Here is a 71,569-nt window from a genome sequence, read left to right on the forward strand (position 1 = left end):
ACTAGGTGACCTTGGACCAGTCTGAATCAGCTCCCAGAGGGCTGAAATAACACACTGGAATAACTGAAATAACACCTTTCCCGCACCAGCCTTTGAATTAAATGCACCACCTGGTGGCCAAATAGAGATCAATGGATTATGGGGAAAATAGAACCAGGGAATTATTTCAGCCTGCAGTTCTATGGTTATTTACCTGGGAATAAGGCCCTTTGGGACTTATTGCCAAGTAAACCTGCACGGGGATGAGATACTGCAGTGAGGAGTTTGGAAAATGGACATCAGGCTTCTGTCTTTTTTTGCATTGAAATGAAATGCCAAGACCTTTTCTTGATATGTGTTATAGCAAGGTTTTCTCATTATTTGGCTATTCTTTATTTTTTGACAGCCAGCTGAGTAGAGAGCCAGTGTGGGTGTTATGGTTGTTAAGCTGTCAGAACAGCTGCATGGAAACCCAGGTTTAAATCTCCTCTCAGCCATGATGTTCACAGGCTGACCTTGAGGCAGGTAATTACCACAGCTTATCCTACCTCACAAGGCTGTTGTGTGTACATTGCTTTGGGCTCCCACTAAATTCAGTGAGGCTATCTTGGGACTTTTACAGGTTTGCCCTACATATGCTCAGATCCAACCCTACGTCTAATTTGGCTCTTTTAATCTCAGCTTTTTGAGCCACTTGGAGACCAGGGTATTTGCAAGAAAATTATTGTAGGACGCTCTGGGAATAGATTGTGTCATTTCATTCCGTTTTATCTAGTATTGCTTAATTGGTTTAGAGCTTGTTTTGATTTTGCAGCTCTTTCTAAGATTCATTTTCAGAAGAAAAATGGCAACAAAAGCAGGGAATTTATTCCAGTCTATATCTATATTACATATGAACCTCTAAAAATACAAATGAAAGTGTTTTTAAATGGTTTTAATGTTTCTGATTGCTTTTATCTATGAAGCTGTGCAAATTTTATTAATGTTTTAATATGAAATCACTTCGAGATTATTTTATGGGAAAGGAGTCATAAATAGCACGTGTGTGTGTGTGAATGAATGCACATTAAACTGTATTAAAGAAATTATTTAATTTAATTGTAATTAAATAAAGTTGCAATCCTATCCTTCCTGAATTTGGGGAGGATTTCTCCAGGGATGAAGCCTGGCCTAAAGAAGCAGGCTTTGGAAGTGAGGCTGAGCCCCCGGATTCTAATGAAGCCCGGTCGCAGCAATTAATTACAATCACGGCAAAGGTCACAGGTTAAAAACTTCCCAGGAGAAAACATGAAAAATCAGGAGCAGAGGAGGCACGTTTTATGCACTGCGCAGGCGCAACGAGTTATCCGGGGCTTTCCAGGAGCGCTGCCCATCACCCCTCACTTCGAGTTTCCATTCGACAGCTGCCATTTGCGGGACAGCGACGTAATCCCGATTGAGAGCAAAACAAAACAAAACGAGATGTCCTGCACAGTGTGGTCCGCAGCTCCCGCGCTGTTACTTCTGCTTCCTCCCCCGGCATTTTTGATTAATGGGAGAACAGGAAAATAGGCTTGCTTTCATGACTTCCGGAGTCGCTGCAGTGCCCTAATTTTTTCTGCTTCTTTCTCTTGTGCCCTTTGGAACCCATCGCTCTACGCATGCGCACAGCCATCTTTCCTCCCCACCCCTCAGGGGCTGGGCCTAAGCCGCGCGACGAGGCGCCTGCGCAGTGCGCCGGGCTGGCTTCCCAAGCTCGCGCTCGCCCTGTTCCCCTCACAGCAGCGGCAGCGGCCGTTACACACACGGCCTGCCAACCTCCCTTCGGCGGGCCGCGAGCGGAGGGGCTCCTCTCTCCCCGGGATGGGCCGGGCCTTGGAATGCGAGGCTGCTGCTGCTGCCGCCGCCGCCGCCGCCCTCATCATCCTGGGTTGTCGTCGGCAAAGCCCTGAAGGGACCGAAGCGACGGTGAGTCTGTGAGGGAGGGGCAGGGAGAAAGAGAGATAAGCAAGCCACGCCCTTGTTCTAAGCCACGCCTATTCGGGTGTCCCCATGTCTCGGTTATCCCAAGCCACGCCCTTTTCGACCCCTCCTTCCTCTTTAGACCACGCCTACCAAGCATGTCACCAGTTCTCTTCCCCCACCCATGTTCCTCTGCCCCACAAACTGTACCTCCCCCCGGGCTTCTCTTGTGGCTGTGTGATGTAGATTTGGTTTATTTATTTGGAATATTTATTTATTTGGCCTGTGCTGCCATCGCTAAAGCGACCCCATGGAGGGGAATGCAATCAAAACTAAAACTGTATCGAACAAATAGTAATTTAAACTTGCAGCCAGCGTGGGCAGAGGAACACCACAACACCCAGCGTCAGTGCTCATTCCCAACAAAGGCCAGGGCAGACAAGGTAAGGTCTTTGGTTGGTGCCAGAAAAACCAATCAAGAGTTCACACTACCAGTATTTCAGAAAAGAAGTTTATTAACGTGGTGCCACCACTGGGAAGGCCCACACCTGTGCTGCCATATAGCACATATAAGCTGGAGCAGCCTTCCCCAAGCTGGCATCCTCCAGATGTTGAGCTTTTAGCTCCCATCCCTTACCATTGACCACACTGATTGGAACTGACAGTGTTGGAGTTCAGCAACATTTAGTAGTCACCATCTTGGGGAAAGTGGTGAGAGGTGGTTTGTGATGAGCTCCTTTGAGAAACAGTGGGGTCAGTGTTGTGTAATGTTAGACTAGGACCTAGGAAATCAGCCATGAAGCTCATTGGGTGACCTTGGGCCACCTCACAGAGTTGTGGGGATTAAATGAGGAGGTGGAGAACCATATACGCCATCTTGAGAGCATTGGAGAAAAGATGTGATAGAAATGCAATAAATATAATAAAATAGATGTTTAAAATAAATACTAAAATAAGTACAGTGGTACCTCCGGTTACAAACTTAATTTGTTCTGGTGGTCCGTTCTTAACCCGAAACCGTTCTTAGCCTAAGGCGCGCTTTCACTAACGGGGCCACCCACTGCCGGCGTGCGACTTCCGCTTGCATCCCAGGGCAAAGTTCACTACCAGGAGCACCTACTTCCGGGTTAACAGAGCTCGTTACCCGAAGTGTTCGTAAGGAGAATGGTACGTAACCCAAGGTTCCACTGTACTTAATTAGTTTGCTTGACTATGCTTATTTACCTACGGTAAATCACACCTTTCTGCCAAGGTACGCTTGGTTCTCTTTACCATTCTTATCCTCACTAACCCTTGAAGTAGGTGAGGCTGAGGTCATGACTGGCACTTGTTGAGCTGTATTTCTGAATAGAAAGTTGAACCTGGGTCTCTCCAGTCCTAAACCAACAGCTCTAACACCTTTTCTCTCTTCCAGCTGGTTAATTGTAAACCCCTCCCAGTCTTATTTGTGCATTTGAAAATGACCTCTACTTGACCACACTTTTCATCGCCATCTGACAACTGATAGCTTGTATTTTACCCCCACCCCTACAAACTATCATGGATAAAATCAGCCGTTACTGCCTTCTACTCTTCAATACTTTGTTACTTTGTGTTTCTCACACTTTTCAACCCTATCCTATCTTTGTAGCCCTATCCTGTACTTGGAGGTATTCCCAATTAATGTGCACGAGATTGCAGTCCTTGGAGAACTGTTCCATCCCACAGCAAAAGCTGTACCATGCTTCATCTAGGGCTCACTGAGCATATGGTTGCCTGAACTACGTTGCCTTAGGGGGGATGCACTTGATTGAATGTTTTCCCCCCCTCTATATATATATATATATATATATATATATTTAAAAATCCATCCACATAGAAAACCAGGAAATCAGGAACCCTGCTGTCTCCCTGACATAATTGCTTTTTTTTTTTTAAGCACAGGATTTGATGGTTTACTTTCAAGTCACCACTTACAGGCTGATGTGGTGTAGGCTAGACACTGGCTTGCCATCTCTATGAGAAATTGGTCCTGGTTTCCCTGTTGATCAGGATTTTCCCATCATGCTGTTATCTTTGTTCTTGTCTCAGCACAGAGGCTTACATTTTTCCTCCTGGCATAAAGGTGAAATCTTCAACCATTAGCATTCATTTTCCAGGACTGCCAGTGACCTAGTCCTGTAAATGAGAATAAGTTTTCTCCTCCTTTTCCAGCCATGGCTTTGTGTTCCTCCATGATTGTAGGACCAAGTTTGAGAGAGAATGTTTTTAATCAACCCAGTGTCTGGGATAATTGGCTTTCTGTTCTGATATGTCTGCTAAAAAAATTTCATTCACCTTGTACAGAAAAACTCACATTGAGAGCCAGATGCTGATGCTTTTGTTGGCTGCTGTCTTTGCAGCAAAGAAATCAAGGAACATTGTCATTGATTTAATTCATTATCCTTGGCTTTAAGAGACACTGCTCATTAGGTTTCTTTATATTGAGTCAGACCAATGGTCCATCTACACCAGCATTCTCTACTGTGGCTAGCATTGGCTTTCAAGAGTCTCTGGTAGAGAGATAATATTTCCATCTCAGCAGTCTTTGGTTCCCCTCACTCCTTTTTTTCCTTTTCTGTGACAAGGGATTGAACTAGGTAGGACAAACTGCCAGGAAACTGCATGTACTCCACCTAACTCCTCAATTGGCTCCCCACCACCATCACTGCTCAATACAACCTCTCTCTTTAAGGTCCTCACATTTCAGATGATTTAAGCAAATTGTAAAACAAGTAAGAACCTGAAACTTTGATAATCGTTTTGGAATAGGCACACACAACTTGTGTTGTTGTTACTTTGATTTCTTACCTGCCCTTTACCATGCGATCCCAGGGCAAGTTACAGCATTATAAAAATACAATATTAAAACAGTTTAAAGCCAATCACAGTCACCAAAGTAGAGAGAGGGTCCCTATTGTACTACAAGAATTTGTAGTCCCTGCTGTATCTCTGTGCAGCTTTTAGGATCATAAGAAACTGCCTTACACTGTGTCATACCATTGGTCCACCTAGCAGGAAGTTCTGTGTTAAAGTGGGTCCACTCCTACCTGCAGAGTCGCTACAAGGAAGTAGTACTAGCAGATTGTCGCTTGGCTCTGTGGTTTTTGGACTACGGGTCCCACAAGGGCCCTTTTTGTCTCGTTGCTATTTTAACATTTGTATAAAACTGTTGGGAGCTGTCATCTGGGAATTTGGAATACTTTTTAAGAAAATTATGGACACCTTTGCCACCCTAGGCTCCTTTGGGAGGAAGGACGGGATATAAATTCAATAAGTAAATAATAGCTCAATATTGTATACAGTGACAGGCAGAAACACACCAGGGTTCCAGCCAGGGGTCTCTCCAGTTCTACCTGGAGATGCCAGGAATTAAACCTGGGACCTTCTGCATGCAAAGCAGGTGTTGCACCACTGAGCAGTGGTATTGTGGTATTGTTACCTATTATTCAAATATGATTCTAGTCCTTTTGGTTGTTGGGAGTCTGAAAACACGATGGCAGTGAAACAAAAACATGGTAGTTTCCCCATGCATATTTGTTGTTACCGTGCAGTGCAGTAGGACACTTTGTTGAAATGTTTTGCCGAAAACCAAATGGTGTAAAGCAGTCGCCCTCTACCTGGTACAATAAGGTTCTTTACATGTATAATTTATTAGAAGAGAATAGCCTTTGGCTTCTTATTTTGCTTACCGAAAACTGACTTGGGTGACATAATTTGTTCTAGAATTTTTAACGTGATGAATGTGAGCATGATGAATTTTTGTGGGGAAGGGAACCTTTGTCAGTAAAGTTCGTTAGCCAGAAATAGGAGTCAGTAGTTTAGTAAGTAGTTGTGATAAGTGCTGTTTCTTGGAGTTTGATGTCAAATACTTTTGTTTCTCTTCTGATTGGACTGACCCTTCAGGGTTTCGGGCAGAGGTTATTTCAAGCACTTGGACCTGAAGTCCTTTTAACTGGAGAAGGCAGTGACTGTACCTGCATGCAAAGTGGGCACTTCATTACTGAAAGCTATGGTCCTTCTCTACTGGATTAAGCAATCCAATAACTGGCATGCAAAAGAATAGGTAGATTTTTGTATGTACTTGAAAAACTCTTCAAAAGAAAGTGGTTGGATGTGTATACAGTTCAATGGAACATCACACTGATTCGTATTAACCTCATAAGCATTGAGAAAACTCCAGAAGACTGCCTTTCAGAACCTGGATTGGGTTTTGTGTGTGTGTGTGTGTGTAACTGTAATGGGGGGGTAGTGTCTGTGGGCTTGCTTGTGTAATCCTAACCAAAGCCAGGGTTCAGTAAATCTCAACTATGTAGGAAGAAGGACTAGTTTCAGATTTGTGTGTCTGTTCCTAACTTGCCATTTGGTGTGTCTGTGTCCAACTCTCAAATTGTGACTGCTCTCAACCAGCCTGTTGCTGAATAAGTGGGTCTGCCCTCCTCACAACCAGAGTGGAGATGGCTGGGCTCTGTGACATCACGGTTTCACACAGTATGGCTGAGACTTGCTGCTGAAGGGGGCTATGGACTTGTGACTGGCCCTCAAGGTTGCACAGGGTCTGCCCGCTTTCCATGATGGGATGACATCATGCAGCACCGTGTGGGTCGGGCAGCGCCTGTGAGGCCTGCAGAATTCCCAAGCCCCTTCACCCTTTCAGCTAGAACAGTTCACCTTACTTACTTGTAAGTAAGTAAAGTCATCTTAAAGGACTGATTATGGATCACACAGTGGGTGGAAGGAGAGGGTGCAAGACACAAGCATAGACAAACTGTGAAGGTCAGAGACTTGGGAGATACAAAAAGTGAAAGGTAGCCTAGCATAATTGAAAATAATTCCCTGTCTTTCCTAACGTACAGCTGGTCGTGTACAAAGGCAGCTTCCAGGGAAAATATCTTACTTCAAGATCATTTTGCGTATCCAATTGCAGAAAATCTACCATTAGCTGGAGTAGAGCAACTGTGACCTTGAGCATGGAATACTTGGACAAAATAATCAAGAGGGGGTTAATTGGGCGCTTATAGGTAGATTGAGTCTCCTGCAGCTGCTGCTTTCCTGCAGAAGGGCTTCCCCTGGGCTACAGACCTGTATAATGAAAGACTGGCTGGCCTTCCTTTTGAGAGAGGAGATGCTGACTCTGTAGTTAGCAGAGCCAGTTTGCTGTGAGATTTTCATTTTTCGTTTTTGAAACCATGCCTTAACTGTGTGTGACAGCTTTGCTTACATTGTCAATGCGGATATTCTCGCTAATATTGTCACTGGTGCCCACATTTAGGGCCCTGTAGATTTTTCTTTTCTGCCAACAGAAATCTTTTTTGGGGAAGGGGGAGCTAATCTGACTGCAGAGACAGAATTTTTCCCAATTGAATTCATGGTCATGAAACCTCAAGCACTGTGTCTGGGGATTTGTTCATACTTGAGATAATAGGTGAAGGTGCCTCTATATATGATGCTGCAGTGTCCATACAGTGGTACCTTGGTTCTCAAACTTTATCTGTTCCGGAAGTCCATTCCAAAACCAAAGTGTTCCAAAACCAAGGCGCGCTTTCCCATAGAAAGTAATGCAAAATTTATTAATCCGTTCCAGACTTATAGAAACAACCCCTAAAATAGCAATTTAACATGAATTTTACTATCTAGCAAGACAATTTATCCATAAAATGAAAGCAATAAACAATGTACTGCAGTCACACAATCAATCAATCAATCAGTAGCTGAACTAGGTTCCACACAGTCACAAAAACAAAACAAAAAAGCCGCAAAAACAGAAATGTGAAATAAATAGCAAAAACAAGACAGACTTCAGCGTAACACTCAAAATGGAAGTGTGGCACTTAAATCGGAAGCGTAACACTCAAAACAGAGCATGTTCGACTTATGAAAAAAGTTCGCAAACCAGAACACTTACTTCCAGGTTTGCAGTGTTTGGGTTCCAAGTTGTTTGAGTACCAAGGTACCACTGTACACTGGTTTACTGTCCCAGGTAGTCTACAATATTCCATTCTATTCCCCACCTACCTGCTTTTTCTGTTCCCTCCGTCCCCAAATCATTAGTCAGCATTCTGTGACCGCTGAGTGTGGCCAGTGCTCAGTGGTTTGTTTAGGGATCCCGCCTGTTTTATTATTGTTTTTAACTTCAGCAAATTCTGATGGTTCCGCAAACTTGCTGATACCTCTCTTGTGAGTGTGCACTGTTTTGGCTGTGCAAGTTCTTTCACCTACCTCTGAACTTCATAAATGGAGGGAATGATATCCCACCTTTCAGTTTGCTAAAATTTCCAAGGCAAGTTACCAGTTAAGGTTAATATAAAAATAAACATAATTAAGACCTTCCCCAAAGCATTGCCTGTATAAATAGCAAAGGGCGGCATAAATAGACAGCAAAATATAGACACACAAAAATCCACTCAGAAATAGTAAAATTAAATCATAATTCAGTAAAAGAAAAAAAGAAAAACAAATGGCAGACAACATCATTATTAACTGGCACCTAAAGCTTCATGATGTTGGTGTCAGGTAAGCATCCCTAGGGAGGGAGTTCAGCCATGGAGGAAGACACAATGCCCAGATATTTGGAGAATGACTTCCGATGAAGTTTATCATGGCTGGACTGGTTCATGTAAGCAGATGGCTTCTTATGTATCCAGGTTCCAAGACTTTACTGACCTTAAAAGTCAACACCAGCATTTTTAAATTGTGCCCAGAATGAAACTACAAGGTACAATCCAAGTCAGTAATTTAGCGACCGTGTTGTGCTCCAAGTAGAAGTTCTCAGATAGTCTTCTACAGCACATAGTGGTGTTTCCCAGTTGTGAAATCTCTTGCTGGAAGAACATGGAGGTGAAAGGATCAGACAGCTGGACAGCAACGTGGAGCAGCTGGGCAGGGCAAATGGTTTGAGTCTGAGATTTCCTGAACAGCTGATGGTAGATAATGCCTATCATTAACATTATCCTCTCGTCAGAAAAATGAAAAGCCCCTCCCCCACCTTTTTTCCTAGAGATTCAGTGTTTATCCAAGGGCAGAGGAGAAAAGCAGCCTTTTTAACCTGATAAGTGAATCAGACGTCAGAATGGAAGTTTTCCTCCACATTCGTGCAGGTTTTTGGCTTCTACAGATGTGTTGTAATTCCATCACAGAAGACACCTCATGCTTTGTTATAACCTTGCTGCTGTGCTTGTAACTAATGAGTGGCTTTATTATGTCTGTGCAGGTTACATCAACTATGACTACATGCATCTTAGAAGCCCAAAGGAACAGCAAGATGTCAGACTAACACTCACACTCCTTGTCAGGTATGTGTTCATTCTGGATTTATTGCCCAGCCTGTCCCCAGAGGCTCAAGGTGGGTTGCAAATAGAAATACAAATGGTTAGATGCCGTTAAGTCCCTAATGGTGAGCCTGTAGCCCAGAATAAGCTTTCTTCAGATTTGTAAAAATAGAGCAATAGACGTAAGTATGATGCCTTGGAACAAGCTACAACAGCTCACCTTAAAATGCCAAAGCAGGGAGGCTCCTCCACTCTTCAAGCAACTTGTGTGTAGCGGCTCAGCAAGCAGAAGTGGCATTTGTCTTTGCTATTTCAAATGCTGTATTTGCCAGACCAAAAAAAAAAAAAAAGGTGAGGGGAGGGCCATAGCTGAGTGGTAAATCGCCAGCTTTGCATGCAGAATGTCCCAGGTTCCGTCTCCAGGTGGGGCTGCGAAAAACTCCCTGTCAGCGTAGACAAGACTGAGCAAGGTGGACCAATGGTCTCACTCAGTATTATGTTCCTATGAACTGGCGGCACCCCTGGATTGGCATAGCAACCTGCCACACATAAATGGCAGATCATTTGTATGTGTTCATTAAGTCTTTGTCTTCAAGGTCTTTGTCTTCAAGATAAACTTTCAGCATGCTTCCATTCAAAGTTTATGCTGTTCCTGGGACGTTACCTTAATAGGCCTTTTTGTACTTGCATCCTGATCGTAGTAAGTTGAGCAATTTATGCAGCTACCCTCCCCCTTTGCAGTTCAACTTGCTTATTTGCTCAACGGGCGTTAGTGACTTAAAGCAGCATGTTGCATAGAGGTGATGTGCTGTAATGCGACTAAGGCTGAAGTCTCTACTTCAAATCTTGCTTCTCCTCCAAGTGTTCCTGGACTACAACTCCCATTGTTTGTGAATACCCTTTGACAAGGGGTGGGGTGGGGTCTGCCTTATCTGGTTCAGAAACACCAAAAGTTCTTACTATGATCAAATTGGATGGTGCAAGTTTAATGTTTGGAAGAGAATCAGTAATGACACAAATTGATAAGCGTGCGCTTTAAACTACATTGAAGCTGGCTTGCTATAGGGAAGGGGACCTAGCATACGCTGGAAAGCGGTGAGGCATCTGCTCAGATATCACAAATCAATGCAGTGCTTTCAGGTTGCTCTCCAACATGGCCCTTAATAGCAGTGAATCAATAGGGATTTCAGTGATGAAAGTGCTTCTAGGGTTTCATGCTATTTCTGGCACTTTTGGGGTTATTCTGCAATCTGGTCATAATACTTTGATTTTCTATATAGATAGTTGGAGGCTCTCTGGGGCCTCCTTTCTGTTCCTGGTGCGATGAGGCAATGTGCAAATAAATGAAGCTCATTATAGTTCCACTCCAGACACCAAGTGCAGTTCAATGAACACCTAGTCCCACAAACAAAAGAAAAACCCTCCATCTGCTGGGAGAGAGCATTATTGCAAAATGAAACCAATAGGGTAGCTAAAAAGTCGGAATGTTATTTAGTATTTAAAGATGCTGAGTTGTATCCAAGTAAAGTAGTTTTAATGGGTCTAACATTGGATATAACCCTCAGTTTTATTTTTTAAGTAAATTATACTGTTTCTCTTTCAAAAATATGCCAAATTTAAAAGGAACAATGTTAATGCATGCACTTGACATTATTGTGAGCATCTATCAAAATTACTATTATTTACAACATTCCATCCATTGTCATGGTGCTTTACTAAGTACAAAGACACGGCACTACCTCTCATTTCACGGAAATCACTTAGAAGATAGCAGCACATTTTGCCCCATTTCTTTCTAGAAGGGCTAGCGACTATCTATCTATTTATTTATGGCTGCATTTATATCACACCTTTATATATAGAAGGGATTTGGTCTCCCAGGTGCTCATTCGACACTGGGGTACATGCCCAGGGTTATTAATTAAAGCTTTTGTTTGTGCCATGGGACCCACAAGCTCTGGGCTGGCAGTTTCTGACAAGGAAGATAGCAGCAGAAGAGGAAAGGAGGAATTGAAAGCATGTGTATTCAGTGGAATAATGTTTCAGCAGCACAATGTTAGATTTGGTGATGTTATGAGAACTATAGGGATGCACCAAAGAAAATGTGGCTTTTCAGGAAGGATTTGAAGAAAGTAAGACAAATGAGCTCAAAGTTGTGTTATTGGAAGAAGTTTCAGTCATTAGACTGGGAGCCAGGAGATGGCATCCTTTATCTCACCAGTTCATATGGGTGATTTTATACCTTTTATTTTATGTCCTCCAACAATCTGAACTCTGCAAGGTGTTCTGTTTCCAAATTATGAATAGTTATGATTCCCTATAACCAAACAGCATAGGCATTTTCCATTTCATGGTTTTCCCACTTAAGATCAACCTTTATTTCTGTAATGTTTTAAACATCTGATCATATACATGTTTATTAATAAGTTCCACTAGGTTCAGTAGGTGTTACTTTCACATAAATGTGCATATTCTACAGGAAGGCAGTCTCACTAAATATCCATGCATATGTGTGCAGAAGGCCAAAGATAAATTTATCTCTTGTCTGTGTTGTGGACTGCAACTCCCTTCAGCACGAGCCAGACGTGATGATGTTTTGCTCTATGGAAGTTGGGAGTCCAAAACATCTGGAGGATTCCACCTCAGCTACCTTTGTGTAAACAGTACTGTGCTAAATGGACCAGTGGGTTGACTCTGCGTAGGACTATAGTTGTAGGTTGTAGAACAACTCAGCTTAGTTGCAACCAATTTGCTTCGCAACAGGAATCAGTGAATATAACACTTGTTCACAAAATATATCAATTTTAAAATGGAGAAACTTGATTTAAAGACAGTGATTTAAATAACTTTACTATTTTTAACTGGTTTTAAATTGACTTGATTTAGATCGTTCTATCCTGGGAATGAGTATAAAAGCCAGTGTGTAAAAATAAGGTGTTCTCATGGAAAGCAGTCTTATTTCATAAGGCTGGAACCTATTTCACCACTTAACCACTTTTGAATGAACAGAATGTGTGGGCAGCAGAAAGAGCATCTGTTCCCAAGATTAAATTGCTAGCTGAAAGTGCAAAGCACAACCCCTTCCAGAGATCTTGCTTCTGCAGTGCGTTGAGTAGCCTCTGCCCTGTTTCTTTTCTTTTCTTTTTTCGCTGAGTCATTGTATAAATTGAGACATACATATTTTTTGCTGTGTGTGTGCTTTAGCTATTGTCTCTGCTTTAGCAACTGTCTCCGCTTGCCAGCACCATATGGGATCAATTGTTTGATCTCCCTGCTATTCCATCTACACAGAAGTATATATTTTTAATTTGTGATATGAACATAACCATTTACGTGATTTCCAAATGTCCAGAACCCCTGGTCATTAGGCATGCTGGATGAGGCTGATGGGAATTAGTAGTGCAGCAGCATATAGAGAGCTGTAAAGTTTCCATCCCTGCTTCACAACAACCCTGAAAGGTACCCAAGTCTGATAGGCCTCAAATTGCAGAGATTAAGAGCAAGAGTGGCTTGCCTTAGGCCATTTAATCTATGGTGGAATGAAAATCACATCGGGTTTCCTGCCTCATTTAATCTCTTTGCCACCTTGCTGTACCAATTGTAGTGTGCTCTCATCATATGGTAACGGTTCTGCCTAAATTACTTATAACTTGTGGTGGCGGGGGGCAGAATCCTTTTTTTGGTCCCTGGGATCAAAAAAATGATGCTAGTTCCCAGGGAAATGTTAATATGAGCCTCAGTTGAATTCAGTAGATCCTGCTTCAGAGTAAACATTAATTAGCTAGTGCAGTTAAGGCCATTTCTTCATACTTTCAAATGAGACTTAGAATTAACTGTTGTAAGTGAGGAATCTGTCCTGGATGTAATATAAACTATTTTTAACTCTGTACAAACGTATAAATGTTCTCACTCAGTGAATTAAAAACCTATCTTGCATAGGCTTCATTTTCTTGTCTTTTGTGAATGTTGTAAAGAGCATTCACGTAATGTTAGGCACATGAGCCAGTTGTACTCCTCCTTTCCTATTTGGGGAATTCCAAATGCCCACAGCTTACAGTCATCTCCCACTTCTTTGAAAATGACTAAGCCTGCTTCTCCTTCCTGTTAAAGGCAGAGATGAGGGAGGGAGAATGTCTACAGCACAGTATCTTCATTGCTCCTCTCCCTGTATGCTGAGGCAGCCAGTGGAGCTGGCACCAGTATTTTTAGCTAATTTGCTGCATGCTCCATTTGAATGTAGTAACATAATCATAAACTTGCTAACTCTAAAGGAAATCCCATGTTATCCATTGGGGCTTACTCCCTAGTAAGTGAGCTGGTGATTGCAGCTGAAGACTCCTTAGTGGGGTTAATGGTTGGGGTAGCAAACATTTAATTTGCTGTTGCCACCAATTTCAGACAGTGGTTGTAGAAGTAAGGTGATTGTGGGGAACGGAGTGCACAACAGTAACAAAATGAGCAAAAATAAGAGCCTGGAAGGGGTGGGGATAATAATGAGGGACAAGGATGCACAGAGAAAAAAGGGGTGACATGGAGTGCAAAGTAATTTGGGGGGTGAGGAAGAGAAAAAATTAGTACCTATGAAGTGGGGGTGCTGAGAAATCTGCAGATAGAGATGTAAAAAGGCAGCAATTTCCATTCATCACAGTTGGCACCATTTCCATTCCACTGCAGTTTAGTTTCCACCATATACAGTGTTATTTGTGTTCTGTCTGCTGTTTAACGTAAGTTAAATAACTACCTCACCCCCCAAATTACTATGGGACGCGGGTGGCGCTGTGGGTAAAACCTCAGCGCCTAGGACTTGCCGATTGCATGGTCGGCGGTTCGAATCCCCGCGGCGGGGTGAGCTACCGTCGTTTGGTCCCAGCTCCTGCCCACCTAGCAGTTCGAAAGCACCCTAAAGTGCAAGTAGATAAATAGGTACCGCTTTCTAGCAGGAAGGTAAACGGCGTTCCGTGTGCTGCTCTGGTGCTGGTTCGCCGGAGCAGCTTCGTCACGCTGGCCACGTGACCCGGAAGTGTCTGCGGACAGCGCTGGCTCCCCGCCTCTTGAGCGAGATGATAATAATAATAATAATAATAATAATAATAATAATAATAATAATTTATTATTTGTACCCCGCCCATCTGGCTGGGTTTCCCCAGCCACTCTGAGCGGCTTCCAACAAAGATGAAAGATACACTAAAATGTCACATATTAAAAACTTCCCTGAACAGGGCTGCCTTCAGATGTCTTCTGAATGTCAGGTAGATGTTTATCGCTTTGACATCTGATGGGAGGGCGTTCCACGGGGCGGGCGCCACTACCGAGAAGGCCCTCTGCCTGGTTCCCTGTAATTTGGCCTCTCGCAGTGAGGGAACCGCCAGAAGGCCCTCGGAGCTGGACCTCAGTGTCCGGGCAGAACGATGGGGGAGGAGACGCTCCTTCAGATATACTGGACCGAGGCCGTTTAGGGCTTTAAAGGTCAGCACCAACACTTTGAATTGTGCTCGGAAACGTACTGGGAGCCAATGTAGGTCTTTCAAGACCGGTGTTATATGGTCTCGGCGGCCGCTCCCAGTCACCAGTCTAGCTGCCGCATTCTGGATTAGTTGTAGTTTCCGGGTCACCTTCAAAGGTAGCCCCATGTAGAGCGCATTGCAGTAGTCCAAGCGGGAGATAACCAGAGCATGTACCACTCTGGCGAGACAGTCTGCAGGCAGATAGGGTCTCAGCTTACGTACCAGATGGAGCTGGTAAACAGCTGCCCTGGATACAGATTTGACCTGTGCCCCCATGGACAGCTGTGAGTCCAAAATGACTCCCAGGCTGCGCACCTGGTCCTTCAGGTGCACAGTTACCCCATTCAGGACCAGGGAATCCTCCACACCTGCCCGCCTCCTGTCCCCCAAAAACAGTACTTCTGTCTTGTCAGGATTCAACCTCAATCTGTTAGCCGCCATCCATCCTCCAACCGCATCCAGACACTCACACAGGACCTTCACCGCCTTCACTGGTTCTGATTTAAAAGAGAGGTACAGCTGGGTATCATCCGCATACTGATGAACACCCAGCCCAAACCTCCTGATGATCTCTCCCAGTGGCTGCATGTAAATGTTGAAAAGCATGGGGGAGAGGACAGAACCCTGAGGCACCCCACAAGTGAGAGCCCAGGGGTCTGAACACTCATCCCCCACCACTACTTTCTGAACACAGCCCAGGATGAAGGAGTGGAACCACTGTATGACAGTGCCCCCAGCTCCCAGCCCCTCAAGACGGTCCAGAAGGATGTTATGGTCGATGGTATCAAACGCCGCTGAGAGATCCAGCAGAACTAGGAAACAGCTCTCACCTTTGTCCCTAGCCCGCCGAAGATCATCAACCAGTGCGACCAAGGCAGTTTCAGTCCCATGATGAGGCCTGAATCCCGACTGGAAGGGATCCAAATGGTCCGCTTCTTCCAGGTGTGCCTGGAGTTGTTCAGCAACCACTCGCTCAGTCACCTTACCCAAGAATGGAAGATTTGAGACTGGGCGATAATTGGCCATCGTGGCCGCATCTAAAGATGGTTTTTTAAGAAACGGTTTAATAACCGCCTCTTTCAGCGGATCTGGGAAGGATCCCTCATGGAGGGAAGCATTCACCACCCCACGAAGCCCATCGCCCAGTCCTTCCCGGCTAGCTTTTATAAGCCAGGATGGGCAAGGATCCAGGAGACAGGTGGTTGGCTTCACTCGTCCAAGCAGCCTGTCCACATCCTCGGAGGTAACAGATTGGAATTGATCCCACACAACTTGACTAGACAGAACTCTAGCACTCTCCCGCCCCGGCCCTGCTCCCACGGTGGAGTCTACTTCTTCCCGAATCTGAGCGATTTTATCTGCAAAAAACTTTGCAAAATCATTGCAGGAGATCATGTGGCCCGTACTGGGCCCCAATGTAGCAGGTGGTTCCGCTAAATTGTGAACCACCTGAAAAAGTCTGCTGCTGCTGTTTTCTGCAGATGCAATAGAGGCGGCGAAGAAAGTCTTCTTCGCCGTCGCTATCGCCACTTGGTAGGCTCGACGTTGAGCTCTAACCTGTGTCCGGTCAGATTCGGAATGAGTTATCCGCCACCGGCGCTCTAGCCGTCTCAACGATTGTTTCATTGCCCTCAGATCCGTGGAAAACCACGGGGCTCTCCGGGCTCCATGCAATCGTAGAGGGCGCTTCGGAGCCAAACAGTCAATAGCCCTGGTTAACTCCACATTCCAGCGGGCCACCAGGGAATCGGCTGAAAGGCCATCAACATGGGATAAAGCATCCCCTACCACTCTCTGGAAACCATTTGGATCCATTAAGTGGCGGGGGCGGACCATCCGAATTGGTCCCACCTCCCTGCAGAGGGGATGGGTCGCAGAGAAGTCCAGTTGCACCAGGAAGTGATCTGACCATGGCACTTCTTTCATTTCGCTTTTACTTAGTGTCAGATCACCAACATCCATAGAGATAAACACCAGGTCCAAGGCATGTCCGCGGCTATGGGTTGGGCCAGACTTATTCAGGGACAGCCCCATGGAGGCCATGCTTTCCACGAAGTCCCGAGCGGCCCCTTGTAAGGTCGTGTCGGCATGGATGTTAAAATCCCCTAGGACAACCAAGCTAGGTGTCTCCAGGAGAACATCCGCCACGACCTGAAGCAGCTCGGGCAGGGAATCCTTGGTGCAGTGGGGAGGTCAGTACACCAAAAGGAATCCTGTACTGCCCCTATTGCCCAACTTCCAGAACATGCACTCGGAAAACTGGGTCTTCCCAATAGGACGCCTGGTGCAAACTAATGACTTCCTAAAAATCACTGCAACCCCCCCTCCCCGCCCACATGACCTGGGTTGCTGTGCGTAAGAGAAACCTGGTGGACAAGCAGCGGCAAGGACAGGCCCATCTGCTTCATCCAACCAAGTCTCTGTTACACATGCCAGGTCAAGTCCTCCATCCATGATCAAGTCATGGGTGGCAGTGGTCTTATGAATCATTGACCTGGCATTGCACAGCAACACTTTCAGGTCATGTGGGTATCCCTTGCTGATTCTAGTATCCATCCGGTCAGGACCAGACCCGGAGGCAGGGATAGTCCTCAGACAACGACTAAACCTGCCTCCTCTGTAATGACATGGTCTGGTCTTAGTGTAACTCCTCCTCCTACCCGTGATCACTGAGATCGGTTGTCCCAGTGCATCCCCCCCTGTGGAACATGCCCCAGCCATTTTGTGGGCTGGGGCCCACTCCCCAGCAGCCCTGACCCCTCCCCTTAAGAACAAAATAACACCTTAAAAGAAATAATAAAACAATACAAACAGAAAACAATAAAAATTACAAAAACATAAAATCAAACAAATTTCCCGGCCCAATAAACATCCATCCCCCCACATACAAAAAATTCAAAAGAAAAATTTTAAAACATTTTAAAAGCACTCTGCACCCCTCCAGCAGTAACAGCAACTGTCCTAGTGAGGCCCATCAGGCCCTGCCCTGGGCCAGGTGGTAAGTGGCAGGAAGGAGCAGGGCCCCCAGACACTCACACAGGAGAGTCCTCCTGGGCAGCAGAGCACAGCAGTCCCTGTGAGGCTTCAGGCCCCGCCCCGGGCCAGATGGTGAGTGGCAGGAAGGAGCAGGGCCCTCAGACACTCACACAGGAGAGTCCTCCTGGGCAGCGGAGCACAGCAGTCCTTATGAGGCTTCAGGCCCCGCCCCAGGCCAGATGGTGAGTGGCAGGAAGGAGCAGGGCCCTCAGACACTCACACAGGAGAGTCCTCCTGGGCAGCAGAGCGCAGCAGTCCCTGTGAGGCTTCAGGCCCCGCCCCGGGCCAGATGGTGAGTGGCAGGAAGGAGCAGGGCCCTCAGACACTCACACAGGAGAGTCCTCCTGGGCAGCAGAGCGCAGCAGTCCATGTGAGGCTTCAGGCCCCGCCCCGGGCCAGATGGTGAGTGGCAGGAAGGAGCAGGGCCCTCAGACACTCACACAGGAGATGAGCGCACAACCCTAGAGTCTGTCAAGACTGGCCCATACGGGCAGGGGTACCTTTACCTTTACCTAAACAACTATTTACTGAAGGTATGTAACTTACATTCATTTCAGTCTAAAGCAAATATTATGGTTTAAAAAGTCATTTGCAGACTCAAAGAAAACAACAGTGATGTCTTTGCTTGATTAATTTATGTTCCTGACCACAGATGAACCTTTAACTGCAGCAATCTCTGCTTCCACTTGCTTTTCTGTTTTTGGCTTAATTCCCTCACCCTACTCATGAGTGATGGAAAAGAGGGATAATGGATGGAGTGCAGAAAGAGAAAAAATGGTGTTCTGTGAAATGCAGAAAATACCACAGGTTTGGGATTAGAATAGATGAGAATACATACAGAGAGCTCTGAAGGAGGGACAGAAACAAAAACTTCAGTTAATTTTTTAAACAAAATGCTTTCCTGCAGTTGACATAAGAATTCAGAGTTCGTAAAAATATATAACTGCCCCTTGAAGTGGTGTGAGGTGTATCTTACTGGGTTGTTCATGTTCTTACAACCACAACAAATCTGTCTGCTAGAGAGAAGTGGGAGATGCAAAATATTCAGGTAACTGGCAGAAGACTTGCACTTTCTCTCACTAAAGTACTGTTCCTTGAACAAAATTGTTATGGCGAGGTAACCTCTACCATCAGACCTGCTTCTGCCCCATGGTAATAGAACCTGACATCTGCTGTCAAAACGCCTTGGTTCATGGCTGCCCTCTTGTTATTTTTCTGCAGGGCCAGTCCAGAAAATCATGCAGTCATCTGGGCACAGGTTCCGCGACGTCGAGCATCACCCGCTGCTTGCCGAAAATGACAGCTATGATTCATCATCGTCGGAATCTGACATGGCCGACCGGGTCTGGTTCATCCGTGACGGCTGTGGGATGGTCTGTGCGGTGATGACTTGGCTTCTCGTTATCTATGCGGATTTTGTAGTGACATTTGTCATGCTGCTGCCTTCCAAAGACTTTTGGTACTCCCTCATCAATGGGGTCCTCTTCAACTGCTTGGCGGTGCTCGCCTTGTCCTCGCACCTGAGAACAATGCTGACTGATCCCGTGAGTAGACATGTTCCTCACAGTTGGGTTTAACCATTTTGTGTGCATGGAACAGTGATACACAGGGAATCTTTTCTGGGCAGAACTTTTGGTACTTGCATAGCACCACAAGCTTGTTTGAGAAGAAACAGAACCTACAGTCAAATAAAAATGCCCCAAACAGGAAACACAACTAGCATTATATACATCGTGCTTGAACAGTCAACACTTCTTACTGTGTGTGAAGCCTTTTCTAGTAATTTATCCTATTGGCATGCACTTGTGAATTGCCTACCACAGGGTTGGGAAATCTTTTTATGCTAAGGACTGTGCTCCTTTAGGGATAATCTCTTCAATAATAATTGAAGAGCAAGAATAGGTCAGCTGCCCCCATTAGCCTTCTCTTTGACACATATCATGCTCAGCCTTGCCTCTAGACTGCTGCATCTGCTTTGTTATCATGTAAGAATTCCCCATCCCTACAGCCTCACCCTCTGCAGTTCTCCCTAGCTACCACACTGAAACTTGGGGCAGTACTCCCTCCAGGCCCTAGTGCCTGCTTGTTTCTTTTAATTGTCCATTACTGTTAAGACCTTTGCTTCAGTAACTGCTATCAGTTTTGTGTTGCTGCCTTTCTCTCTCTTTCATTGAAAGCAGCCTTTAGAATTGAGAGAGGTGATTTGCACATGCACGCACACCCCACAGAACTTTGGGCTGGAAAATAAGAAAACAGTCCAGTTGCGCATAGAATACATATGCACTCCTCTGGCTTGGATCACAGTGAACATTCAGTTGCCAAAGCTTAAACCATCATGAATAGTCGAGTGGGAAATTGTAGTCCAGAAATCAAAGAAATTGCTCCAGTGTCTGCCGCATTATGGTCTTGCTCCCACAAAACCCTTAATACATCTTCCTTCCTACAGACCTTCCTCATGGACATAGTGTGTTTTTCCTTGGTGTATTCCCAAGATTAAATCTTACATGTCTATAATATCACTTGCTAAAGAAATGGAGGAATAGGATCCTTTTTTATCTGCCTAAACTAGGATTGTAAATTAAAATACAAGCAAGTTTTTGTCTGAACATGATACTGCTCAGTTTGGTAGCTTATTGAGAAGGCCCAGTGTCTGAGGAAATACGGCAGTTTCTCTCTAACTTTCTAAAATGTTATTTCTATGTATATAGGCTCCGTACTGAGGACAGTTAGTCCTTACCACCAAAGATCTCCCAGATCCTTGTCCCATCTTGTTACTCTGCCCTCCTGTCCTGCTACATCTCTGCTTGCAACCTTCTTGTTCTGCCACCCTCATCTGCCCAAATGTTTCCAGGTCCTCTAAATTACTCTGCCTTTTCTTCCTTTTTGGTGAGAACTCTCTCAAAAACGTGCTGGTGCCCTGTTTCTTTCTATCCAAATCCCTCCTTGGAGCATACCTTTTGCATGAAACTTGTGGACCTCAGCCCCTCTAGAAGTAACATTAAAGTTGTGTTAAGCTGCATTCATACCCATTCCTATTCCCAGCTGTGCCTTCAGGTTGCCTTTTAGATCACTTTCGAAAACTCCACTGGCACTCTTCAGATATATACCAGTAACTGGGCCTTGTCTTCCTTTCCATCTGTAATGCCTTAGGGGGCTGTTCCGAAAGGAAATGCCACGAAAGAGTACATGGAGAGTTTGCAGTTGAAACCAGGCGAAGTAATCTACAAGTGTCCAAAGTGCTGCAGCATTAAACCGGAACGTGCCCACCATTGCAGGTATGTCCCATTGCTGCTTCTGTACTGTTCTCAGCCTGGAATCCAAGGCCCAAACTATAAGCGATGTTAAAAACGTCTTTGCATATTGCAATTATGCAGGTGGAAGGAAGTTGACCCCTTTCCTCCTTTCCACAGCCCCAATGAAAATCATCCTCCACTGCCACTTTCCCTCCTGGGGAAAATAGTAAGGCAATTTTCCCTGTGACTTCAGCACTTGGGGAAATGAGTTAGCCTCACAGTCTCTGCAGAATACTTCCAATAAGGATTGAAGCTGTGGGGGTTTTTTGTTGTTTTTTTTAAAATCACATAAACAATGGCAGTCTCCGTGTAATGTATAGTTTGACTCTTGCGTGGCTTCTCAGACCTCAGATATGCCTCTTTCAGCACATTTCCCTAAAAGTATTCTTTGCTTTCATGTGTGTTCTATTTGCAGCTTTCTCGGAACAGAGCATTGCTGTGTGACTTCTAAGTTGCTTGCAATTCACTATAGCTTGTGCAAAAGTGACAGACAAGGTCAATTCTTTCAAGATTCCTTTCAGATTCCCTTTTGTCTGAACAAGCTAAGCAGGAGCATGGAGGGTTGTTGTTCTCCACAAGTTACCTGCAGCTGCTTCCCCACTTTGTCCCACCATCTCTTTGTGCCTTGCTCTTCTAAGCATTAAGTTGAATGCTTAAAAGCTTGCTGTGGTAGCAAAGCACTTGAATCTGGCCATTCCTGGAAGATCTGGCAGAGCTCATCTGCACTAAAAATTGCTAGCTATAGATGTGTTTCCTGAAAAATGTGGTGCTTGAGAGCCTTCATTTCAAGGTAAGGGAAGGTGCCAGCACTCCATGTAGAATGAAATGTGGAACTGTGCAATGTTGTTATGTATTGAAGATTATTATAATTAGTAGCATTAGTATTGTTGGTGGGGCACCTTCAAACCTGAGTGCTGCTCAGAGAGCCACCCATCCAGTTGTACCCTCCTCCATTATCCCACCCCAATTTTCCTTTTTTCTTTTCCAGCTAATGCTCAATATTCCAAGACTTCTAAGTATATTCAGTTTTCATTGAACTGTTTTTATTGGGGAGGGAGCAAGGTGTGCCCCCTGAGGTGTGTTTGTGTGTATTTTAATCATGTTTATTCACTCTGACTTGCAGAAAACAAACAATATTAAGTCGCACAATGTTTGAATGTCCTACAGCATCTGTTAATGTAGAGCGGCTGCATTGAACGAGCTGCAGTTTGAAATCATCCTCCATTTGGCCTCCTGTACCATGCATGCCAGCGTCTTAGATTTCCAGAGAGATGGCCTCTTTGCAGTCACCAAGGGCAAAATATCTGTAACACATACCACAGCATAACTTTCAGTGTTTTTTCCCCCTCCTTCCACTAGCATTTGCAAGCGATGCATTCGGAAGATGGATCATCACTGCCCCTGGGTCAATAACTGTGTGGGGGAAAGAAACCAGAGGTTTTTTGTGCTGTTTACTGTGAGTATGGTTATTTATTTATTTATCATTTGTTTGTTTGTTGCCAATATAAAACTGTCCCTGCCCTGGCTATCCTAATTTGGGGGTTGAGTCTTCAAGTTGGAACCTCTACACTCAGAGGCACAGCGTGCTTCTGAATATCAGTTGGTGGGGCAGATGACAAAACCGCAGGAGAGAGCTGTTGACTTCATGGCTTTCTTGTGAGTTTCCTGGATCCGTCTGACTAGTTGTTGTTGGAAAACATTGATGGGCTAGATCACAGATAGTCAGCGTATAGATCCCCAGCCTTCAGTGCCCAGCCTTCATGGCTGTTGGTTTAAGATGGGGGGGCAACTCCCATCTCTTGCGGGGGCGCAGTTAGTGCTAGCACCGTCCATTAAGAGTTTGGGTGTAATCTTTGACACCACCCTTTCCATGGAGGTGCAGATTGCAGCTATAACAAAGGTTGCATTTTTTCATCTCCGCCAAGCTAAGCAGTTGGCTTCTTACCTCTCTTGCTCTGACCTAGCCACTGTGATCCACACAACGGTCACCTCCAGACTTGATTATTGTAACTCGCTTTACATGGGGCTGCCCTTGAGACTGACCCAGAAACTCCAGCGGGTGCAGAGTGCCGTGGTGAGACTCCTTACGGCGTCCTCGCCACAGGATCACATTCACCCGGTGCTATACCAGCTGCACTGGCTCCCGGTGGAGTACAGGATCAGGTTTAAGGTGCTGGTTTTAACCTTTAAAGCCCTATACGGCCTAGGATCCTTGTAGCTACGGGACTGCCTCTCCTGGTATGTCCCACGGAGGACCTTACGGTCTTCAAACAAAAACATCTTGGAAGTCCTGGGGCACAGGGAGGTTAGGCTGGCCTCAAGCAGAGCCAGGGCTTTTTCGGGTTTTTAGAATGCTGTGTTACTTTTATTGTTGTTAGCCGCTCTGAGCCCGGCTTCAGCTGGGGAGGGCGGAATATAAATAATAATCATCATCAACAACAACAACAACAACATCATCATGGGGGTTGCAGTCCAACAACATCTGGGTGGAGGCATGGTGGGAAAGGTTTGCTATCCCTGCTCTAGATTAATGCAGCAAATTACCTGCCCCGCCTCAAAAAAAGAGAATTTTGAAAGCACTGCACAGTGTAGCATGGTCCTCTTACAAGTTGTAAAAGAATTTAAATATTGACTGCCTGCCTAATGGTTGCATGGTTTTCAGAGCTGATTTCCAAATCTTTTTCTCACTTCCAGATGTACATAGCTCTAATTTCAGCTCATGCTCTCATCCTGTGTGGGTTTCAGTTCTTCTCCTGCGTCAGAGGACAGTGGATTGGTAAGCACACACATCAGTTGCTTTTGTAATATGGCGTTTGACTTATTTATTTTTGATATCTCTAAATCACTTTTCTACCAGAGTATCCAAGTGCCATAAAAGAAACTACCATGTAAAAATCAAACAATTGAAAAGTTAACAGCATTATCTAAAAAAAAAAAAAAAAAATCAACAGATTTTTTTTTTTAAAAGCAGATAAACCTCAAGAACCACTAAAACAGTAAAAACAGCAGAACAGTCATTCAAACACCTTGGTTAATAAAGAAAAGCTTTCACTCGCCACATAAGTATTATTTTAAAAAATGCCTCCCAGATTTGTTTGGGGATTGTACAGTGGTACCTCGGAAGTCAAATGGAAACTGGTGACCCATGTAAATCTATGATTGAGAAGCCCTGCAGTATTTGCTAAGGTGGTTTTTGCCATTTCCATCACAAAGATGAAGAGGCATCATCCTTCCTTATTAAGGAAGTCATTGGAGCTTGACAATGGTGGGACACATTCCAATAGACCGTGCCTTTTAACTTTGCTTTTAAAATAATTGCCTTTTTAAATTGTGCATGTGGGCGCAGGTCATGCACACCTAGCTAGCATGGTGAATCAGTGATGAGGGAGGCCTGCGTATATCGTGTTTTATACTTTGCCATATAAATACAACTGGGTATTTAGATCTATACAAATTCCGGTGGCACCTGAGCCTGAAGCACCTGGAAGGCACTTTCCATTTGAGCACACAGTGTCCTACTACCATTTGTGTACAGTGGCAGCTCCATACAGGAACAAACTCCCATTCTACATGTCACTGGTCCCTTGCAGGCCAACAGTCTGGCTACTGATGTGATCCCTCAGCCTGGGCTTTGTGTTGTAGATTGCTCCTAACTTCCTGTTACATTCTCAGATTTGCTAATCCTTTTGAAGTTAACTCTTGTTGGCGTGCTTGTTGCAGTTTGTTTTTTCATTGAAGTTCATCCGCTCTCTTTCAGAATGCAGTGACTTTTCACCACCTGTGACTGTGATCCTGTTGATCTTCTTGTGCCTTGAGGGTTTTCTGTTTCTGACGTTTACCGCAGTAATGTTCGGCACCCAGATCCACTCGATATGCAATGATGAAACGGTCAGAATTGAGGGTTTTTCTTGGGGTCTGGTTTCAGGACTGGATAGGGATTTGAACCTGCTTCTCCTATGCTCCTATGCCCCTTTCCATATCGTCTGTTGAGACAGGTGTTCAGTCTTGGCCAGAGTTTGGCGTGCTTTCCAAATTTCTTAACATCAATTTTTATCATATTTACTTGCAGGAGATTGAAAGACTGAAGAGTGAGAAGCCTACATGGGAACGGAGGTTGCGCTGGGAAGGAATGAAATCTGTCTTTGGGGGCCAGCCTTCTCTGCTATGGATAAATCCGTTTGCTGGATTTCGAATCAGACGGCTTATGCTAAGAGCCAAGAAAGGAGGTCCTGAGTTTTCTGTTTGAGTCTGTCTAATCATGCTGGAACTCACAAAAAGTAGTATATTGTATTTATTGGGCACCAGGAAAAAAGAAAAAAGCTGCCCACAAGTAACCTGTGACCAATGAAGATTTGACACACATGAAACATTTTGCTTGTAGCAAGCAGAATTTTATACATTTATAGTCACAGACATCTCATTAACTCTCAGAAGTGTCAACTGGATACTACCACACATGGCTTTCAAGCAAGATGACAAAACAATCAGAAACAACCAAGAAAGGTGGACAGTCACACTATGAAGCCAAAATATTGTCTTTACTACTGTAACTTATTATTTTAGAGGACTAATTATGCATTTATTTTTGTCAAACCCCTTTTATTTGATATGTGTCTTTTTTTTTTTTAAGGAGTTGACCTCTGCTGTTTTTATATGACTTTGTGGCAAGGCACAGTTGTCAATCATGTTATTATACAAGTACAAATGCTGGAAATCACGAGCCAAAAGAAACCATTTTTGACCTGATAGTTTTTAGGCAATGCTCAGCTCCATTATGTAACTTTTCTGTTTGTCCCCAAAGACCCCCTCAGCTGTACTTCTGCATGTGGGTATCTGAACAGGTCTGTAATCCATTACCTTGTAGCCAAAACATACAAGGCCAGTCAGTGTCCAAAATTTCCATAGGCTCAGAAAAGTATTCCTTTTTTGGGATTCAGTTTTAAGTGGTAAGTGTGCAGAAATCATATTGCAGGGTTTTGTTCTACCCTGAGGTATTTACACCAATTTCCTGTTCATTACAATTTCTAAGGGAACTCATCATTAGGTGTATTGAAGGATTACATTTTGTCCTTTCAAAAAGGGGGGCGGGAGTGGAACCATGGATATAAACTTCTGGTGGCATGAAAAAATGCATATTGGAAGTCTCTTAATTGAACCAACAGCTTCAATTGCTTCTTGCATTTCATTATATAAATTTGTCAGAATGCAAGCCAGGCCTCTCAAAAGCTATGGGTAAGACCTAGTGAACTTGCACATAGGGGGTGGGAAGATGTAAGCTGCAATAGATCTGAAGAACAGGCATGTCTTTAAACATGCTGGCCTGCAGCCAGATTCTAAACATGCTCTGTGAAAGTCAGACTTGCTGGTTCCAGATGGCCTTAATTGCTGAGTTCACTAATGCACCATTGTGCATGCACCGCTGCCACATAACACCAGTTTTCATGTTCATTGCAGTGGGAGAGGCGCCTCCTGATTCCGCAAAGGGATTCTTGTAGTGGCATTGTCCTGTTAAAGCTATTGGCACTACTCTTGAGAGAGTGCTGAGTACTCGTCAGCACTCCTACACAAATATGGGGCTCTCATGATGAATCTTGAATGCGTTTGGGAATGTTGCCAATTGTTCAGATAGTCTCCTTGCAGCCATGCCAACCGTATGACTCATAGCTACACTTGCTTACCATTGTCGGCAAAGGAGATGGGCAGATTTCTTCAGAAACAAGTGCAGTACTTGATTGTGACGATTCCATGTAATGATTTTATTTTTTTTAAATCCTTGGCAGCAAAAGGAAATACAGCATGCTACCATATTCCAAACAAAACCACTTCTGAACTCGAGAAATCAGTGGTATCCAACCAGCTTTTACCATCCCTTGTAGAGTGAAACCACTACATGGTCTGAATGTGCTGTTACATCTGCAAGTAATGAAACATTGTCTGAAGGGAGTGATATGTGTGCTCAGCAACAGAAGCTGATCCTCCCCCCCCCCCTTTCTTTTAATGCCATTTAAACAGGAGACTTCACATCTTGAGCATGCATGTATAGAAAGGAGAAATGTTTTTTGAGGGGGCGGGGTAAGCCTTTCTAAATTGAAACCTGCCTTTAAACATATCGAGGCTGAGCTTTCGCTTAGCCATTGGTATCGCAGTACCAGCATGCTCAAGAATCTGGAGGCTGGCACACCCCACAGATGACAGAGTATGCATGTGCCTGGGAAGCTGGGACTTTGCTGATATCACCCCAGCACTTCCCACTGCTGAAAAGAAGTGGCTTAGAGAGTGATTGCGACTTCTGTTATTACAAAAGCAAGCAAACAGCAAGCAAACTTCTGTCTCATGCAGAATTCCCTCTTCTGAATGACTTGTAGGCTATAAGTTTAGTGTGAGTTTTCCAGTAGGATCTTTAATTCCTAGAGGTTCACTCGCCTATTTCTCTATGTCTCTGTGCAGCATCTTAACTATAATGACCTGAATTGTATTTTATAGCAGGATGGCAATGATGCACAAGCGTGTGTTCCCATGAAGGGGGCTTCCTGCATGGCCATTTTGGTCCTTGGCATCAAATGAAAACTGTGTGATCTGGAGGAATGAGAGTACGGGAGGAGAAACAAGAGATACAACGGAAGGGTCTGTTTCATACTGCATACCAGTTCACTGACCCTCCTAATATAGGTGATGAATTTGTTACAGGCTCCCCCTCTTCATACACACATAGTGTAAGCTGTGGGGCAAGCACACTGTACATACATCCATGTAAACAATTCTCCCTTGGAGGAGGGGAATTGGGCCTCCATCAGGAGAGGCTTCTTACAAAATCACAGTATTTATATGGTGATGAAGGGGTCCTATTTGCTCTCCCACCATGCAGGGCATAAACTGGAACCATGGTGATGTGTGCACTACCTGCCGTACAGAAAAATGGGCTCATTTCAAGCGGGTGGTGACTTGTAGCGAAGCCAGGCGCACACAGCTGGTGAACTAAGCAACCTGTAAGAATCCAAAAATGCTCAGACAATGCCTCAAGGGATCTTTGCAGTCCATTCTCGGCCCATGAACAAAAGCCTGCAGTTTGTTCTTATGTACATATTCACAGTTCCGTCAAGTCTGTGCACGTATTACTAGGGAAGCAGAACTTGCAAGCAGATAAATAACATTAGATTCGGATTACCAAAGCAAGGGGTAAAAATGCAGCAAGCCCAGGAAGATCTTGCCCATTTCCATTTTGTACCTTCACCTAGTTTGAGAATTGGTTATATCTGCTTTAACACAAGACTTCATAGATACACTTTGATGGACTGTATACTGCTGGAACTCAGCAAATCCCTTTTAAAGCAGCTGAACCTGTGTGTGACTTAGCAAGTGTGTGTGCGTGTGTGTATGAAAATGGAGTTTCTTGGCTTTTCGAATCCTTGTTCTGTTGTAATTTTTTTAATGTAAAATAAAGTAACTAATTGAGGGCTTTGTGTTGGATATTTAATTTCATTTTTATATATTGACAGCAGAGCTCATGTTTTGTGTGCATAGAAGTCTGGGCATCCTTTTTGAATTTGGGAAGAATACCTAAAGAATTTCAGGAACTCTGAAACCAAACAGAGGAGGCAATAGAGGGACTGATGACCTAATGTCTTTTTCCCCCTATGCATTTGTCTTTTAAGAACTTCCTTACCTTCAAGGACTATGTCCTCCTGACATTTTTTTCAGCTGTTCAAAGAGAGGAAACAACTGTTAACATATGCTTTGGTTAAGCCTGGTATCTGGTCGTATTAGGACTATAGGAAGCTACCTTACACTGAGCCAGAGCATTGGTCCATCTAGCTCACAGACTGGCTGGGAAAAACTTTCCAGTTTTTCAGTTGTGGGTCTCTCCCTGCCCTACATGGAGATGCCAGAGATTGAACATGGGACCTTCTGGGTGCAAAGTAGTACTCGACCCATCTCCTGTTTGTAGAAATACATTACATCTCTACATAGTGAGGAAAGCTAGGTTTCCTGTGTGCTCACTCAATTTCCTGCCTTAATTTCTTCACTCTTAAGTGTTGGCTATTTGTAGACTAGACTTGGACCAGATAGCTCTGCAACAGAGGACTCCTTCAAACAGATGGCTGTGCTTTGTAAAAGATGGCATGTGGCTACCCTGGAAGATTCACCTTGGTTCAACAGAGGTGTAGTTACATATGCCTCTGTTATGCTTGATATCAAACATAGGTGTTTTACCAGGAAGGAGCAATCAACAGGATCTGCATGTATTCATAGCAACCATTCCTACCCATGACATTGTTTCACTGTCCTAGCATAAGTCATAGTATGGTATCATTTTGAATGAAACGTTTGTTACAGCCCTGTGTGCTGCCCAGTGGCTTTTTCATAGCATGTAAACTAGTAAACTAGCTTCCCCTGCTGGGGCTAGTATAGAATATATCGTGTTTTTCTGTGCATAAGACAATGCTTTTGGCTATTTTAAAAAAAGGCAAAAATTGGGTGTTGTCTTACACACGGATAGTGAGTGCAGAGGGGGGACGTGCGATTAATGGCAGCAGCAAGCAGGAGATAGGCAGCGATGATTGGGTGGGTGATTGCTGGCGATTGGCTGCGGCTGTGGCAATTGGGCAGCTGTGGGTAGACGATTGGCAGCTGCAGCGAGTGGGCGGGTAGGTTGTTGGTAGTGGTGAGCAGGCAGACAATTGGCAGCTGCGACGAGGTGCGCGATCGGCAGTGGCGGGCAGACAGGTGAGCAACTGGCGGAAGTGACCTCCCCCACCCCAAAAGCTAAACAACTGAATTTCTTAACTTTGGGTTTTTAAAAATAAGGATCATCTTATACATGGGGGTGTTTTATACACAGAAAAATATGGTATGGTGTTGGTGGTTAATGTATTTGTTGATACCCCACATACTCCATGTAGTAAAGGATATCTCTCAACTCAAAATCCTCAGAAGGTGGCTTTAAATCAGAGGTAGTGCCCACATGTTTCAGTGTGTCTGCAAGTACTTCCCCTGTTGTTTACAAAAGGTCTTAATTGAAAAGGTCTCCCCTCAAAAATCCACAAGCCATGAGTGCTCTTTCCACTCAGTACCTATTTGCACTGGCTCAGCCTCTGTTACATTGAACATGTCCTCCTAAGCATGTCCACAGTTCATTGTGTACCAGGACAGGACACCCTTCTGAACATAGGAGTGGTGCCAAGAGCTTCTCTCTCCGTGAGCAAGTTTGGCAGTGCCTAATGTAGGTGCCTTTGTTTACCATTGATGGAGAGGCACGATGGTACCATTTTGTGTTCTGCCACATACCTCACAGCAGCCATTTTGTGTTATGCTCTGTCATGTCTCCATGGCAGCCATTTTGTGACTTGTGCCTCAGCACTTTCTCAAAAACCCAAATGTAATCACTGAGTCCAAAGCATTGGTGACCCTGGCTTTCAATAATTGCTAGGAGTCGTGGTTCCCGCTTCATGTGGGCAGCAGTGGCAATGCATCCATCCAAGTCAATACAGTGGTTTGTGGCTTTCACATGATACATATTCTTAGGAGCACCTCATAGCTTAACACGTATGAAGAGGCTTCTGTCTCCAAGAAGCAATGAAAAGACTGAAGCATTAATTACATACTTCATGACTTTTTATTTAAGCACAGCATGTTCCTATTTTCAAATGTTGACGGCTTTTAGAAATGGCATAACAAATCTCAGAAACGTTAGTAAGTCCTAATAGTATGCTGATCAGACATTAATAAACAGAAACCTATGGGATCAAAAGAAATAGCAATGGGAATGTAGGAATCAATTTTGGCAGTGGCTGTGATATGAGCAGAACCAATCTTCTCCACTTTGGATTGTGTATCCTGTATTCTGTTCCAAAAGAACCACACAACAGCTGGGAGTGTTAACAGAAAATAAACTGCCAATTTTTGATGAGCAGCACACTCTTCAGTGAAGACTGGTGCCCGTTGGAACTGGTAAGGTAGAAGCCAGGGAGACCCATATAGACAGAAACAGAGCCAAGGTGGAGCCAACTAATTTTAGTTTTGTCCCCATCCTCCACACTGAGTTCTACAGGGCCAACACTGGGACTTAAGAAGTTGGAAGGTGACAGCCAGTGTCACCTGTAGCAAGTGTCCTGTAGCAAGAAAGCAGGCAGCTGGGGACTGGCAGACGGCAGCTAGAGGGTGGTGGGGCAGTGCCCAATTTTCCCAAATGAACCAGCCTCCATTGAGATACCAACTGAGGAGAGTGCAAACAGCACTTTACACCCATTAATTACACAAATAATAATATCAGTGGGCCTCTCTTTAGTGAGTGCTGCAAGACTGAGATACTGGATGTTCTGCAGTGAGACAGGGAGCCAGCTGGGATCCCATGCCCTCCAAGTGTCCCTATTTTCCAGGGATAGTCCCAGATTTACAGAACTGTCCCAGTTCCTGATCTGATCCTGGAATGTCCTGCTTTTCCTTAGGACATTCCTATTTTCATCAGAGAAATGTTGGAGAGTATGGAGTTATCCGACCCCTGAGGCACGTGAAGGCAGCCCTGTATAGAGAAGCTTCTCAATGTTGTTGTTAGTTGGAAGCCACCAAGAGTGGCTGGGGTAACCCAGTCAAGATGTGTAGGGTATAAATACTAAAAGTAGTATTATTATGGAATAGGATGTCCCTATTTTCATTGGAGAAATGTGGGAGGGTATGGGACTTTGGAAACAAGGTCTGATGATGCATTTATGCTTGCTTGCCCTCTTTAGTATGCAGCACATTATTAAGGCCTCATAAGATGTAATATTACCAAGCCCCATGAAGGAGTATCTCTGTGCTGGAGCACTGTGGAGCTTCCCAGAGGAGAAGAGAGCAGCAGACCGGTCTAGCATTCACAATGTGCTTCCTGCTCTTTGCTTCTAATTTTTCAATGTGTCTCTCTGAGTCTGTCTGCTGCTTGAGCCTTCCAGGCATTGTTGGCATGTAGGCCGAGCTTGGAAAGCATGAACACGCACAAGCATGAAGACCCGTCGCCAAGAGAACTTAGAACACATGCATCTATCTTCTACTTAATCTCCATTAACAAAGAACCCCTGTGGCTTCATTAGGAAGCACCTGCCCCAAACACCATACAATTCTAACTGAGGAAACGACATGAACCCATAGGAAGGGGACACTGCCGACAGGTGGGCTCTCTCCTGTCTTTGCTGAAAAGGTGCCATTTTGTTTCAGTGTCTGAAAAGGGCCCCGTGAGGTTGGCAGTGCTAGCTGCTACTGGACTTAAGACTTGAAAGGTTAAATTATTGATTTCTTCAGCGTGGTTCTTTATAGAATCTCCTGTTTGGGTATCACCGCCTGAGGCAAAACAGTCGCAGGTACTACTTCAGGCCTGGGGGCAGGACCTAGCTTGTAATCTTCACTTCCTGTACTGGTTGAAGGAGAAGGAAGGGATGTTTCAGGAGATGCTGTGGAGGGGAAAAAACACAAAAAGGTGTTATTTGCAATAGCCTGGCATTAGTCTTCAACCAGTGGGTCAGGACTATAGATGTTGGGGAATTCCATCAGAAATGGGAGCAGGAGTGGACATTGCTGCAATTTGCATATTCATTGGAGATCAGGAACTGGACTCATACAAGTGAATATGAGTAGTATTCACTAGCTTTTTTTTTTTTTAAGTCTGCAAATGTTATGTATGTAATCATCCCCTGAACCTTTCCCTCCAAAGAGGTCTCTGGGTTGGACAGGATCCTGACAGGATCAAACCAGAGTACTTCTGGATGCAAAGCATCTTTGCTATCATTGAATTACATTACTTCCATGTACAATTTCTCCCATTGCTGTGAAGAAATGTGCACTTGAAGTATGCAATTTCATTCCTTTTCATTAAGATGCATTAAGATGCATATTGCATCTTAAATTTTAGCAGTGAAATTGAAGCATCGCTCCCAGATTTTCCTCTTCTTATCCTCGCTCCTTGGAAGAAAGCGCATGCCTTTCTGAAATGTTCCAATATGTGCACATTCAGAATTTAATATTTCAGAGGAAAGATCTGCGTAGCCTTAATAAGCAAAGGTTTTTTAACTAAGTGAAACAGATAAGAAATTGGACACCTACAGGCTGAAATGGTGTGAATTACTGATCCGATGCTGCTGGGGAGCACAATGTGTCCTGGAAGAGGTTCCATGTTAAGGCTGGAAGGCCCTGACTGGTACTGTGGTGCATCCATAGTTGTCCCTGCATGAACAGAGAGAAAAGCTGTCTTATTCTGCTAGTCATTATTGACCAAATACCAAACACAGGCGTCATTTTTCTTTGTTTTGAAGTTCATTCTGCCTTTAATGGGAAAGCCTAATGCAATCCTTTTGCTTTTATTGATGTCACCCACTCTGAGCCTTCAGAAAGCATTTTCTAATTATGCCATTCTCTTTGTATGCAAACACCCAAATGGACGGATGGATTTGTCTCCTGGCTTTTGCCCAAAATGTGTCATTCCCCCTAGTTTTGTTTAAAGGCACAGGCAGGGTAACATTTCCAATTCAAGGGCTGCCTTTCTTTCTGGGCAACTCTGCAAGGGCCACGTACCAGCAGTGGGCAGGGCAAGAGGCAAAAGTGGGTGCAGCAAGTTTACCTTTGTCTAGTAGGCTGGTGTCTACACACACCTGTACGTTCTCTATCCATGGAATCAAGGGGCATTACCAGAGTTCAATGACACATCCAAACAAGGCAAAAACATTTCTGGCGTGACAGAAAGCCAGTGAAGAGTGTGGCCTAGGGAGAGTTCTGAGGACCATATAGAAAGGTCTGGAGGGCCACATTCTGGCCCCTAGGCCTGAGGGTCCTCACCTCTGTTTTAAGACACACAGCTGAGAAAGACACAGCACCATTCCAAATGTTGTTACCTCCCAGAAGCATTTCCTGCAGCAAGCTGTCGATCCTTGCCACTCCAAAGAGCTTGACGAACTGAACCTGCTCAATCATCTGCCAAGTGATGCTTTGGAGAGGAGGCAGCAGGAGGAGAATGTCACTGAATCGGCCTCGCGAGTCATACTGCCGGTCGTTGATGTAATCCTCCAAGTTCACCTGTACCTGAAAACGCATGTTTTTCACCTTCCCGGGCTCACTCAGGCCTTTGCAATCTGGGAGGGAGAGAGAAACTAACTAATGTTAGTTTGACTTGCATGCAGCAATTTGACTCAGGGGAATTTGTGGTATTCCATATGTTGGACTCCACCCCCTTGCCCCAAGCAGCCCTGACCATTGGCCATGCTGGCTGGGACTGATGGGGGTTGGAGCCCGACATCTGGAGGGCAGCAGTTTCCCTGTCCCTGCCTTAAAGGGTTTGCAACCAGGATATGCACAATACCCTCTGAGATCACCTGAGGAGATTTCTCTGTGTGCCCTGCCACCATCTGAGACGTGGTTCGCAACAGTGCATGAAAGAACATTCTCCCTAGTGAAGCTCAGTTTGTGGAATTCCCCGCCCCAGGAAATGGACATGTGGTGAAGACAACTGAAGAGGGTGAAGGAGAGACAAGAGGAGCAAGGGATGGATAAGGGCAAATACCATTGGATGGACTTAGGCTTGGTTATGGGATAAAGATGCCCCATGCTAATTTCACATGTGCTCATAGCTTGTTCCAACCCATTTCCACATTAACCTGTACCACTCCTGCTAAATTTCAGACACCTGGTTGAAACTGTTTTATGCCAGGAGGACTCTGCTGCACTGATGTTTAAATCTCTGGCATTTAATTTATGTTTCAAATGTTGTATATCATATGTTTCTATTTTGTAAGACAGTTGGGGACTGAGATGGTGAAACTCAGGGTATACCTTTTTAAAATAAATAAATTATCCTCTTATTGCATATTTTGTTGTTGTTTTCTAAGAAATCTGCATGAAGATTTGTATTTAAATGCATACATTATTGAAAAATAGCTGTTTTATAAATATATTTTGTTTCAACCTATGCATTTCTAAACACTCTTTTCTCCTACAATACAATTGCTAAATCGCACGAGTCAAGAACCATGTTGTAAAATTCAGAGAAGTGCAAAATCCAAAAGAAAATTGCATTCCGATCCACACATTAATCCTGAAGGTGTAGATCAGGTCAGTTCACTTTTCAGATTCACCAAAACTGAATTCCTCCAGTACAGTGGTACCTCAGGTTACATACACTTCAGGTTACAGACTCCGCTAACCCAGAAATACTGCTTCAGGTTAAGAACTTTGCTTCAGGATGAGAACAAAAATCGGGCTCCGGCAGCGCGGCAGCAGCAGGAGGCCCCATTAGCTAAAGTGGTGCTTCAGGTTAAGAACAGTTTCAGGTTAAGAACAGACCTCCGGAACTAATTAAGTACTTAACCTGAGGTACCACTATATACCTAGGGGATTAAGGGGTTCAGCAAAAGGCCTTGAAGAAAAGTGATGTTTGTGGGAGGGTTCTGAAGAAAGGGTGAAGGGGGTACTATATCAATGAACGGTCCAGGAAGGAACCTGAAGCATAGTGGATGGACAGAGTGAAGCCTTGCTGCTGAAATCTGCATCATCCTCTGATGATTAATGGATTTTGTGACGGTCAGTAGCACATGAGAGGACCTCACCTGGGTCAAAGAACACAATGGCCTTCAGGCAAGCGTATTCATTCTCATCAATCTGAATTTCTCGCAAGGGCTTCACCAGCTCATCCAGAATTCTGGTAGCTACACGGGCAATTTCAAGCTCTGGACAGTGCATTGGGATGATGAAGTCGTTTCCTGAAATGGGAGGGGGAGAAGGAGAAAAAGCATCTTACCTTGATGCAAAGAGGAACATAGGATGCTGCTATACACCAGATCCTTGGCCATCTTGCTCAGTATTGCTCAGTATTGTCTCCCAGCCCTATCTGGAGATGCCAAAGATTGAACCTGGAGCCTTCTACATGGAAAGCAGATGCTCTACCACTGAGCTCTCTAGGCCTTCTCCAATGTTTAGTGCAAATATTGATGTGCTGCTTCAAAATTATTATTTTTAACAAAGTGGCCCCGCAAGTAAGAATGAACAAGCTACTGGATTTAAAATGGGACTCTTCACCAAACAAAGTTAAGGCACAGTTCTCTGGTTGCCTTGTCTGAAAACCTGGTGGTAAAGAATGAAAAGGGTGGACCCCCTTCTCTGTTGGGGAAAAGGATGTAAGAGTGATGTGGAAGCTGTAGACCTTCAGATGTCCTTAGACTCCAGCTCCCATCAGCCCCAACCCACATGACCAATGGGGGGAGTTGGAGTTCAGCATCATCTAGAGGGTCCCATCTCCATCTTCAAGCTAGAGTGTTCGGGGCTTTTCGGGTTGCAACCCTGTGTACACTTACCTGGCAGTAAGCCTCATTGAACTCAGGGGGGCTTACTTTTGAGTAGACAATGGATGCATAGGATACACTTTAAGGCAATAATACTATGCCCATTTTCCTGGGAGTAGCTCCCATAGAACTCCTGAGTAGGCATGCATAGATTTGCATTGTAAAAGGGATATTATATGGTGGCTGTTTGTAAAGCTGTCTGTCTAATGTGCTATCTTTAGTGTGGAGAGAGGGAACCAGAGAGATATTTTCCCCCTCTCTCATAATAAAGGCTCAGTGAAATTGAGACAGAAGAAAGTACTTCTTCACATACTGCATAAATTCAATCAATTATGTGAATTTCTTGCCCTGCTTCATGTGAGCTTTAAAGAAACACCTGGCATATCTTCTGTGGGAAACAGGATCCAGCAGGGATCTTCTTGTGTTAGGGTGATACATTTTAGGGTGGGGTGTTTATAGATTATTGTTAACTTACTAGAGGGATGCAGGTGGCGCTGTGGTCTAAACCACTGAGCCTCTTGGGCTTTGCCGATCAGAAGGTCGGCGATTCGAATCCCCACGATGGGGTGAGCTCCCATTGCTCTGTCCCAGCTTCTGCCAACATAGCAGTTTGAAAGCACGTCAGTGCAAGTAGATAAATCAGTACCGCTGTGGTGGGAAGGTAAACAGTGTTCCTGTGCGCTTTGGTTTCCATCATGGTGTTCCGTTGCGCCAGAAGCGGTTTAGTCATGTTGGCCACATGACCCAGAAAGCTGTCTGTGGACAAATGCTGGCTCCCTCAGCTTGAAAGCGAGATGAGCACGACAAACCCATAGTCACCTTTGACTGGACTTAACCATCCAGGGGTCCTTTACCTTTACCTTTCACCTTACTAGAGGGAGTTGGACAATATGGTCTTTGGAGGGTAATCTTTCCAGTTGTCTTATTCTATAACACCAAAAATATAATAATGAACCACTGTGGTTTTTAAAACATGGAGAGAGTACTGAGATCTGGTTATTCTGTGGAAACCAGACAACGAGGTGTGTTATAGTGCATGGGTATTTTACCTAGTAATAGAAAATCCGTGTATGGTATAGAACGCTTTGCAGCTCCCAGCAGTAAGTGCTCACCAGCATGGGCTCTTAGCAAGGCAACCTGTGAATCCCAAGAGAGAGAGAGAGAGAGAGAGAGAGAGAGAGAGAAGAAAGAACAAGTTCATACTGACTAAACTGTAGTCTGCTTTACTGATGCATGTCAACAATGGATCTTGATCAGATCCTAGTTCTGGTGAAGTGATCAAAACATGAAATAAATCAGCCAACATCCTTATGTCTGGTGCTGCCATAAATTTCCTTCCTTCCTACCTACAGCCTCTATACTTTCTTCCCCTTACTGGTACTAGGGGGGGTAGGGAATCCTAAAACCAAATACAAACCATAGGTTAAAGATCATTGTTAATTAAATGGACATAAAACCAGAGAGTTACCCATTGGGATATATGGGAGAACTCTTGTTTGAAATTAACTACGACTGAAGCCACAAAGCCACCAAAAGGAGAGGCGTGTGAAGGCCTGGCTAGGGTGGCCGTGTGTCCAACTCTACAGAGGTCAGTCCCCTGTTTGAAGGTGGCCTCTGTTTGAAGGGCTGTCTGACTTAAGCCTGGTTTTAAAATAAAGGACCCTAAGAAGGGAATGCAGGTGAGACTTGACAGTGAACACTAGGCAAATGGGTCATCTGGTCACAGTCTTTTCCACACTGGTCACAGTAACGTCTCTGTGAATTATAGCCATTAACTTTCAATGCGCCTCTATAGATAGGAAATGAGCATTTGCAAAGTGTATGCAAACCTGTCCTCTCCTTTTGTCTCCTTTACAAATGGTGCATTTCCTGTGTGTGTGTATTTCATAAAAATGTATACACAAATGTAAAAATAAAAAAAGCCCTCAAAGCAATTTACAAAAAAAGAAAACAATAAAACTGAGAAAAAATCTCTACCATATTTTAAAACATACCAAAGTTAAAATATATGTTTTGGTAATGTAGAAGTGACCATCCAAACCTGATGCTTTTTCCCCAGCCTGCTAAACTGGCATAGCAGCTAGGATTGTTACATCTAAGCTGGCCTCAATATGTGAAATCCGTTCCCTGGTAACCTCCCTACAGCTTCTTCAACCTCATTGCCTCCCTAGGGTTCCTACAATGCTGCCTACCTACAACCGCAGTCCCATTGGCCTGATCCAGCAGGCTCTTCTTATGTTCTTCCCCACCTCCTTAAGTGCTGTGAGGTCTCTTCAGAGCCTCCTGTTGCCCCAGTTTGTCGCCTCATCTGTCCAATTACCCAAGTTCCCTTCTCTTCCATCAACACCTTCCCTTCAGGTACCTTTTTCTCAGTCCATTCTACCCTGTTTTTGGTTACCTTGCTTATGGGGGTTACTTCTCTCTTGGACTGAGACTTCTTCCTAGACCAACCCCCAAAAGCCACTCCTGTCTCTAGGGTCTGTGTGAAGCTTTCATCTCAGCCAAACTGACAACTTCCACTCCCCTCTCAGAAGCAGAAAACATCTGTTCTTTGAGCAAGTGCAATGTTCGCTAACATTCCATGGCATCCTACCCATCCAGCCCAGATTGATATCTGAGGCTCTGTGCAACAGTTGCCATACAGTACATGTGTTAGCTTGAAAAATGCTAATCTTTTACACCTAGGTTTTCTATTCTCTCTCTCCCAAATCACTAAATCAATCCATAACTGTTGTGAAACGAACAACTGTACATATTTTTGATTTAGGAAGTCTCTCCTTTGCACATTGCAGGTCTGCAGAAGGAAAGCATAACATTCAAAGAATCCAGGTTGCAGAAGCCAGATGTGCCTCCTTCCTCCCCAAAAGTTGCTTTTTTCACCTGGTCATCCAGGGGAAGCTCACAGAATGCTGGGATGTATTTTGCCCACTCAACGAGGACCAGGAGCTGCTGCTTCATCGACTCACACACATCATTGATTGTTGCAATCTTCTTCATGGCAATATCGGCGCTGTGTACAGGACGGAGAGCCGAATACTATAAGAGAAAAGATCAGGCACCCTTTAACTAGGCAATCCTCCTTCTTCCCCATTTTCCCACTCCTTCACCCCTCCATATAACACACCATCGTATAGATAAGTCTATCGTCCCCAAATGAAAAGTTACCCTTTTGTCCAGAAGGTGGCAATAGATCACAACTATTCTATCAACAACGTATGTTGACATTATGAATTTGCCTTTTGCCCAAACTCACTCTCCAAGTTCTGGAAATCTGTACTCCTTCAGTGCAAGAGGCTTGCATTTTATTTATTGATTCCTGTTTGGGGCACTTTAGAATTTCTTCATAAAGAGAGAAAAACTAACTCCATAGTAATAATAATAATAATAATTTATTATTTGTACCCCGCCCATCTGGCTGGGTTTCCCCAGCCACTCTGGGCGGCTTCCATAGAAACCAAAAATACACTAAAATATCACAGATTAAAAACTTCCCTGAACAGGGCTGCCTTAAGATGCCTTCTGAATGTCAGGTAGTTATTTATCGCTTTGACATCTGATGGGAGGGCGTTCCACAGGGCAGGCGCCACTACCGAGAAGGCCCTCTGCCTGGTTCCCTGTAGCTTTGCTTCTCGCAATGAGGGAACCGCCAGAAGGCCCTCGGCGCTGGACCTCAGCATCCGGGCAGAACGATGGGGGTGGAGACGCTCCTTCAGGTATACTGGGCCGAGGCCGTTTAGGGCTTTAAAGGTCAACACCAGCACTTTGAATTGTGCTCGGAAACGTACTGGGAGCCAATGTAGGTCTTTCAAGACCGGTGTTATATGGTCTCGGCGGCCGCCCCCAGTCACCAGTCTAGCTGCCGCATTCTGGATTAGTTGTAGTTTCCGAGTCACCTTCAAAGGTAGCCCCACGTAGAGCGCATTGCAGTAGTCCAAGCGGGAGATAACCAGAGCATGCACCACTCTGGCGAGACAGTCCGCGGGCAGGTAGGGTCTCAGCCTGCGTACCAGGTGGAGTTGGTAGACAGCTGCCCTGGACACAGAATTGACCTGCGCCTCCATGGACAGCTGTGAGTCCAAAATGACTCCCAGGCTGCGCACCTGGTCCTTCAGGGGCACAGTTACCCCATTCAGGACCAGGGAGTCCTCCACACCAGCCCGCCCCCTGTCCCCCAAAAACAGTACTTCTGTCTTGTCAGGATTCAACCTCAATCCATTAGCCGCCATCCATCCTCCAACTGCCTCCAGGCACTCACACAGGACCTTCACCACCTTCACTGGTTCTGATTTGAAAGAGAGGTAGAGCTGGGTATCATCTGCATATTGATGGACACCCAGTCCAAACCCCCTGATGATCTCTCCCAGTGGCTTCATATAGATGTTAAAAAGCATGGGGGAGAGGACGGAACCCTGAGGCACCCCGCAAGTGAGGGCCCAGGGGTCTGAACACTCATCCCCCACCACCACTTTCTGAACACGGCCCAGGAGGAAGGAGCGAAACCACTGCATAACAGTGCCCCCAGCTCCCAGCCCCTCTAGACGGTCCAGAAGGATGTTATGGTCGATTGTATCAAAGGCCGCTGAGAGATCCAGCAGAACCAGGAAACAACTCTCACCTTTGTCCCTAGCTCGCCGGAGATCATCAACCAGCGCGACCAAGGCAGTTTCAGTCCCATGATGAGGCCTGAATCCTGATTGGAAGGGATCCAAATGGTCCGCATCCTCCAGGCGTGCCTGGAGTTGTTCAGCAACCACGCGCTCAATCACCTTGCCCAAGAATGGAAGATTTGAGACTGGGCGATAGTTGGCCATACTGGCCGGGTCTAAAGATGGTTTTTTAAGAAGCGGTTTAATGACCGCTTCTTTCAGCGGATCTGGGAATGTTCCCTCACAGAGGGAAGCATTCACCACCCCGCAGAGCCCATCGCCCAGCCCTTCCCGGCTTGCTTTTATTAGCCAGGATGGGCAAGGATCAAGGAGACAGGTGGTTGGTTTCACGCGTCCAAGCAGCCTGTCCACATCCTCGGGGGTAACGGATTGAAATTGATTCCATGCAACTTGACCAGACAGAGCTCTAGCACTCTCCCGCCCCAGCCCTGCTCCCACGGTGGTGTCTAGCTCCTTCCGAATATGAGTGATTTTATCTGCAAAAAACTTTGCAAAATCGTTGCAGGAGATCTTGGGGTCTTTACAAGGCCCCGGTGGTAAAGGTGGTTCCGTTAAATTGCGAACCACCTGAAAGAGTCTCCTGCTACTATTTTCTGCAGATGCAATAGAGGCGGTGAAGAAAGTCTTCTTCACCGTCGCTATCGCCACTTGGTAGGCTCGAAGTTGAGCTCTAACCTGTGTCCGGTCAGATTCGGAGTGAGTTTTTTGCCACCGACGCTCTAGCCGTCTCAGCGATTGTACACAGTTAGCTAATACCTTTATTTTAGGACCAAAGAAAAAGTAGCCGAAATGTGGCAAGTTTAAGAGTTCTCCAGAGTTCATTGTTGGATAAGATCCTCCATGTGGTAGAGAGTGGTTGGACAATGAAAAAGAATAAAGAAAAGGATAGGGGGAGAAATGGTCTGGATGTTGCAGCCAAAAAATGATAAACAAATTCCAAACATACAGTCAGAAGCTTCCCCACCTACTGGGGCTAATGGGAAAGCCCAGATGAGGATGTTGGGGATTTCAGGAAATGTGGGCGTTCAGGGAGGCTGAAGAGTTCATAGCCATGTACAGTATCTGTCCTGCTTTCGCCTCCTAAACTAGCCTGTTGTTTGGGGGTGGATGAATTTGTCCATTTTGGTTTCTCATTTTGACTACCTTAAGGTCAGTCATCCACATTTCCCCAACAACTAGTTCTCACAAAAATTCATTTTAGAGCATATATGCAATTCTCCTTAACACAACACACTTTTGCTCCTTTTGTTGCTGTTGTTTGCTTATATACACATTTTATTGCACATTTCACCCTAGTATTTTTGAACCCATTACTTGGCTTGACAATTGCACTGCAAAATATGGAGATACACAAATTTCAAAAGATGGCTGTGTTTCAATTCGCATATTGTTTTGGAAAGTACGAACTAGGTAGGTTCACCTTTAGATGTGACACGAACCACAGGTGCAGCAGAAGATTATACCCTATTGCCAGGTTTCCGTGTGGTTAAGGACCTCAGGATAAGAAGACTCCCAATGACCACAAGATGTAAGAAGAAATGTGGGGGGGGGGTCCCCTCCTACCTGATGCGCCATTGCCTCTGCTTGGGTCAGAATGGTGATTGACAGGGCTCCGTTGTCTTCGTAACTGCTCCGGCGGATGCTGATCCTGTCACGCTCATTCTGTACAGCTTTGCAAGAGAGACGAAGCAACCATGTCAGGCAGGCATCACCTCCAGTGACCACACAACCAATTCTCAATAAGCAAGAGGGCTGACTTGCACTGCAATTTCCGAAGTTTACATTTCTTACTGGACTTGCACCAAATGCAGATGCTAAGAATCTTGGGAAGTGGTCAGGCCAGGTAGGGAGAACCCATAGGCAAGTATTCTGGTGGGGACGTGGTTAGAATCATTTGCAAATGTTCACACCCTTTGAATTCATATTCCTTTCATATTTCCTTTCCTCTCCCTATGTGAGCCTGCCTGGGCTTTGAGATAGTCTGGGGAGGTGTTTCTCTGCCACCATGACAGGCATATTTGGTAAGCACACAAGGCAGGGCCTTCTTGCTGGCTGCTCCCAGATTGTAGACCTCCCTCCCATGGGAAGCTAGAATGGCGCCCCCCTCTGCTTTCCTTTTGCCAGCAGGCAAAGATGTATATTTTGTTCCAACAGTCCTTGGCCACCAACTAGCTGTTGTGGCAGTGTCTTCTAAGGGTGGGTGTTGTATTTTTGTCTCTCTGTGTGGTTTGTTTTCAGTGCCGCTGTTGATATTCATTGTGTGGTTTAAGTTGCATCTGTTTTCATTTATGCTAAGCCCAGGATATAAATTAAGTGTCAACAATACTGAGCTGGATGGGCCAATGGTCTGACTCAGTGTTCTCCCACAGTACCCTAAAGGCTAACAAGCACATTTTTGTCTTGAAAGCTTTTGTGGGTCCCACTTAGGTATATGGATGCATAAGCTAGGCATATATACCCTGAGAACAGAAAGAAGAATTATTTTATGACATAGTGAGGCCAAAAGGTCATCCACGCAAGAGATAAAAAACAGGTGTGTCACATACTGTTTAAAGCACAAATGAAGACAGGATCCAATTGAAGTGAGTTGCATTAATGCTCCTATCATAATCACACCCTTTGGAGAGCAAAGTGGTTCCTTGTTTAACTTTTGTGTGGTTTATGGTGTATATTTTTCTGTTTTCCCTTCAAGGCAGATAACAACCCCCCAGCCTAAAGCATGACGTTCTCAAGATGATTTTGGCATTATGTCAGGAGGCTCCTTGGAAGAAACTTATCCAGTTAATATTTTACCTACTGTAAAAGTAAGTCATTATTAGGTGGTGAGTGCATTGCAATGCATTTCTGATGAATGGAAACATTGAGACTGAGACAGGGATGGGCAAACCTATGAATTTCAGATTTTCTGTTTCCCAGCATTAGGTTGAGTTCTCCACATTTTCCTTGTGAAAATTCAGCAGCATTTTAGTGTGAATTCCTCCTAATGCGCACACTTTTGTATGCAACTTTCCCTAATCTACACATATTTGCAAAGTGATTTCCCCTTATATAATGCATTTTTATATGCAGTTTTCATTTATATATGCATTTCAGTGAACACTTTGCCTCTATATGTGCATTTTTCTATTTGTTACTTGACTAGAGAAGTAGATTGCAAAGTTCAAAGATGTGTGAATTTTGAAGGATGGCTGCATTTCAGATAGTGTATTATTACGGAAAGTGTGAATTAGGAAGGTTTGCCCATACATGCAAACTGAATTGAGTTTCTCCTCCATCTCTAAGCTGAGGCCAGTAGCCTATCTGAAAGGCTGGACAGACACAAAGGCTTACTGAAACTGCATCACTGGAAATACAGCATGATCACAGAGCAAGTTTTGACTCTGCCTTTACAAACTCAATGCCTTCTTGGTGTTTTGGACCGGAATTTAGGATGTAGAAAATCACTGGGTATTTCCTGTCAGGAGCCTTGCTACATCTGAAATTTGCTGAGCATTCTGCAATCGAATGATGGAAAACTTCAATGTCCCTTCCATGTCCAAAATCTTGAACAAACAGGACTGTATTCGCTGTTTGACTTCCTAGTGCAACACCAACCAAACAATTTACTTCATTTCCCCTGAAACCTGATCGGGTTGCTACAGAGGGGGTGGATCAGGGTGGGGCAAGGGGCGGAAATTAAAAAAAACATAGGAAATCGATACATGTCCCAGTAGAGGTCACTTTTCTGGCAAAGGAAGCAAATCAGTAACTTCCCAAAACTTTCACTAGATATTCATATACTATGTAAATGATTGGGGTCTGATTGCAACATCTGGTGCTCTGCTTATATACTAATTACTTATTTTATTTTATTTTTAAAAATAGTCCCCTTTTCCTGCATAAAGCTCTCAAAGCAGCTTAGGAAATTTAAAACAAGATGAAGTTTCTACCCTTGTTTTTCATCTTGTTTCATCTGTCACCTTCACTATACTGTCTTTATCAAATACTAAAAATGCACCTCTGGCCTTTGGCACTAGAGAGGTATATTTTCAGGGGCCATTATATTCTTGCGATTGCAGTTTGTCTTTAACTGGTTTTAATGTATTTTTGAATGGCTGAAACCTGCCCTGAGACTGCATAGTGAACGGTAGACAATAAATCAAACTACTAATACAGATTTGAACTCTGCTTCAGGAAGCAAAATGTCTTGGGATGGCACTGTCAGGGCAATGTCCTAAATTTTTTCCAACCCCCCCCTCCAAACCACATGATCCAGCTCTGCCTATTTGTGATTCAGAATTCATCCGTTGTGATTCAGCACCCTCATTAACGGTGCTGCAAAGGAATTTGCTGATGTGGAACTTGGCACAACTCATCAGCTCCCCCAACGCTAGCAGCAGGCTACTGAATGCAAGGCTAGCATCACAGCAGTGCACATGGGACTCTGGATCAGGGGGTAGTTTTAGACCATTTACCTTCCTTCTTCATTCCTGCCCGGAAACATTTCTTCAGACGGCAGTATCGGCACTGGTTCCTCTTGTCCTTGTCTATTATGCACTGCCTGCTAAATCTGGAAAGGGAAAGAGGCAAGCTCTGAAAAAATCATTGGTGATATGAAGGGCCGGTCCTATCATTTGGCAGAGTGAGGCAGCTGCCTTCAATGGCAGGTGCCAGAGGTGAAGGTGGCAATGAGCAATGCTAAAGGCTGGACACTCCCCTGCTAAGCATAGGAACAGGGGAAGCTTATACCAAGACAGACCATTGGCCCATCTAGCTCAGTATTGTCTATGCTGAGTGGTAGCAGCTCTCTGGGGTTTCAGATGGGAGTGGACATTCCCAGCCCTGCCTGGAGATGCTGGGAATTAAACCTGGGAGTTTCTGGATGCAAAGCAGATACAATGAGCTACCAGCCCTTCCCAAATCCTGCTGCCTTGCATGCTGTCCTTTTGCCGGGGTTGAAGCAAGGGTCAACTGTCAGTCTGGTTGGGTTAAGAGCTACCTTGTCCTTTGCCTAAGGCAATGAAATGTCTTAGACTCTTATTTTATTTTACATTTTATATCCCACTATTTGTCCATTATGGAACCCAAGGTGGAGTACAAGTGGGCTCTGGGTGGCTACCCATCCAGCCACTGGCCAGACTTGCTTAGCTTCAGCTAAGTGTCAGGGCAGCTTCATGGACAGCCAACAGAGATAGGCAATTCTGTCTGTTTCTCCATTTCTCATTTCTACCTGCTTAAATTTATTTTTTCAAGCTAGTGTAGCAATTTATGAATTTTAGTTAAAACAGTCCTCATGAGAATTTATTAGAAATTTGGTGCAAACTTCTCCTGACCATAGAATCAGAGTTGGAAGGGACCTCAAGGATCATCTCATCCGGACTTCCGGGTTAGCGCCATCGGCTAATGGCGGATTCCCTCCGAGCTCCGGAGGGAATCGGCTCCACAGGATTAGGGTCTTACCGCTGCAGCGACGCGGGGACCCTTAAAAATCACAGGCGGTGAAGCCTGTGAACCTGGTGACTCAGCGGGCACCATTTGCGCCCCCCCAACCTGCAAAGGAGCCTTTTTAAAGGCTTCGGAACGGGGGACGGGGTGAGTGGCGTGGTGCTGAGAGTCGACTTCTTCTCCTGCGGAGTGAAGCCGCGCTGCCATGGCCGGAGAGCGCTGACTTCTTCTTGTGATTTGGACTTTATAATAACAAGCCGTGAGTACTACGGAAATTGGATTTCTAAGGAAATTTCTCTTTTGTGAATTAGGCACGATCGGGGAAGGCGTAAACAGGAAGTCCGCCTCCCCGCCTTGTAAACAACCTAAAGCAAGGACCTGCTAACTAAGGTCGAGAGAATTCGTTCTTTTATTATTGGGTAAAAGACATTAATTTCACGATATGGCACTAGAAGAAATTTTACTGGAGGATAAGAGCTAATTTTGGGAGCTGAAGTGCCAACCCCCCCCCCCCCGATCCGGGAGTGATCTGCGAGAGAGCCTGTTGAAAAGACATTGAAGAGTTTGACAGCTGTCAAATTAGCTGTCAAGACGGAAAAAGAGAACTTTGTTTCTGCTGCTTCTGCTGGCTATATTTGTTATAATTTGACTATACTTTGTTGAAAATAAGGAAGAACTGATACAAACTAATTTGACTTTTGGATTTGAACTGGAAGGAATACTAAGTAACCAAAATCCCTCTAGAGGGGATTTTGGGACATTACAAGAATGGCTGAAGGAGGGGAAATTCAGGCTGAATTGGACAGAGTGTTTTCTCTCTTGGGAAAGTTACAAGGCCAAATTGATGTTTTGGCTATAAATGTTGCAAGTCTGGACTTAACAGTAAACAAATCCATTGAATTTGATAAGGAATTGACTCAGGAAGCCCATGCAGCTGGACAAGAAGAGAAACTTGAGAGTTCTGAGAGTGTGAAGAAAGAGATATATGTTGTTCCTGAGGAAAAGGAAGGAGGGGATGTAATGTTACAGAAAAGAAAGGAGGGCCAGAGGCCTGACATGGTGGTTACAAAGGAAAATAAGAACTTGATGGTGAAAATTTGGTCTGAATTGGAGACTGAAGAATGGAGAGATCTGCTTATGTGGAGATCGGAAGACCCAAGGATTACAAATTTGATTAAGGTGGAAGTTGGAGCTTTGGGGACATTTGGACTTAAAAGGAGTAAGAAACAAGATTCAGGCTCCACTTTTAAGTATGGAGGTCTGACTGGAAGAAATATGGACCCTATCGGGACAGAGCTTCTCCAAGATCTGGTGTTTAATATTAAGGACTATCAAAAAAACCAGCAGAGAGGAACTGAGAGAGAATTAAGAGCCTCGGACGTGAGATCTCCAGGCTGATAGTAGATTGATTGATGGACGTTTGTTGGGGATTGAAACCGGGAAAGGGGGGGTGGGGATTTTAGGAATCCAAAGGGTGTATAATTATAATCTGCTTTGTTTTTATTTTTGTTATCTGTCTGAGAATCGAGGAAATCGTGGAAGGGAATTTAGGCCGACTTTAGAAAAAGGTTTTAAGAATAAGCACTGATGTATCACTATTGATGTTTATAAGGCAAAATTGGTTTTTTAAAATGAACTAAATATAAAAAGGTTAAAAATTAGGGATAAGAACTTGTTGAACCAACAATTTGAATTGGAATACAAGAGGGGGAGGTGTGGGGAAGTCAGGGAAATATGTTATTGAAAATAAGGATTGTGAATTCTATGTGTTTTTAACCTTTTTTGTTTTTTTGTTTTTTGATTTTTTAATGTATTGCAATGGAAAATTTTAATAAATATCTTTATTAAAAAAACAAAAACAAGGATCATCTCATCCAACCCCCTGCAATGCAGGAAAAACACCTGTCTCTTATGGGGATCAAACCTGCAACCTTGCTGTTACCAGCACCATACTCTAAACAACTGAGCTATCCAGTTTTGATTAAATGTGCTTGTTTTTGCACGCAATTTCCCCAAATATAATGCACTGTTGTGTGTTATTTTCATGAAAACATGCCCTTATATGCAAACTTTGCCCTAGTATATACATTTTTGTACAAATTACTTGGATGGAGAACTCCACTGCAAAATTAGGAAACGTGTGAATTTCAAAGGATGGTTCACATATTGTTTCAGGCAGTGCAAACTAGAGAAAATTCCAAGTTGTCATTCGTCTTCATCTTCAAGCCAGTGACAATGTTCAAAGCGTATGGAAAAGCCGGTCAATGTCCAAGGATGACCTACAAAACTATAGATCTACCTGCATGAGTAGACGTGATTCTTACGGACACTCCTTCTGAAGAACCCTTTGCAGCCATCACAGCTGGAAGCTCCGTAATGTTTCCCAGTAGCACGGTCTCCACAGATGGCACACATTGAGCTGATCCCATTCGCCAGCAGGCCGCCACTCCCTGACTCTGAAACAATGGCATCTGCAAAAAAGAAGTTCACCAGTGGTCAATAAAGTGGGTGTCCTGGGGATGGAAAGGAACAGAGCCAGTCCTACTGTGAGGCAGAGGGAGGCGGCTGCCACAGGTGACCATAGGTAAGAGGTATGGAGTGGATACAGCTGGGTCTGCCTAGCAACTTATAAACTAACCTACTGTCCTCTAGTGGAGTGGAGGATGGTGTCTCACCACCTATGTCTAAGTCAGGTGCAACCACCAATCTGGTTGGCTTTTATATAGGGAATGGGTGGGGAGGTAAGCTCTATCTTTCCTCTTGGACCAGCTCTGGAAAGGAACAAAACCAACCCAATCCATAGAGTATTTTTAAATTCAAAATTCACTGATTTTTAAAATCAAAATTCACATTGCTCACTGCTGCATGTTAAATTAGTCAACATTCACAGCATACATTTAAAGCACTATGATTCCACTTTAATCTGTCATGGTTTCCCCCAAAGAATTCTGGGAGCTGTAGAATTTGTTAAGGGTGCTGAGAATTATTAGGAGACTCACATTTTACCCACCGTGAGCTACAATTCAAAAATTGGTATAACAATCTATCACTCTTCAGAAGGAACTATGGGCAACATTGGTTTGTAAGGGGAACAGAGGAGTCTCCTAACATTGCTTAGCACACTTCACAAAATACAGTTCCCAGAATTTTGGGGGGAAGCCATGGCTATTTAAAGTGTTATCACAGTGCTTTAAGTCTATGATATGAATGTGGTCTAAATTAGCAAAGCCACCAGCTGACTCTAGGTGGTCCTCCAGAAATTGGCCATGGAAGCAAGATCTGCCCACTCCTAAGCTAGTCCAGTCAGGATCCTGAAAATCAGTCTATGACAGGCATAGCCAAACTCAGCCCTCCAGATGTTTTGGGACTACAACTCCCACCATCCCTAGCTAGCAGGACCAGTGGTCAGGGATGATGGGAGTTGTAGTCCCAAAACATCTGGAGGGCCAAGTTTGCCTATGCCTGGTCTATGCAGTCCTGGGATGTGATGCTACAAGCCAAGACCAAGCCAAGAGATGGTGCCTTATGGGTCTTGAAATGGAAAACAAAACAAAACAGATTCTTGATCATTAAAAAGCTATTGATTCAGGTGGTTCAAGCTACACCACACAAGAGAGCAGAGAAATAAAGCAGCCGACCCAGGATCAGTTGACATCTTTTGGGGAGAGGGGAAGAATTATTTATTTAGAACTGGATCCAAAGATGCAATAGAGGACAAATTTCTGGCAGCGGTGCTGTTCAATTTAATTGTTGTGCAAGAGCCACCAGAAAAACATTGTGTGATGATGTGCAATGCATCTTCTGTGACCAAGTATCCTGAAATGTTGTGCAAGGCCACGTGCAAAAGATGGTGCAACAAGACTGTGCACACATGGAAGTATCCCAACGGACTTCTATTTTCTTGTCTTGCACAGGGATCTTCCAGCAACTGCCCTCCCAGACCACCTTATTTTACCAATGCTGCTTTCTCAATCCAGGCAGCTGCCATTTCACATTAAAAAAACACGCAACCAACTTGGCATCAGGCAGGAATGAGAGGCAGACAGTGGACAGAAAACCTCCACTAAGAGACCAAGGCCTATCTGACCACCAGCTGCATCTTCCCAAGAGAAAATAGGAGCCCAGTGCTGCCTGATTCTCCTTCCTGCCTGATGCACCATCTCTGAAGCAACACCTCACATGATTGGTGTCTCTGTGCAACAGCGGATGCAGGGTGTTCCTTCCCAAGTGGCTTGCCTGCAGGAAAGCCTCTTGTGAAACAGCGCCCCCTCCAGGTTCAACCCTCCTATTCTCAGTCAGGGGGAGTTGCAACATTCCCCACCTGTATGTTTAATTAGGTTTTAAAGGGGGAAAATAAACATTAGTCCCACCCCTATAATTTGGGACTGGATCTGGGGTAGGTGGGTGGGGTGGGGGATGTAACCTGATTGCCCACCCCAACTGAGACCACAGGCTGGATGAAGGGAGGATGAGCTGTGCACAGCCATAAGTTATACCCGACGTTCTCATATTTACAATAGCCAAGTTGGCTTGTGGTCATAAAACCAAGAGAATTAAAACACAACATAGAATTATAAGAGACCACAGCATCAGTAAAGCAGCCAAGCCACCCAGCAGTGAACAGGCTGGTCATCTACTGACTCCTCTGCTCTCTGAATCAGATGCCTAAAGCTCAACTGTGATGGAGTCGGGTGGGTATTTCTGGAAGCTAATCCCACAATTCAGGCCTGAGCACTGAAAAGTCCCTCCCTTGTTTAGCCATTCAGGTGTTTGGGAAGATAGCATAAGAAGAGTCCTGCTGGACCAGGCCAATGATGAAGAGAAGAAGAGTTTGGATTTGATATCCCGCTTTATCACTACCCTAAGGAGTCTCAAAGCTGCTAACATTCTCCTTTCCCTTCCCTTCCCACAACAAACACTCTGTGAGGTGAGTGGGGCTGAGAGACTTCAGAGGAGTGTGACTGGCCCAAGGTCACCCAGCAGCTGCATGCGGAGGAGCAGGGAATCGAACCCGGTTCACCAGATTATGAGTCCACTGCTCTTAACCACTACACCACACTGGCAATAATGCATTTAGTCCAGCATCCTGTTCTCACAGTGGCCAACCAGATGCCCCTGGGAAAGCTGCAAGCAAGGCCTGAACACAACAGCACTCTCCTCTCCTGTGAGTTCACCCAGGCCCAGGAAAACCCCTCACCACCAGAGTGCTTGCTGGATCCTGGCGCCATCCCACAAAGGTGCCTGACCAAGGTAAGCATCATTGGCATTGATATTTTGTGTCACAGGGCCATTTCTCCAGTTCTGCCTTCTGAAACCTTTACAAAAATGGAAACCTTTGTTGATGCTTGCCACCTGTCATTTAGTTTAACTCAGCTAAGTAAATGTTAGCTTGGGTTATATGATGATGACATTTTATTTGGCCATAAATACTCCTCAATGCCTTTGCTTGGAAAGAAAAGGCTGGCTGATTCTTTTAGTGAGTGAAATAATATTAGTGATGCTATGATGATGTCAAAAGGAAGAGGGATGAAGTGCTTTTTAAAAACAGGTGGTGGGTGGGAAGAAAGCAGGCAATATATGGCCACATTCATACCATGCATTTAAAGCACTATCATACTACTTTAAACAGTCGTGGCTTCCCCCAATGAATTGTGGGAGCTGTCTTTTGTTAAAGGTGCTGAGAATTGTTAGGAGACCCCTCACAGAGCTAGTGTTCCCAGAGTGGTTTAACAATCAATCACTCTTCATAGAGAACTATAGAAATTGCAGCCAGGACTTTTAAAGTGGTATAATAGTGCTTTAAATGTATGGTGTGGATATGGCCCAGGTATTGTCCATCTTCTGTGCAACAGTCATAAGAGATTTGAAGACCACTATGATGTCTCTCTATAATCTTCTCCAGGCTAAAAAATAATTCTTTAAACTGTTCTTAATGGAACTTGGGTTCTAAACATACCCTAATTTAAATACAATAAATGGCCTTGTTCTGGGGCAGGAAAATAATTCCTGGGAGTGGCTCTGAGATATATTTGTGGTGAGAATTCTCTGGCAGAAAAATAATCTACTCCGTCCAAGTTCCACAAACATTCTGGCTGTGATGGATGCACTGTGTGCAGTTTCGGAATTTATGGCAATGTCTTGGGGTAGAAAATGTATCCTCACAACCACATCATGTGTGGAGGAAGTGCGTAGCACATTGTTGATCTTCAATATATACAGTGCATGCAGAACAAAAGGCTGACGTTTAAACCTGAAAACATAAAGTTTATGGTTAGCACTCAACAAGATAGACTTAATTATTTCTTTGTTACTCCTTCTTACTTATAAATCCCTAAACAACTCTGGGCCATGTTCTTACTTATAAAGCCCTAAAAAAACCCTCTACTATATTTCACTCTATTGGACAGTAAGGGCATTATGGCCAATAAATGGAACCCGTTTAATGTCACCATGGTCTGATGGCTATCAGCTTGTGATAACGTGAAGCAGGCTTTTTCGCTGGTGAAACCACTGTAGTAGAATGATCTCACTGTTGAAATCTGAGATGCCCCATCAGTACTGGCATTCCTCCGGCTCTCAAAGACAAACTTCTTTAGACAAGCATTCCCCTAATCAGCTAAGTTGAAATTCCTGCTCTAATTGTGGGGGAGACCTATTAAAATTGTTGTGTTGTTTTAATGGCCTTGTTTTATTGTACACTTTAATTTATTTTAATGTTCTGGTGAAATTATTTTATTCTGTGTTTTCATTATGTGTGTGCGTAGAGAGATGTGCCTGGCACCATCAGTCTCAACTTCTAAGTGCAAGCAAAGATGTTACTCTTCAGTCAACTAGTTGCCTGTTAATTGGGGTCACTTGGGAATGACAATACCTTAGGCTGTATTGGTGTTCTTCTTTTAGTAGTGTGGGGTAAGATTTTGCCCTTTTTGTTTTTGCAGGGTTTAATCAATGGATGCCATTTCATCCATCTGATGTCTTTTAAATTTTGTATCATGTATGCTTTTATAATTGTAAGTCACTCAGAGCAGCCTGGAGCTTCTCTATATAACAAAGGATCAGTCCTAGTTTTCATCTTGGAATCTCAATTATTATATTAATTCCACAGAGCTAGCAGTGGAATTGCAGCTTGTGTGTCAAGTTTCTCCCTGCTTTCTTCTTCTGTACTTCTTATGGAACAAAATGTATATCCTGCTAACTGGACAAAAAACCTTCAAGGGGTTTACAAAGAACAAGAACAAATATTCATTTAAAATATTGGTGAAAGCAAGCATTAAAATCAAGCTGACACGCACAAAGTCTCAAAATGCAAATAAAATCAGCCATACTACCTGCTAAAAATTACATGTTAAAATGGCATGCCTTTGCAAGCGTGGTGAAACAAAAAAAGTTTCGAACAATACAGTGAAGGCAACCTGCCTAATATCAATGGGCAGGGCGTTCCAAAGAGTAGGTGCTGTTGCCTATTGCTGGCAATCACAGGTGGAGAGAGTGCCGGTGCACTCAAGTTCAGCTCACAGGCTTCCCAAAAGGGCATCTGGTGGCCACTGTGAGAACAGATGGCTGGACTAGATGGAGTTTTGATCTGATCCAGAAGGCTCTTCTAACGTTCTTATGATTCCTTACAAGTGCAGAATGAACGTTATGTGGCACTTGATAATGTGATATCAACTTACTCAATGCCACAATGTATTTTATTATGGGTAATTCCTTGCCAACGAGTGGGGTGAGGCTTATTGAAACAGCATTGAGATGTTATCTGGCCTGTTCTGCCACACCTTAAGAGCGGAGCCATTTTTACTCCCAATGCCCTGTGCCTTTCTCTATGAATCCAGAAATATAGTCTATTGCCTTCTTGGTATGTTACTCTATAATAAGCGTCCTTTGTTTGACTTGGTCATCCTGGCCACCACCCATGGACCAGATTGCAGCTGTGACATTTTTGAAAAGGGTCATGCTGAACTTTTAGGATGCGGGAAAGTATTAGGGCAAACAACGAAACATTTTCATAAGAGAAGTTCCTTTTCCAAGCCAGTTGTCAAAGCAATTCCAATTAATGAGGTACATCAGCCAGATATTGAAACAACAATATGAGGAATTGTATCATGGGGCAGGTGATAGTCCAGCATAAACAATGTAAGTTAGGAAGACCAGGACAGCTAAAATGGTACCTAAGAGAAAAATAAAGAGATGTAGCCTGATGGGGAATATTTCTCAAGTTTGTAAGAGTTGATTTGAAAAGCAAAGAAAAGGGAGAGAGAGGGGTGTGAGAAATAGGATCATAAAGTATTCTAGATTACAACCATACATCTTGTTCTGGTTCAATCCACTTCTGGTGAATCTTCAAAATTCTAAAATCTACTGAAAAGAGATGTATCTTTCTTTTTTACTGCCACAATTTATATCCCACTTTCCAACTAAGTATTCAAGAGATTTTCTTTTTTTTAAAAAAAATCAAAAATCAATGCATACTAATAAATGAAGCAAGAGCAATTTCAATCATACCAGATAAAACAAGCTAAAATTATTACAAAGACAGTGTCAGCATAAAATCCCCTTCCCAAGGCAGTCTTCCAAAAAATGCCACTGAAATGAAACTGTCTTTGTCGTCCACCTGGAAGTGAGTAGCAATGGAGCCAAGCAACCACATGGGTGTTCTTTGTAAGGCCAATTTATGCCGGCTTCACATGGGAACATAGGACGTTGTCTTATACCAAGTGACTATTGGTCAATCCAGCTCAGTATTGTGTAGAGTTTCCTAAACTTGGGTATCCAGCTGCTTTTGGACTACAACTCCCATCATCCCTAGCTAGCAGGACCAGTGGTCAGGGATGATGGGAATTGTAGTCCAAAACAGCTGGAGGGCCAAGTTTGGGAAACCATGGGCCATACTGACTGATGATGACTTTCCAGGGTTTCAGGCAGGGGCTTTTCCCAGGCCTGCCTGGAGATGCTGGAAGGTTACCTGGGACCATCTGCATGTAAGGCAGATGCTCTACCATAGAGCTCTTCCCCAATTTCATGTCAGAAGTGAACCATCTTAACAATGGGAAGGCTACCGAAAGGCCACTGAAATCCAGTGGGGTTCTTGGAGGTTACAGGAAATCACTACAAAATTAAGAAAGTCAGAAGGTTTCATCGCTGGATTTTAATTCAGAAATTCTTTTGACTCTTAAATCTGCATTGGAAAGGGCATTGGCTTCGACAAAATAAGATGATTCAACGGGGCATATCTAAAACCATACCCGATGATTAGCTTTTCAAGAAACAAGTGCACAGATGTTGCTTGTTTATCGTGCAAGATGAGATCCGCCAAGTTTTCCTTCTACAAAGTGTTTCTGCTTCAAGGATATGCCATTTCCCTGGTGCTCAAGCTGCAATAAATTGCAATCGGTGGAGGGGAGGGGAGCTCAGTTTTTCAGCCAGTAAACTTGCAGAGTCCTATTAGGTGTGCTTGCGTCAATGTCATGAACACCTTACTCAAGAGAGTGCTCATGATATCTCTGGTGATAAGCAGTGCAGCTTACCACCACCACCTCATGTCAACACCATCTTTGTACGCTTTAAAAGACATTTCAATTTAATTTTATTCTTCATCTCTAAAGCCAGCCTCAGCATTTTCCTGGCATAGCACCCTTTAGAGAATAAGCAGGGGCAGTGCCAGCAAAACTATCTCCTCCCCCTTCAGTGATGTACCACCATTTTGAGAGTCTTAATTTTGTTTCAATGTGAACTTCCTTTCAGGGATCAATATATTTCCCCTTCTCCATTGCAACAGAGAAGTATCACTTTATCAAAGTTCCTTTTTGTTTGGTGGAGAGGGGTGGGCAGGAACACTAGTGAAAGCTCCAAAGCCCAGGATAAGAATGAGACTGAGAACACAATACAAGACAAAGCCTTTCCTTTCTTCTAAACCAGTTGCTAATTCTGTAATTTGAGCAAACACCTCCCCTAATTTTCCCTAAACACCATTAAAAAGATGGCTGTTTGTCTATTGTAAGAGCTTTGTGAAAGCTCTTGGATAGACCCCTTACATTTGGATCACTTTACTAATGGGATATGTCGAGGTCTCAAGGTTTTGGCTAGCTTGTAGGGAGGGGGGTGTTTTCTTTTTTAAGCTGTTTGGACAAATTTTTGATGAGGATGCTTACCCAAGACAAACATGCTCATTTCAAAACAGCAAGTTCCTGACTATGTTGGTTTACTTATTAACAAGTAGGCAAATACCACAATGCCAACTTGAAACAGCCTTCACCTTTCAGAAAAGCTAGCATGTTGTTTCTACACTATTGTATAGATATAATTTATTTATGAATCCTAACTTTTCTAAATATATAGCAAGGTGGAGCTATAGAGATAAAACCAACCAAAGATCCATAACACATTATTAAAAACGTTAATAAAACATCAATGAATAACAATAGATATTGATCGGTTAAAAGAAAAATCAGGTTGCAAAGCCCTTTCTAAATTAAACAGTTTTCAAAAGATGTCTGAAGGGAGGGAGGGACAGTTCTTGCTGAACTTCTACTGGCAAGGAGTTCCACAGGGCAGTGCCTACCACACTAAAGGCTGCCTACCACAGCAGAGGCTGGCCAAAATTTGGGGGCATGGGGAACCACAAGAAGTACTCCTAGGAATGATGTCCTGTCCAGTCAGTGACAATTGAGCCACAGGTTATAAGGGGGGGGGAAACATATTTGAAGGACATCAGCTCAAGCTTTCTGGCTACCCACAAGCCTTCTGTGTCAAAGTCACAGAAGGGTGTCACCATATTGTTTAAGAAGAACAGGGAGGCACCTGTGTTTCACCTTAAAGACTAAGAGAAATCTTGTAGCACAACACTCAAGCTCATTTTATCAGATGCTTGAAATGCCATTTCTCCCCTTAAAGACTAATTCATTTATAACGGTGTGAGGTTTTATGGACTGATGGAGTTGACTGTAGTCCGCAAAAGCTTATCCAGTCATTAATGTGTTCATCTTTAAGGTAGCACTGGGTTCTCTGTTGTGTTTGCTACAACAGACAAACACAGCTCCTCCTCTGGAAAATGAAATGTTGTACTTCATCAGCTATGTAAAATGTTCTGTTTTCTTCAGCTGGTAGATGGGGGAAAGGTGTGTAAAGAGTGGGTCCGAATGGTCATGAAATCCAAGAGCTACAATCAGAACCAAGATGACATGAGATTCTAAATATATGCAAGTTCCGTGAACATTCACAATGAACATGCCCAACAAAACTCTGATGACCTCTCTCCCTGTGCCCCAGAAATCAGCTTCAGACAAGAGTGATTTGGAAGGAGGAGGAGGAGAGGTAGAAGAAGAAGGCCAAGCTATTTCATAGATAGATAGATAGATAGATAGATAGATAGATAGATAGATAGATAGATAGATATTAAATGTATTCTCCCCACCATCTCATTTATCAATGGTACATCTGGCCAAACAAAGTGGACAGTGGTATAAAATGCCATTTATTTGATAAATACATCATCAGTATAATATTCGGAAAGTAGATTTTTCCAGGCTTAATAAACAATAGTCTTTGCTGTTGGCTAAGTATTTTGCAGCATTGTGATGTCATAGCAAGGTGTGTGAGGTGTGGAATAAACCTTTTCCAAGAGATTCCCATTGATTAGAAATCCGTTTTCTCAATCACAATACAACAAGCTTTTCAATCTAAGTCCCTTATCGGCAATATAATTCAAGGCCGCAGCATAAGACCCGTCCCAATGCAGAAGTCCAAGAGTTCACCCACACAAATGCGACACCCTCCACCCTTCGACCCCATTCCTTCTTGTCCACCAAAGAGGACAACATTTGAGCAAAGGTAGCAGAGGCCGATTGGAGAGGCAACGGAAGGTATCTCCTCACTCACCTGATGAGTTTGTGGGCAGCACCCTCAGGTTTTCGAACTCCAACATGGTGTATGAGGAGTCGAGGGACTCAGCGTAATCTGGCATCTCCATGTCCATTAGGCTTTGACAAATCCGCATTATTACTGTCAACAGAGACAAGTGAGGCCCCCACGACCCTGCTGTCAATCACAGCGAGGATCTCCAGCACGGTAGGGTTGACAACTACGGCAGGCTTGAGGATGACAAATCATTACCTAACTTTCCCGCTGTTCCCTCCCTCACCACTATCAGAAGGTTGGAAGGTAAAAATGACCTAGTCTTTATTGCATGCTCTGCCTCTCTCTCTCTCTCTCTCTCTCTCTCTCTCTCTCTCTCTCTCTCTCCCTTGTGCCCTATGAGTCTATGCCCTGAATCATGATTATATGGTGGCAGATAAGACCTGGTCTAAATCAACTTAAATTGCATCCTCCGTTCAATAGTGTGTGGTTTATGGCAATCCTTAAGCAAACATTTTGAAAAGCACAGGCAACGACAGATGATCTAACATACTCTTTCTGCAGGACATGAAGTGTTGGAGGCTATCATGCCCTTTTACATTCTAGGTTTTATTATAGGGTTTTAAATGTTGATATTTGTCAGAAAGGATGCTGGAAGGAAAGTGCCACCATTTTGTGAAAGAAAAGCAAGTTTTCGGCTATGTGGAGGAAACTACATGAAAGCCACACATTCATAGGAAGCATGTGAAGCCACAAAGAAAGTTATCCATGTACTTTGAAGGCCACTGTTGGCTCTTAGACCAAACAAACAAACAAACCACCCCATGTATTTCTGCTTGGGAAATATAATGGCTATCCAGTGCTCCCCCCCCCCTGAAAAATAGGTGCCGGTACTCATCATGAAGTTGTTACAGTAAGTGCTACTCTTTTTAACCAAAAGAGAGAGGTGTGCTGGTACTGCGCACCCACTGAGTATATGCCATTGAAAATTCTGATGTCTGAACAACTATTGGAAAGGTGAAATGTAAAAGGAGTGGCAGGTGTCAAATATGAGTGCCAAAGATGGCAATCCTTTGTACATATGTGCATGCAAGCACATTAACTTAGACCACAAGAATGATGGGGACAACAACTCAAAGTACTCAAATGCCCAGACGTTAATACCAGATGCAATGCACTACTGTATCACCTAGGGTTGCCATATTTGAAAAAGTAAAAAACCCCACAATTTTTCAATTGACTTGCCTAAGATCCAGGACACAGCGCCACCTTTTGAAAATGTATGGCAGCCCTAGTATCACCCACCACAATGGTGCAGAGAAGGATAATTGTTTCAGTCATTCCATTGTTGGCTCCGCTTTGATCCATTTCAGTGGGCTAATACAGTATTTGTTTATACTTTGGTATAAACTGGTATCTGGTACTAGTATCCACAGTTAGGACTGCTCATTTGGGGACTTTGAGTCTCTGGATTGTATCCAATGAAGTCATTGCACAAGCAGAAAGGCTTCTGTTTGTGCAGCGGATCTTCCTCTCCCTCCCCCCCATGTGGCCTCCCCCAAATTTGCTCTATGTTATCCCCCCAACCCTCTGGAGCAGATCTGGGAGGGGCACAGGGGACAGGGGGTTAGTAGAGGGAAGGAAAGGGAAGTTCCACTGCAAAAGCAGAAGTTGTTCCACCCAAATAATTTCACTTGATTCAAACTATTGTCCCCATTATTCATGTGAGCATACATTTGCACATTAAAAAATGGCAGCCATATTTGGATCACACTGCTGGCCATCACCATTCTGCTTCACTGGTGCATGTGGGAAAAATGGCCACCAAATTGAAATATGTATATTGGCATATGAACATGCATGCACACAAAATGCATTAAATAACACCACAAAAACAGAAGTGGGAGCAGCATCAGTTATGGGGAATGAAATCTAGGGGCACACTTTGAAACTGTGGGTGGCAGATTTGGAGTTTTGAACAAGAAACTTAAAGTGAGGCCCACAGCCCAAGATAGCGAGAAAAAGACCTTCATAGAATTTGTGTGTGCCTCACTGAAATTACACCCATGGAAAATTGAATGATTGGATTGTTATTTCAACTCTAGGCAAACCTACTCTGATATGCAGTCATGTTTCAAGAGAAAGAGGTGTGTGTGTGGGGGGTGCAATTTCCAGAAGGAAGGCTTTGGGCCAAAGGATTGTCAACTGCTTTCTCTGCCAAATTTCCTGAACTCAGATTCAACTCCATTAGTAGGGAGGCCCAGTTTAACCTAATAAATCCTTTAATAAAACAAATAATACAAATAATGGGACGAGCCAAAGCTGGTCTTTGAACAGCTCGACATCTTCTGTCTTTCTCTTTTTTTCATACTTGTGACCTCAATTCAGTCCTCAGACTGGCTAACCTTTTGCTGGAGGTCACTAGGCTCAACCTCTGATCGTTGTCTCTGACTTGCAGACCCCACATTACCACGTCAACATGTGACCTGTGAAAACACAAGATTGGATCTGTCTGGTCTGCCATCAGCCAGTGTGAAAACTGAAACAAAGACCACCCCTAAAATCTATCTTCAAGCAAGAACGTTTGTTATCATGTGCAAGATATAAAATAATTAAGTTGTGCAATCAATTCCCTCTTTGTTTCGAAGAATAAGCACAGCACAGACTCCTTGGAAAGATAAGAGTTTTATGTTTTTTTATCCTTGGACTATGTACCAAGGCTTCCAGAAATGCCAGCATCAGCTCAATTAGGCATTAATTAGTAGTTCTGATTTTGCTTGTGACTCTTCATAGTGGGTCTTGGAGAGTTATGTCACAGCAAAGCAACCAACCAACCAGGAAATGGGTATTTTTCAGGCACATGGACAACTCACTAATGTAATGACAAGGAAGATGCCTAGATTCCCATTGATACATTACATAGGAAGTTGGATCTGCTAGCACTTCCTGCTTTGCCTGTCCAACATGGATTCTGCACAGTATTATGGAAGACCTGCTAACCCATTTTTCTTTATGCCCTTTTAGAGTTGACTGTGAGATCAGCTTTCCACACCCTGGGACACTCCATATGTTCTTGTGCTACAATTCCCATAAGTTCATTGGCCATGCTGTCTGGGGCTTATGGAAGTTGTACAACATATGGAGGACACCAGGTTGGTGCCAACTAAGTTAGAGTGTGCAGAATCAAAACACTCCCACTTCCCAGTACCACGAGCAGAAACAGCTTCCTGAAGATGGCTGGTGGTGACATTTGAGTTTTCTTTCAGTCAATGCCAAACACAAACATTGCAAAAGTCAAACATTCCGAGCTCTAAAACATGAAGAACACTGGAGGCTGGCCTATTAAAGACAGACATTATGTCTCCTTTCTTGGAGTGTCAGCATGCTAAATGGGTACCAAATGCATCCTATAACTATGAATAGTAAACCCATTTTGGAGTAGGGACACAGGATCTTCATAGACGGATGCCTACCCCAACATTACCTTTTCATACTTTATATCAGCTCTCTTCTTCTTCTTTCCACCGTCAACAAAGCCCAGGGAAACCTGAGAGCACCACCAACCCACATCTTTCTAAGAACTTTTGATGTGGCATCACACTAATATACTGTGTTGACACAGGACTTAGCTGTATTTGGAGGGAGTCGGTAATTTCCTCTTACTATTCTGTTCTTTGTGACAAGAGACAACAATGTTATTACCTAGCTTTTCAATGGGTATATTCTCTAAGGGATGGGGAACTTCAACCCTGGGGGCAGAACACAACCTTCTAGGCTTTTGTATCTGGGACTCTCACCAGCTCACGCTCCTTCTCCAGGTCACATCCCTCATCAGTTCTGCTTCATACCCTTGTTTGCCTGGCTGGACTGTGTCCCTGAATACTGACCATGCCTCTTGCCTGCCTAGATGGAGCATACAAAGAGATGTGGGACTGAAAACCTGTAGCTTTTGCATGAATGGAATCTACCCTGTTGCACAAACTTCCATTTGATCTCTCCAGCTTTTCCTCTGTTCCTGCCCATGGCTGGCCTGCAGGCCCAGATGGTTGCCCACAAAGAGATGTTACCCCTGGGCTGGAAAAAACTTTCCCAATCCCTATCCTCTAAGCATTCCTCTTAAGTCTTGAGCCAAAATCATTGAAATTAACCACATGGAAAAGACTACATCCAGTAGCTATTTCAGAAAGTTCACCACCCAATGTGATCTGTTTGCAGTCATTCTACGGAACTTTGACCTTTTTTTTACTTACTGGATATCTTATAAAAATAAGATCACAGCTTTTGTGGGTACCATCCATGCCTTGGGGAACCGAAAATTCCTGGAAGTCTCTGTTTCGGGTGGATGTCACCTCGTGGAGATTCTAGGGTTGTAAATAAGCCTAACCACTCTTTCCTTCCTTCTCCCTCCCTCCATTCACTCATTCATTAAGAAAATGGTGAACTCATTCACCTTCACAAAAAAACTTCATATTCTGTAGAATAGGAATGGGGAAGAAATTCCCTCCTGTTTCCATTTTAATGTGAACCTAACTAATTCATGCTTCCTGAAACAATACACAACCCAAAATTCAAGCTATAGTTTGAAATTTGCATTTTATGATGCTATTTCCAACCAATAACATGCATATATTGAGGGACAGTGTGTATATATCCATGAAAATAAACAAAAGGCAAAATATATGGGGAAATTTCTTGCAAAAATGTGTATATTGGGAGAAATTGCATACAAAATGTACATATTTTGCCCACTAAAATGCTGAAATTCTTTCTGCCAGGACTTAAAAAAAACCTCCAAAACAACTTCATAAACTAACATGGAAATATTGCAAATGGAAGTTAAAAAGAAAAAAGAAAACTTGAAGGGGGGAAATGGGGGAAAGGACCCTCCCATCATCCTCAAAAGAAAAAAAAAATCCAATTTATTGACTTATTCATAGAATCACAGAACTGTAGAGTTGGAAGGGACCCCACAGGTCACCTTGTCCAAGCCCCTGCAATGCAGGATTCATAGGTAAAGAATCCTTGACAGCTGGTCATTCAACTTCCATTTAAAAACCACCAATGAAAGAGAACCCACCGCCTTCTGAGGTAATCCATTTCTCTGTTGAACAGCTTTTCCTGTCAGGAAGCCCTTCTTAACATTTAGTCGGAATCTCCTGTCTTGTAACTTGAATCCATTGGTTTGGATCCTGCCCTTTGGAGCAGCAGAAAACAAGCTCATTCCATCTGCCATTTGACAGACCTTCTGCTAATTGAAGGTGGCTATCATATCACCTACCAGTCTTCTCTTCTCCAAGCTAAATGTACCCAACTCCCTATTCATCCATCCTTACTGCAGATCAGGAATGGGGAACCTCTGGCCCCCAGATGTTGCTGGGCAACCATTCCCATTACTCCCGCCCATTGACCATGTTGGCTGGGGCTGATGGGAGATGGACTGCAGCAACACCCGGAGAGCTGCAGATTCCCCATTCTTACTACAGATGGTGGCTGAGAAGAGAAGATTGGCAAGGTCAATAATCTAATAGATCTTCTCTGGATAAACTCAGTAGCTGAAATACAGAAGCCCATGGATGTCTTTGGGGGGGGGGACATATAATTAGAAACAGTGTGCTGCCTGTGATAATCAGTGGTGTGAAATCAAATCATTAGAGTCTAATCTTATAACCGCAGCCGCAACACATTTACCCAAACCAGATGGCTGGGTAATCAGTTGCCTTGTCTCAGTAATATCATTTTGAACGTCCTGCATTGTATTGCATCCTGGAATGTTGTTTAGAGCCAGTAATCTCTTGCTGTTGTTAGTTATGTCTCCCCCATCGCTAGCAAAGCTGTCGTTAAACTCAAGTCATGATCCGGATTGTAAAAGAGTGTGCCGAGTCTATGGTTCCTGTATGTGTGTGTGTACACAATGCTGAGGAAAATTCCTTCTTCCTGTGACTTCATTGTTCTGTTGGTTTGCTCCCCTCTTCTTTCTACCCCTTCCAATTTCCATTTTAAATAAAAGAATGTCAAAAAATATTAATTCCAGCATTGAAGCCGGTGCAGTTTGCCTTTGGGGAAGGGCTATAGCTCAATGGTAGAGCAACGGCCTTGGATGTAGAAGTTCCCAGGTTCAATTTGCAGCACCTGCAGGTAGGGTTGACAGAGAGAGAGTAATACTGAGCTGCTGCCAGTCAGTGTAGACAAAATAAGCTAGAGGAACTCTTCTTCAAAGAGTCCAAAGAAATTCAAAGAAAACATGAGCTTTGGAGAAAGCAGCCTGCTCTCTTTTCTTGGCCTGATTTTGGCAATTTCTGTAACACTTCTGTCTAAGAGGAATTTCCAGAAGATACAGTAGTGAAAAACACAAGTGGAAGCCAGGGAGACACAGACACTGATTCAGACACAGTTGATGGAAGTTTTCCATGGGGGCTGCGTCTGCCGGTGAGCTTCCTCTCACTCTGCTTGCTACAAACCTACACCCCATTTGTCAAACATTAATTTACAGGCCAAAAGAAAATTGAAAGTCTGCTATGGCTCCAGGTCATAGCCACACCATACATTGAAGGCATACCCAATACACATTTAAAGCTCATGGCTTCACCCAAAGATTTCTTGGCACTGTGGTTTGTGAAGGATGCTGGGAATTGTAATTCCACGGGAGGTAATTTTGGGGTGCAGAGGATCGTGGTCTTTAAGTGTATGGTGTGGATGTGACCTCAGTCTACTCCACTAAGGACTTCCCTGAATATATTTCCCCAGAACACTTGTGTTTGCTCACCATAATACGGGAGACATCATCAAAAAGGGACAGAATGTCAACCCCTGTAAGAGCTCATATGTAAACAGGTGCTCAGAAAGTGCTATTTCTTCATCAATGCCAACAGAGAAAGCCAAACTGAGAGAAGGAATGTAGTGGTTAAAGTATCAGGCTATGAACTGGGAGATCAGGGTTCAAGTTCCCACTTGGCCAGGAAGCTCTCAGCCTACATGGCTTCAAATTGGGAGGGGAAGAACCATGTGACTGTCACTTTGAGCTCCTTGGGACCTGCTTAACCCACATACAGTGCTCTAGGTTCCCAAACCTATGAACTCATGGTTCAGAATAAGGCCTGACAGCAAGTGCTGAAAGTCAGCCTAAATTTCCATGTATACATATAATTCAGTACATGTAACTGTATGCAAGGTCTGCATATTTGTTTATTTATTGATTTTCCTCCAAGGAGCGCAAGGTAGCATACATGGTTCTCCCCCTCTTCAATTAATCTCCACAACAGCCTTGTGAGGTAGGTTAGGCTGAGAGGCTGTGACTGGCCCAATGGCCCAAGGAGAGCTTCATGCCCAAGTGGGAATCTGAACCCAGGTCCCAGTTTAGCACTCTAACCACTATACCACACTGGCGATTTTTTTAATGCATAAATTAACATGTGCACAATTTATGCAAAGTTGTGCCATAGGCCAGTCTGCTAAGTCTGTTAAGTACCTAATGATTCCCCTTGGCTAAGTTTACCTGGTTGCATCTGCCATTCTTCATGTGACTAGATACAATATTTGTAGCTGAATCACAACAATTTGACTCAGTGGAACATTCTGAGTTATGGCTGGGAAAATACTGGTGCTGAATGTGCTAGATGGGTTGCTGCATAGACTTGTGGCACTGCTTAGAACTTTTTAGCATATTTTTTTCCCTTCGTAGGTTATAGATAGTTCTGCTGAAAGTCATTTCTGAGAAATCACAGATGTCTTAGCCTTATTTCAATTGCCATGCTGGCTTTCTCTATAAGGTAGGTGTCAGGGTGGAAAGCAGGAGAATTAAATCAGCCACAAAATAATATTATGCAATGTGGAGGATCAACAGTTTCTGGGAGCCAAGACGTGTGTGTGGAGATTTATTTCATCAATAGAAAACATATGTCTCTTGGGTACACCAGCTCTGCTTTGCTGTTCCTGAGACTGACTCACCGAAGGCAACTATTTCTCAACCAATCCAGGATTTATCCCTAACCCCATACAATATTCTGTCCCCAAAGGCTTATAAATAAATAAGGAGAGCAAGGTGATGACACAAGCTTTGGATGAGGATGCCACAACGATTCTTCCTTAAAAACAATATCTCTGCACATTTAGGATTGGGGAAGCTCAGGTCTAGGCACAAGATGTGGCCCTCCAGGCTTCTCTATCTGGCCCTTGAGACTCCCCTCCTAGGCTATTGTCCCCACTGCCTCTGCTCTGCATCAGTGCGTTTGCTGATAATGTCTCTTGCCTGCCTGGATGGAGGATGGAGAGGTGCATGGCTTTTGCAACACTCAAATGCTGCGCACCGTACAAACACTTCCATTCATTGCTGCACCCACTTTTACTTTTGCCCACACCTACCATTGGCAAGATTGCTCAGGAGGCAATGGCGGCCCTCAGACTGCAGAACGTCCAGGCAAGGGTTGTCAGCTAACCTTCCATCCAAGATGCTTGTTATCCATTGGCAAGGAAACTGTGTGTGTACCTGAAATACCATCAGGTCCTGGAAAGACTCTGCTCACCCAGCCTGGCCATTGGCGCCTCCTGGACAGGGGAGAGTATAAGAAGACTTCCTCTTTCAACTGAGCCTTGCTTAAACCACTGTCTTCCTGAACCCTGGTGTATTCCTGTGTCCTTTGGTCTTGTTTCCTGACCTGTTGTCCCTGATTTCCCCTTCAATCCTGACTTGCTCTTTAGTTCTGGCTGCTGGCTTTCTTCTCTGGCTTTTGAAGGATCTCAGAGCACTACTTGCAGCCTGTGACAGTGATGGAACATTCAGTCATTTGGCTCCTACCTCATATATGTTGTTAAGATACATTGGTTAACCTGAATTAATTCTAAGGCTGAGTTCTGTAGCCCCAAAGAAAACATAGAGCACTGATTATAATGTGTGTGTGTGTACACAAATCAATACTAGGATGGAGACTCAACCTTAGAAAATGTTAGACCTTAGCAAATTGTCAGAAGGGATACCATAGCTTTGAGAAAACCCCTGTACTTGCCCATCCCATTCCACAGATCATTGATAGATATTTTGTGTTTAATAATTAGCTAGCTACTATTTGGTTGAGATGTGTGTCTTTTGACACAGTGTCATAAAATGCATAAATCTTAGCCAGTCCTTTCTTCAGAGTATGTCATAAATTGGCTGCTAACCATTTGCATTATTCTCTTGATTTATTTTCAGAACTGGGGCCAATATTTGGCTGAAACTGTGTAGGTTTAAGAGGGTGGGGAGAGAGGCCAACCGGCAATTGTAGTATGTCTTGCTGATGAGATGTTGTTAAGGACTCTGAAACCTCAGAAATGAATCCTAGACAGCAAGCTAATCCTGGGTTGCAAAACAAATACATTAGAGATTAAAGAAATAGTGAGGAGGGATTTTTAAGGAAATGATAGTGGCATGGAAGAAGTTTATACAATTATGCATGGCATGGAGAAAATGTATAGAGAAAATTTTTTCTCTTCTCTCATAACATCAAACTCATAGCCAACCAATGTAGCTGAATTTTGGAAGATAAAAGAAAGTACAGTGGTACCTCGGGTTAAGAACTTAATTCGTTCTGGAGGTCTGTTCTTAACCTGAAACTGTTCTTAACCTGAAGCACCACTTTAGCTAATGGGGCCTCCCACTGCCGCTGCGCCGCTGCCACGCTATTTCTGTTCTCATCCTGAAGCAAAGTTCTTAACCCGAGGTACTATTTCTGGGTTAGCGGAGTCTGTAACCTGAAGCATCTGTAACCCAAGGTACCACTGTACTTCTTCATGAAGCACATAGCTAAACTATGGAACTTGCTCCCACATGGGGCAGTGATGGCCACCCACTTGGATGGCTTTAAAAGAGGACTGGACAGATTCATAGAGGATAAGGCTATCAATGTCTAGTAAACCATGGTGGCTATGCTCTGCCTCCATAGTTGCTGGAATAACTAGAAACCCCAGGAAGGGAGAGTGCTCTTGAGCTTGAATCCTGGTTGCGGGTTTCCCACAAACATTTGGTTATCCACTGTGAGAACAAGATGCTGGACTAGATGGGCCATTGGCCTGATCCAGCTGGCTCTTCATATGTTCTTAAAACAACTATTTAAAACATTCAAAAAAGCAAAACGTAAAAATATTTTCTGGTTCAATTTTTTTTAAAATTTGGAATCACTTATGGTGGGCGCCATACTCTTTTCAGTGCTTAGGGCCTCTTCTAAAGGTCTTAATGCAGTCCTGGCCAGGCCAAAAATGCAAACCATCCAATCAGTAAGATGATTGAGACAAAGTGCACTGAGAGCAGAGGTGACAAGAAGGAACGGGAGAGAAGCAGCGAGAGCAGTAAAAGCTAACCCACAGCACAGCAATAAAATTAAGATGGCAAATGAGTAATAAATACATAATCTATTAAAAACTCTGGATGATAGGATTGTTTTCTGCCGGCACTTAGAAGTCAGAAAAGCCAACACTCCTCCGCCCCAACTGGGCATGGTATTATATATTGCCCCCTGGCTTCCATGTTTAGAACTTCTTTAATCTCTACTTGGTTGATCACCTGAACAAGCCTCTATGAAGAGAGAGGCTGCGTAAACATTATACCTTTGAAGCACATTTGAAACACACACACCCCATCCCCACCCCAAGAATTCTGGGCCTTGCAGTTTACCCCTCACATAGTTGCTATTCCCAGCAATCCTTCTCAAGCTACAGTGCCCAGAATTGTTTGAGGGGGGGAATTTGCTTTAAGGGTCGAGTTTTACGTCTTGTTGTTGAGATTTAGATCTCTGAACAACTTGGAACCCAGTTTCCTCTGGGAACAGCTTACCATGCATATCCCTGCCTTTGATTCTTGAGAAATACGCTCTTAGTAGTGCCACATGCTCCCAAGGTCCATCTTATGTCTACTAAGACTGGGGTCTTTTGTGTGGTAGCCCCTGCTGCTTGCAATCAGGCACTCTGCCTTACCTGCTTGCCTGAAGCTCAAGTATGCTCATAGTTAAACAATGGAACTCTTTGACATAGGATGTGGCAAGGGCAACCAGCTTAGGTGGCTTTAAAGAGAGGCTGGACAAATTCATAGAAGATAGATCAACATATGGTTACTAGTCTTGATGGCTCTATATTACTTCCAAGGTCAAAGACCTCTGAACACCAGTTTTGGGGTGACATCAGCAGGAGAGGATGATTGTGCTTGTGTCATGCTTGTGGACTTCCCAGAGGCATTTAGTGACACCATGAGAAAGAGAATGCTAGACAAGATGGACCCTTGGACTGCTCCAGCAGGGCTCTCATTATGTTCTGAACTCCTGTGTTGATTTATGGAGGCTTTCTATGCATGGAACTTAATCAGCGTCGATCAGTTCTACAACCAGAGTAAGGCTGTTGTCAGTACTAGGAGCAGATGCCTCAATTTCTATAATAGAACAGGGGAAATCTTGAGCCCTTGTGGTCTATAAATACACCACTCTGGACAAGAACATTTGGTTCCTCCTGCCCAGTAATATTTGCACAGCCTGATTAGAGGGATGACTCGTCTCAAGGTTGCCTTGTTGGAAAAGATAAGAGGAAGGGAGCAGCTTACAAAAGATCACCTGTGGAGCATGAACTGTCTAGTGCAGATTCCTCTATTAACCGTTAGTCAACCTCTCGCCAGCTGATTCACTCTTGTTGATAGCAGTTGGCCATTTCTCCCAACATGTATTAAACTGAAGAAGCCAAAGATTAACATAGCATGCATTGACTCATTAACAGCCACTAATTAAGGGCTGCATCCAACTATGGCCACATTCACACCATACATTCAAAGCACTATGATATCATTTAAATAATCATGGCTTTCCCCAAAGAATTCTGGGAGCTGTAGTTTGTTAAGGGTGCTCAGAGTTGTTAGGAGGCCCTTATTCCCCTCACAAAGCTGCAATTCCCGGAGTTCACTGTGCAGAATGATTAATTGTTAAGCCACTGTGGGAATTGTTGCTCTATGAGGGGAATATGGGTCCCCAACAACTCTTAAGAAACTACAGCTCCTAGAATTCTTTGAAGTCATGACTGTTCACATTGTCATAGTGCTTTAAGCATAGCTGTCAACTTTTCCCTTTTCTTGCGAGGAATCCTATTCAAAATAAGGGAATTTCCCTTTAAAAAAGGAAAACATTGACAGCTATGGCTTTAAGTATACAGTGTTCACATGGACCCAAGTCTTTAGGCTTGCCAAACATCAGGAAAATTTCCAAAATGGCTTCTTGGTGTAAAAATGGTGTCAGGGTGGAATTTTCAGCAAAAAATCACTCTTCCTAAAAACAGCTCAGCAACTTACTTTGTCAGGAATTTTTCACCTAACCAAAGTAAGGCTAACATTGGCCACAACCCAAGTTTTCAGGTTTTAATTAAAATTCAAATCTTCAAAGGAGCATTACTGGGGCAAGACTGAGGCCAATCTTTCTGTGCCAACAAGAGGGGATAAAGGATCAATATAGAAAACAAGCAAAATGTCTGATAAAAATATATGATACAGAAACAAGCCACTGTTTGCATCGCTCTGTATCCCTGGTGAATCTGAATATATACAAATTCATTTACATCTTGAAAAGATGTCCTATATTGAAACAGAATGTGAAGAAGGAACAAGCCACTGGCTATTTCCCAATTCAAATATATCCTTTCGCAGCTCAGATGTAAACTTCTTAGAAGCATGCTAAAAGGGAGACCTATCCCAAAATGTGTACTTCCGATCTTAACTACAAGGATACAACAGGTGGTTGGTTAGAGGGAATTCTATCCCCGCCCCCCAGGCATTAAGAATCATTCCAAAAATTATTCTCTTTTGCATGAAAGGTAAACTACTCTTAGTTTACAACATCTGGAAAGGATTTGTCCTCTTCTGAGCTTCCATTGTTGATTCTGAAACCGTTGTAACAGTATCCACTTCTAATGTGGTTTAGGAAAGACTCCAGGCATAATAATGGGAAAGAATTGTCCCCATGACAACCACTTAGCATGACAAGACGCTCGGAACCAGGAAGGTTTTGGCAACCGTTGAAACCCTTTTGAAACCGTACACTTTGAACTTCGGCGAAATGACTCGCTCTGAGAGCGCTTTCCATGAAACCAAACAAATATGGCCACTGGTTTATAGGCATCCATAAAGCCTTCTTTCTCCACCCTCCTCACCCCTCTCTTTTGCTGAGCAATGCATTTCGTAATTTTTTGAACGTTCAGACTCCCAGCCTGAAGGAATGCAATTTGTCAAGCTGCTGAATCAGCAGAGTAATCAGATCCATCATTTAAGCCTTAAATGCGAGGTGGGAGTTACCCAGG

General features: G+C 43.9%; 2 protein-coding genes across 4 annotated transcripts; one reads left to right on the top strand and one right to left on the bottom strand.

Moving 5' to 3' along the window:
* Window positions 1-1,658: 1,658 nt before the first annotated feature.
* Window positions 1,659-28,492, top strand: ZDHHC7 (zinc finger DHHC-type palmitoyltransferase 7). 3 transcript variants are annotated; one of them, XM_053400081.1, is made up of 8 exons: window positions 1,659-1,926; window positions 9,149-9,230; window positions 18,968-19,290; window positions 20,897-21,021; window positions 22,399-22,495; window positions 23,734-23,815; window positions 24,797-24,927; window positions 25,109-28,492. In XM_053400081.1, exons 3-8 carry the CDS (start codon window positions 18,985-18,987, stop codon window positions 25,283-25,285), a joined length of 918 nt encoding a protein of 305 aa, XP_053256056.1. In that variant the 5' UTR covers window positions 1,659-1,926; window positions 9,149-9,230; window positions 18,968-18,984; the 3' UTR covers window positions 25,286-28,492. The 3 variants fall into 3 exon arrangements, with proteins under 3 accessions (XP_053256056.1, XP_053256058.1, XP_053256057.1); XM_053400083.1 differs by lacking the exon at window positions 1,659-1,926 and adding an exon at window positions 6,451-6,624; XM_053400082.1 differs by lacking the exon at window positions 1,659-1,926 and adding an exon at window positions 6,451-6,620.
* Window positions 28,493-31,152: 2,660 nt separating this feature from the next.
* LOC128419418 (hepatocyte nuclear factor 4-beta-like) lies at window positions 31,153-58,581 on the bottom strand. The gene is made up of 10 exons (XM_053400084.1): window positions 58,301-58,581; window positions 48,726-48,897; window positions 45,457-45,551; window positions 42,566-42,672; window positions 39,216-39,371; window positions 37,385-37,472; window positions 35,604-35,756; window positions 33,897-34,133; window positions 33,112-33,231; window positions 31,153-32,462 (listed from the first exon to the last, which is right to left on the bottom strand). Exons 1-10 carry the CDS (start codon window positions 58,416-58,418, stop codon window positions 32,323-32,325), a joined length of 1,386 nt encoding a protein of 461 aa, XP_053256059.1. The 5' UTR covers window positions 58,419-58,581; the 3' UTR covers window positions 31,153-32,322.
* Window positions 58,582-71,569: the final 12,988 nt, after the last annotated feature.

This window comes from Podarcis raffonei, chromosome 8 (genome assembly GCF_027172205.1).
Source record: "Podarcis raffonei isolate rPodRaf1 chromosome 8, rPodRaf1.pri, whole genome shotgun sequence".
NCBI lineage: Eukaryota > Metazoa > Chordata > Lepidosauria > Squamata > Lacertidae > Podarcis > Podarcis raffonei.

Excerpts from the sequence above, each read along its gene's own strand:
- ZDHHC7 (XM_053400081.1), top strand. The coding sequence starts at position 18,985 with ATGCAGTCATCTGGGCACAGGTTCCGCGACGTCGAGCATCACCCGCTG. Across the intron at positions 19,291-20,896 it reads GAACAATGCTGACTGATCCC|GGGGCTGTTCCGAAAGGAAA; the intron begins GTGAGTAGACAT and ends GTAATGCCTTAG. Across the intron at positions 21,022-22,398 it reads GAACGTGCCCACCATTGCAG|CATTTGCAAGCGATGCATTC; the intron begins GTATGTCCCATT and ends TCCTTCCACTAG.
- LOC128419418 (XM_053400084.1), bottom strand. The coding sequence starts at position 58,418 with ATGCGGATTTGTCAAAGCCTAATGGACATGGAGATGCCAGATTACGCT. Across the intron at positions 37,473-39,215 it reads AGCTTCCCCTGGATGACCAG|GTTGCCTTGCTAAGAGCCCA; the intron begins GTGAAAAAAGCA and ends TGGGATTCACAG. Across the intron at positions 32,463-33,111 it reads AATTCACACCATTTCAGCCT|CATCTCCTGAAACATCCCTT; the intron begins GTAGGTGTCCAA and ends TCCCCTCCACAG.